This window comes from Lonchura striata, chromosome 3 (genome assembly GCF_046129695.1).
Source record: "Lonchura striata isolate bLonStr1 chromosome 3, bLonStr1.mat, whole genome shotgun sequence".
NCBI classification, from domain to species: Eukaryota; Metazoa; Chordata; class Aves; order Passeriformes; family Estrildidae; genus Lonchura; species Lonchura striata.
The window spans coordinates 14,562,495-14,634,583 of NC_134605.1; positions in this window are offsets into that span (position 1 = coordinate 14,562,495).

Consider the following 72,089-nt stretch of genomic DNA (forward strand, 5'->3'; position numbering starts at 1 on the left):
TTATGAAATTTAAACGTGTTTTGCTTACATGGGTCTTAGGATAAATCCTTTCCTTCTTTCAGCTGTGAAATCCCTCTTTCAATCCTTCAAATAACCCATCTGAAAGAAATCATTCCAGCAGAGCCATTACAAATAATTCTATTATGCAAACCTGTAGTTTCAGATTTTCATTAAACTGACAAATGGTTCCTCAGAGTAATTTTCTAAATTACAAAATATATCTTGGCTGTTTTTAAAGGCCTGTTATCACACAGTATCCCATAACATAGGACTATATTAGTGGTGTGAAATTCAGTCCTCAGCCAGGATTTTTTAAGGACCTATATTTGTTGCTGATGTCCAATATTAGTTTTAAGTTACTTAGGATCCAATGGATTTGATTGCTATATGAGATTTTGGGGGGAAAGTCTCCCTCTTTATGAGGGCACTGTGAAAACATTGTTTGGGGAAAAAGAAAATGGCACAAATTGCTAGGTATTATTAATGACATTTAGAAATAGATTTTGTGCCAGTATTTACTGGCAGTCCTAGGCACATCTTTACCATCCAGTGAAGTTCCTGATTTGCCTGGGCTAGCACTAAACTCACCCTCATGAGTCTTAGAGGAACCTCCCAAAAGTAGCAGAGAGGCTGTTATATGGTCAGGCACAGGAATTTAGTTGAATGGTCTCCTAAAGAAATCAATAATCAGATCATCTCAAAGGAACCATTCAACAAAAACTTGGATAAAATTACAATATTTGTTGAAAGCACTTATGTTGATAATTAAGAAAAACAGACAAAGAGTATTAAGTAAAGGAAAGCAAACATCTAGCCAGTCATTAAAAGAATGGAATTTTTCTAATCCTCTTACAAAGATGCTGTTTTGGGTTAAAGTCCTTTTCTACATAAAGCAGCCACACCACATTTTTTAAGTCAATGAAGAGCTGAGAGTTGTAGCCCAGACCCTCAAAACTACTTTAAACAGACAACTCCCACTGAGAGACAAGCATTTAAATTAATCTGTGGACTGGGTCCATGGGATGAATAAAGAGAGTGTCTTTCACTCTGTATTGCATGGCAGATAATTATGTAGCCAAATGAATTTGATACCAGAAATTTATTGATGTTTATTGGTTGGAAGTTTCCACATTCTATATCACACATGTTTTATCTCAGGGTTAAGAAATTCTAAGTGTTTTTTATTAGATTAAACTGAGAGATTTTAAATCATACAGAGCCACATTTATGGATAACATCTGGTCTTTACATTTACTTCCTTTTTTTATTCAGTGACAATTGTTCCTGGGAAAAGAGGGAATCTAATTATTTCTCTCTGTATCAAAAGTAACTATGAATCTTCAAATTAGAGTAAAACTTACATTTTTATTTCTTAGGTACCTGAGACTCCCACTCAAGCCTCATGACCTACTTGTGCTAGTCCAATCATTAGTAAGTGCCCTTGATTGCAGTTATCTTCTTTTGAGTCCTTTTGACCCCTAGTAGGATGTGTGAGGCAGTAAGGTCCAGTAGGAGATTCTTCAACTTAAATCTTATTCAATTAGGCCTTCTTGGCCTAAGACATTGTTAAATGAGTTGGAAGGACCTCAAATTCTGCTTCTAGTCTATCAAACCCAATAACAGCTCCCTAAGACACATAATTAACTTTCCCCTCGGCAATTTCTTCTACGCTTGCTTTCATGTCACCTCAGTGGAAGGTTTTGGCAAAATGTCTTTATCACCCTGTTTATTTCTCCAGCCTTAAAGGAGTCTCTTCTTCTACCAGACCTATCAGCCTGACTGTGCCAGCTGGTGTGGTGAAGCAACTGGCACTTGGCACACTCCCTCTTTTCTCACTATCCCCTTGCATGTGAACAGCAAGGTCCAAGTGCTCCTGTCTGTAACCTGTGCAAAATAATAATGACTGGGTGGTGGCATGATCTGCTACTCTGAGAAATGCAAGGTTCATAAATTGGTTAAGAGTACCCTGGCCAGCAATGCTTTTACCTTCTGGTGTACAGTCAGTAGAGCAAGAGAAAGGGCTCAGACGTTTGGAGAAAACAAGACTAATGTTCTGTTGTCTACTGTTGTCTCATTGTACCAGTGCTTTGGTACAGCCTTAGCCCTTGGTGTTCAGAGGTGACGTGGATTGTTTAAAACCATCTATAGTACAAGAACAATTCACTTTTTCTCAGCCAAATAAACCAACAGAGGAGCAAGTATAATAAGAAAATTATATTTAAGTCATGTGGGATTCTTCTCTTCAGTAACATATAGGGCCCACATACAAACTGATGGTGCGTCTTGCTGGATCCCCTTATCTAGAGAAATGGAATTGACTAAGACCATGAAAACTAAGGCAAGGCTCAATTTACTGCAGTTAGTGCAAGTAGAATTGTAAAAATACTTCCACCTCCTCATTTAATTCAATATTTCTGTAATAAAAAGATGATGGGTCAATTTATGTTTTTTTTCTCAAGAATTTTTTCCTTCCTAAAGATAATACCCTGTGGGGTAAACAAGAAGCTGTTCTTTTAATGTAAGGAATGGAGAGAAAGGAGTGAGCTGATTCTTTCTGATTTTATACACCTCATTTACTTAGGACCCTTGTGAATTAAATCCCATCCTGTAGCATATTACATCTCTAGGAAAAGAAAAGGGATAGGAGATTTTGGTCTGAATAAAGCTAGTTTGTGCCCCATAACAGCACTGTAGTAGGCTATGGCTTTAAATGCAAAGCTTCTCTGACAAATGGATCACATTATACCCTGTAAGTACATAATTCTTTTTCAGTAACTGACTGCCTTTTAACCCTGAGTTAATGTATTAATACCCCACAACCTTAGCCTATTTCCTGAATTAGGTTTTGTATTAAAATAGGAGTTATTCCTAGTGAATTTATTTTTATCTTTTTCTCCTGTCCTTTATTCAAATACTAGCTGATGCTGGTAATTTAGTGGTTAGTGGTGTTAAGTTTGCCAGTTCACCTCCATCTCTAGCCTCTGTAGACAATATGTCATCAATTTCATAGCATAACAGGATGGCAGATTTCAGGCTGTGAATAATAATATGATTTAAGGTCTCTTGAACCCTCTATAATTACTTCTATTAACAGATGACTTGGTGCTTAATTAGCAAGTCATTTGGAATCAGCTCATACAGTAAGTTATATTTCGTATAACTCTTCTTAGAGAGCCCCCTAGAAAGATATTTTTCTGCCTTTAAACAAAATCCAATCTGTGCCATCTAAAATCAGGTATTGATTGGTAGTTAGTTCTGAGGAGGCTTTGGGAATAATTGTTGTGCACAAAATGCCACAGCCTTAAAAAAAATATATTTTTTCATGGAGTGATAACTTTGATGTCATAATTACGACCATCTAACGAGCAGCGGACAGCAGGGAGAGGCCAGGCTCCAGCTGTGTCTGCAAGCTGGTGCTGGCACATACCTGCCAGCTGCATGGGAATGAGGATTTACAAACACTCCATCACTGTTTCATAGACCTTTGTCTGAGGTCTTTCAGGTTCCTAAGTGACACGGCTCCTGCCACTGTCCAAAAAAGAGGCAAGTATTAACAAAGTCAATGACCAAACTGATTGCCTAGGGCCTTTAAAAACATTGCTGAATCCAGCAGTATTTAGCAAAAAAGCTCAGCATCCTTAGGCATCTTAATTTTCTTGCCTCATGTGTTTAACACTCAGAGGTGTGAAGTTCAGTTTTAATTTTTTCTCTTTGGAGATGTATAATGAATAATAAGGCATAATTGGAGAGTGATTAATCTTAAAATGCTTGCAATTCTCACATTAAAATGGTTCTGTTCACAATGGAGGGGGAAAAACAGTCACTCTCTGAACTGCCAACACTAGGCTTCAGAGCATTTGGTGATCCTCTGGAAATGCTCTGGAAATGCTGCTCTGTGAAAGCTTCTGGAGTCTCAGGGGATTACTGGAGTGGTTTGAGACTCCTCAGAAATGTTCCCTAGCTCAAGCAGTTTATACTACACTGGCCTTTAAACATGATGCTGTCTAGTTACACATAGAGTCGGGTGTTCTGGAAACCCCAGAGCAGACCCACTGCTGTCACCTGGCCCTTGCAGGAGGTAGGCAAAAGTCTTCACTTTTGCAATTTGAACCTCTTAACTCAGCCAGCGATTAGAAAATTAAATTTTGCCAAACGCTGGAATTAAAATCACAGAGTGATAGAAGCCAAGTTTCTCTAAAATGAGTTGACCTGCCAGAAAGATATGACTTGGAAAACTAGCATGCTGTTCTTTGGTCCTACTCTGTGTCTTTGGGGTCCTTATTTTTATTTTTTTTTAATTCTTTCTTTTTCAAGTGCAAACAATGCAGATTATTATATATATATTATACATATTACATATATTACATCTTAAGTTTATAGTCTCCTGTCTAAAAGGTGAATGAGGTATTGTGGAAATATTTTTGTATAATTTTCATGTTTGCTGGTACACATAAAAAAATCAATTTATTCTCATTTTGAGGTAAGAAGTCCAATGTGTGTATGACATACTGGTCCTCCATCTAAACTCAGCAACTGTGTTTGGTTGCACGTGTTAGAGAGGCTGCTTTGGGACTAGAGCATCATGTATGTATAGTTTATTCAAATTCAAGTTAGATTTTTAAATGGTCTTGAGTAACTCCTGATGCTTTTAGATACTCTTACATATAAGAAGATGTGGTTTAAGTATAAAAAAGGCTTGAGTAACCTTACCTGTTTTGTCAGTTTCTGTTATAGTGTCTTTAGTCCCTGATTTCAGAGAGACATTTCTGGGCCAGCACTCAGAGTACTAATATTGTTCAAGCAGCAAGGCTATGGTTGAAAAACCTAAAGAATTACTCTGCTAGAGCTGCCATGATTCCAAGGCTACCAGCATCATCCCTAATGTACAGGTATTTGTACTTAGGGGGAAAAAGAAGGAATTCAGATTTGGGATATCTTTTGCACTCAGGTGGAAAAGAGAATTGAAAGGAAAAGGTGTTATATTTATCCAAACCCCTCTTCCCAGAGAAGCTCCTGCACACATTGCCCAGGGTGTGCCAAGTGGGTCTCTGCTCAGCATCCCCACAGTGCTCACCCAGGGGCTGTGTGTCTCGTTTTTCAGCGTGCTTCACTTTATATTGTTGCTTGCTGAGAGGCCACCATTATAGGCCTGACCTGAATACTGGAGTTATGAAGAAGAAAAAAGTCACTCTGATGGAGAATAGATAGTGACAAAGACTTTATTCTCCTGTCCACACCGTCAGCTGAGAGGGCCCTGCTATCAGCAGTAACTGAGCCTTGAATCGCACGTTTTCAGAGCTGCAGGCGGGAGATGGGCTTGGGTTACAAAGCTGAGTCTCACATCAATTAAAGTCTGTGTGCACAGCAGCTGCATTCAGAAAGGTGGAAGAGATTTAATCTTCACCTTTCACCTTGGGTCAAAATACAAGGTTACCAAGACAGACTTATTAAAAATGGATTGTTTCTGCCATTTTAATATTAAGTTTGCAGTTATTACAAAAGCACTTTAGTATTTGCCCCCTTTGTTAAAGAAACGTGCAGTTAAATAGCAAGGAAGTAATAAAACTCTTGAAAGAAACAAATACATGTTTATGTCAGACTTCCAAAGTCTGCAGCAGTTTTGTCTTTCTTCTTGATTAAAATCAGAGAATTTTTGTGAGTACATGGTTAATCTCATCAAGTACAGTCCCCCAGGACTGAACACTGAAGGCGTTCTTAGCTTAAATACAGTGGAAGTGAGATTTTATTTTAGTGCAAATAGTTATTTAAGAAACAAACCCTATCTGAAGCCCTGACTCCTTAGCTGTATCTCAGAAATCATATGTCCAATTTCAACTCACCATTGAAGTCTTTGGCGTCTTTCATTGTTTTTTCAACAAGGTTGAATGAAGCCCAAAGGGGAATGTGTTGCTGATCTGTGTTCCCAGGATGCACTAAAGATAAACAAGATATGATTAATCACATTGCTATCTCACTGCCTTTTAGATTTGTGATTTGTTTGTGAATTGAATCTGAGGACAAACATCTCTGTGTGCAAATAAGCAAATCCCTGCAGTTTTTGTGTTTCTCTATGCATTCTAAGTGATTTCCCCAGAGAGATAAATACAGACATTTTTCTGTAGTTTGATAGCCTGGGGTTTTTTTGTACCCTGTTTTCCAAAGTTTTATTGAGAAATATGTAACTCCAAGAATATATATGAATTCTGAAGATGGGCCAAAACCTGTATTTCATATGAGTAGGGGTTTGTCACTGCTAAAATCAATGGAATCTTTGTCATTGACTTGGAAGGGTATGAATGAACAGCCTGTGAACAAGGGAAACTTACTGCCATTATTTTACAGAAATTCTGTCCTTCCAGTTTTGTGTCATTAACCTCAGGCTAGTAGAGCTGTCATAACAGAATAGAAAAAGCAAACTGTGCTGGTAGCAAACCTTACTCTTTAAAGAGAATATTTGGAATTAGAGCTCAGCTAAGAAAGTTGAATTTTGGAGAGGAATTCTCACCTAATGCAGGAGTTGTACATGCAATTTGATGTGTCTGTGCTGGGTTCTGTGTCACTTAGACAGCAATTGTGTCCCTTTGAAAAAGTGATACTGAGTGCACACTAGTCCTCTGTACAAAATGTGTATTTCATGGCTTGTATGCATTGCTTGAGTTACAGCTGAATAGGACTTTTTAATATATTCCAGATATGTTAGGCAACAACTGCAGAAATATGTGAAGCATGCTCTAGTCTTTGTTTGAAAACACATGTATTTTATTTAAAATGTGGAAACTGTACAGTCATCACAATAGTTACACTCTAACATTTAGCTTTTGTTTATTAAAACAATACCTTTATTAAAATTGTAGCAGCACTTTTAGTGAATTTTCTATTTAAATTGTGATGAGTCTTATTTAGAGTTTGAATGATACAGAGTGATATTGTTCATCACTTGAACATTAAAAAAAGGTTCTGCTCAGTGTTTCCAACTTTACAATAAGTCTTAGATCCCTGGTGCCATATCATGGTTTTGATTTAAAAAAATAGAACTCTTGTTGTATATATATACGTGTGTATATATATATATATATATATATATATATATATATATATATATATATATATATATATATAAATAAATAAAGATTTTTTAAAATTAACTAAATAGAACTGTCATAGCATCTCAAAGGTTTCAACACCCTAGGTATATCTTTTGCCAATCAAAAGTCACCATCTAGTCCTTGTGCCAACTCTCAGTATAATGCAGATGGAACAAGCTTCCCCAGCCCTTGTTGCCACGATGCGTGCCCTCCATGCAAAGGGCTCTGCACCCCTGGTTTGGGCACAGCTGTGCATGCACTGGATATCCACATGGATGTCAGGATCACCTGGGACAGTCCTGACAGGGCAGAAAGCAAACACATCACTCTGCACCACCTTGTTAAACACAGATGCAACTCTTGCAAAGCCATGCTCTCTAGAGCTGCCTCACCTTCATCTCTATGGGTACCAGTATCCCACAGAGGCATCTCTGTGGTGCTGCACTGGTGGCAAAACCAGCCTCAGGTAGGGGCTTTCTGCTGGGGCTTTCTGGGTGGAGGGCAGAGGTGCTGCTCCAGTCCTGACCTTTTTGGGAGTTAAGGTCAGAAAGGCAGATTTTGTTTGTTTGTTTGTTTATGCAGAAAGTATATTAAGTACCCAGCTTTGAAAGTGTTTAGTTAAGTTGATAATGCTTTGAAATATTAATGCCTAAAATCTGAAAATCTTTATATATAACATTTGAAAATTTAATCATTACTGCCTGGTAATTTATTAATCTAGGAAGTCAAGGGTATTGCAGATCAGAATACCAGAAGTAGAGGTAGAAACGGGTGTAGCTGCTGCCTTTATGGGTTTGAGGGGGCTTTCCTTTGTTTTATTTTGTGTTCAAGCATCTCATCATCTGTAGTGAATGTCTGTTTTGCTTCTGGTGAGGGGAATGATGAAACCTGGCACCATTTGATTGAATTTGTCCTCAATTTCCTTCATTTATATTTTTATATAAATGCTAAGATTTTGATTTTGATTAGACTTTTACCTGGACTTTTCTGTTCCAGGACAAAATTTCTGCTGGTAGAGATTTCAGAAGTCCTTTATTTACCAGTGTTACCTCATCTGTGGGAATTAGTCAAGTCTTTAGTCCAAATTAGACAGATGAGAGTACTGACCACCAGGTTTTTTTACTGGGACTGCATCATTCTCCCCTGAGATTTTGGTTTTTTGCATAAAACTTTTAAAGCCTTTTTTTTCATCCCATCAGGGAACAGGAAAAGGTTTTCCCTGAAAGATGAAAAAAATTTCATGGTAGAGAAACACCATTTCATATTCATATGTAATCCAGAATTGAGTTTGTCAGTGCAGTCTGAATTCAGTCTTTGATCTCTGAAAGAGAAAGGCAGCCCATGAAAATACTCTTGAACTAAAAGAACATCAACAGGTTTAAAATATGACTGTCTGATGGAGTGTATCCCACAAAATTTAGAGCCCAGTGAGTTTATCTGGGAGACTTATGCTGCAGTAAAGGGAAAAGTGCTGAAATTTGATTTCATTTTCAATCTAACCCTTATCTGAATTTCTTTGCTGGATTGCCAGTCTCATTATCCAATAATTGGTATTTTGTTTCCCAAGTAGTATGGCAGAAGAAATAATTTTTTTGGCAAGTGGGCTTCTCTGCAGAGATCTTTTAATTTGAAGAACACCTCAAATTATTTCAGCTAATTCTTGTTTGGGAATAAATGGACAGAGAAATAAATAACACTCTGCCTGTCTCCAAGTCCTGGAGAGGCATGTGCCAACCATATTCCCCACCTCAGCTGGGAGGAAGTTTTGAGGGCTCCCATCTTTTATAAAAATGATGAGAGCTCAATTTCCTGGCTGCACTCAGCATGCAGGGCCCTGGAGCAGAAGATTGCAGTGCCACTGTAGAAGCTGGTGTGACTGGGGCATTTTCAGAGCACATTGAAAATTCTGAAACTCCAAAATTATTCTCTCTGTTGATTCTTAGTGAACTCTATGGGAGAGTGTCTACCAGTATGGAAAAAAGTTCTGTGTATCTTAGCATGGATCTTTTGCCATCAGGATATAACAAAAATACGGCATAATTATTTTTAAAAATCCCAACTGTAAAACCATACATTGAATGTCCTACTAGATTAGCAAGAAGCAAAGGGAATTTGAATGACCTGAGATGGCTTAGTTGTTATCTGCCTTTTACTCTCATTTTATTCATGGGAAACTTGTTTTCCTCTCAGTGCACCACAAATAGCCAGTCACCTAAAACATTAAATAATGAAATTCAAATGTACTGAGTTATTCACTGGAAAAGTGCTTCATCTGAAAACTCCACAGGGGATCACATTTCAGAACCCAAGTGTCCTTGTACAGTATGCATTTCCTCCTTGGTTCACAGGTTTGCTCATGCAGAGATTTAGAGTAATATTGAATTACTGCCTGAAGCCATGCCTGACTATCTTTTTCATTAATTACCTTCCATGGCTTTGGGGCAGATTAACTGATAAATATATGAATCCCTAGTGCAGTAACCTTTCCTGTGTACTTACAATTACTGATAGGCATGTAATCTCAGAATCTGTGAAAAACTTTTTTTCTTTCTTCCTATAGATTACTACTGAGCTTTTCCTATCTGAGTTGCCCATCCATGCTGCTGTATTGTCATTGCTAAAAGATGCTGTTAACCAACAACTAGGACCTCTACAACAGTCCACAAGGAATATTGGTATGCCTTTACAGGAAATATATTTGTTTCTCTTTTTTTATATGTTAGTATGAAAGATGGGTAAAACTCCTTAATGCCCTGTCTTACCTTTTCTGGGCAACAGATGCTTCAAAGTAGAAAGTAGTCTAAGAAATGCAAATGAAACAACTGTTTTTTCTGGTTTGTTTTTTTTTTTTTTTTCTTTTTTTATCTTTCCTTAGCAAAATGTCTTAGGAACCAGTCATTCTGGAAGGCTAATCACCCTGTTAAAAAAAAAAAAAAAAAAAGCGTAGCCTCAGATGGAGCGGAGTTTTAAATTTCCCTAAACTGCCCTTCAGCAAATTATCTGCCACAAGTTATTTGACCAGTGTACCACCTTCTCTGTGCAAAAATTACTTAGATTGTTTAAATTTTTAAATTCTGTCAGAAGCACTTCAGAGACTTCTTCTGGGCACAGAGAGCTGTTGTATTTTTTTGCTTTAATTATGTTTGTGGGTATTTTACTGCATAATTTAGCTAGTGATCTAGACAATATTGTTGAATGGCAGCCTTGCTGGGATTGCTTGAAAACTCCCACATGTAATCCCAAAAGCTTTGCTTTAGGTGACCAATGCAAGTCAAAAAATCACAGTCTTAAGAAATCAAATAGAGCCAGTAAGTATTGTAAAGCGCATATACAAAATTAGCTGAACTAATGTACTTGCATACTTGCTTCTAAAGCCTTTGCATTTATGTGTGTTATAAATTGCTAGTAATATGTGGTAAGAGCATCTATTTACAAGAAGTTATTGGAAGTGAACAAAACTTTTCACTGATGTCATTATAGGAGGTCAGTTTAGACCTATTCACATTCACAGGATTTGATCCGAGTTAGAATTACACTTTTAAAATTTTTAACATAAAAAAAGAACTATACAGGAGGGTAGCACAACCAGAGCCTTTGTGATTTGTTAATCTCCTTTGACACTGATATAGAATTCCCTTCAGCAAGAGGTATTTTTTAAATTACCAATAAGGCTCTGTATGCACCAGAAATATAGGAGCTGCATTGCTAGTCTGTAGTTCCTTGGGGTGGAGAAAGCCTTGGTTTGCACACCCAAGTAAGCAAGTCAGTTTTATAGCAACTTCTATCCTCCTGAGCCCAAGCACTCTTATTGCTAAGCAGCCATAAAATTTATGCCTAGAGTAATTTTTCTTCCATCTGTTCAGCTTGAATGGAGAACATTTGTTAAACCATGTTTGTAGGGATGTTCACAGTGAAATGCATGCCCACCCTGATGTTAGGCTGGTTAACTTGGCTTTTTAAACATAAAACTGATATTGTTAGATGGCACAGAGCTTGAACAAATACAAATATGAGACATCACAGTTTTTTCTTTTCTTATAAACTTGAGTGTTCTTTCCCACTGTTGTTCTAAGATGAGCTAAGACTAACTGTCCACTTAGAATAATTAGTAGTTGAAGTCTGCCTGTCAATTGCTGAAAGTTAGATTAAGTCCATTCTTTTTCATCTGATACCTTTCCAGATTCAAAAAGCCAGAACCATGTAAACATTGAAAGTAATTATGTCTCTTTCTCCTCCGATTCTTCCTTTTTTTTCCCCCCCTTTTCTTTCTAATGTTAGTTATTATAGAAAAGACTTGACTTGAGTTTCGGAGAGTCTGCCAAAAAGCCTCTGGCATTCCCTGGGGGATTGAATTTTACATTCTTCAGCAAACAATGTCTCTCTCCAGAAATGCAAGAGGAAAACACTGTTTTTCTTTTTAATCTAATATCAGTGTCTAAGCCTAATGGAGCTCTGATTTTTTATTTTCAAGCCTGGGGAACATCATGTGTTGATATTAGTATGTGCCTTTTTAAACTTCATTTGTTATCTTTAAGCAGCTGCTAAAGTGTAAACAAGTCGTTTTTCTCCTCTGTTTTAAAAAAAGGGTCTTTACTTATCCAAAAAACTCCTCTGCTATTGTACTTATTGGGCTGTGATAGATGCAGTGAAGAAAACATTATTGAATGCAGAAAATGTTTGGTTTATTTCAAAACCTTTCTAAAGTACAAATCATCTGCTTCTTTTCAGCCTTTTCCTTGCTAGTAGAAAATTAAAGCAAATCAGTTAGCCAGGAGATAGTAACATAAGAGGCTGTGATTTTTTTTCAAGTACAATAAAGAAGGGATTTCATATTTCTGACAGTGATTTTACATATAAAATTTATGTACAGTCTAGAATTTTAAAAGGGATCTTGGTTGAGCATGTTAAAGGAGGTCTGATTTCTCAAAAGAGCAGGAAGTACAAAACATTGTTCCTTTCAAACTAAAGCAAGCTGTAATCTCACCTTTTGAAATTATTTATATAGAGCATATATAGAAATTTTCCTCTTTCTCTGCATTACCCCAGCTCTATATTTCCCTGCCACAACACAAAGACTTTTCAAAGATTTAAAAAAAAAAAAAAAAAAAGAGACAAAGGGGAGAAGAATGGTTTTAAACATTTTGCATACAGACAGCAGCAGCAATGTCTGGATGTGTGCTAGAGAGGGATACAACAGGTGGCTTTCAGAACTGGGCTGTTTACCATCTCCCCTGCCTATTCCCCATCTCCAGCAAAATCACTGCCCCTACATATGACTAGATTGCTAAAAACACTCCTTGAAATGTACAGGTTATATACATCTTGAAATCCTCTTTGGACTCTCATAGGGAAACTCCACAACTAGGAAAACAATCATATTTCCAAATAATTCCTTACAGCTCTCCAGATTTTCTTTTTATTTGCTTTGATTCCTTTCAATTTTACTCAATTTTACTTTGAGTTTCACTTGTTTTGAAACTTTAAAGTAATGATATTTGCTGAGAAACCCACAATGCACAGAAAAGGATATGTACAAAGGTAAGTTTTTAGGACTGAACTGCAACTTATGCATCTCCTTTAGTTAGATGCATATAAAGTGTGGCTCAGGAGTCTTCTGGCAACTGAAATCCAACAAGTGACTTGCTCAGCCTGGCACTTAAAAGCACCAAAGGACTGTGCAGAACTCTGGGCAAGTAATTTGTGCCCCACCTGGTGGGCAGAGGGCTCTGAAAGAGAGACCACTTCTGGGTGTTTCCCCTCTTCCACAAGATTTGTTCTGAAATTTGTTTTTGCTCTGTACAGATTGGTATTCCATTCTCTCCAATGTCCGGTTTGAATACTTTCAGTAGGACATTCAGCCCTGCTGCCCTTCACCACAGCTTTGTCCTGTCCATGCTCATGTGGATGTCTGTTCTGGAATGAATGGGTGTTCACAAACTTTTTTTATGTTTATTTTGGAGAATAAAAGGGTAAAAGAACTGTGTCTTAGGATGGAGTTAAAGGCAGCTTTCTAATGAACCAAACTCCCTGAAGAAGCTTTGTTTCCTGCAGGTTGCTAGAAGGTGGTAGGGAAAAACATTACACCAGCTGCAAATCTCTTGGGATCTCCCAGCTCTTGAGGCAGAGTGTGTGTGTGTTTGGGGTGTAGGGGAAATAAAATTCCTGCCAGGGTTTACCACAAGAAACCACTGTAGGGCTCAAATGAGCTGCCTGAACAGAGGTGTGATTTGTCACAGGATCTGCCCTTTGCTGCTGAACTAACTGTTCTTTCTTTTGGTCACCTGAGATGTTTCCTGTGCTTAAACCTTCCTCGGTCTCTTCATGTGCCCTGTTGGAAACCCTATGAGTTTAGCTTGCTATGTATCCAACTCAGTAGAAAATATTTACGATGCTTTAGAAGAGCAAAATAGCATGCCCTAGTGAAGTAAGAGCTATTTTATACATCAGAAATATAGGTGGACTGTTATAACTTTAGTATTAATATGTTGCAGCATCAGATACAAAAATATGATATGAGGTTTTTTTATTTTTTAATTATTATTATTTTCCCTGAAGTGATATTGTTTTTTTCATCCACCAAGACCTAGCCAACTGGGCATTGTTTGCCTCTCAAAGGTGCAAAAAAGAAGAAAAAAAAAAAGGTTCTGTAATTTTGCCTGTATTTCAAACTGTTAATGAGATGGATAACACTCAATTCCAAAACTACTAGAACTGTAGATGTTTAAAGTCACTTAATCACTATATCTTCTAGTACTCCTCCCATTTGCCATTTTGGAAAGTGTTATGGAGAGCAAGTTGAGCAGATGCCAAGCTGTCCTGCACAGAGCAGACCACTCCAGCTTGATCCTGCATGCCCAGTTCAGTCATTCCTAGGTTTTACAACCTCAGAATAGAGCTGCAAAAACCAAGCAGGCGAAGTGATTTAATACATAATTTTTTCCCCTCTGAGCCTCTATGGATTTCATCTCACAGTAGAGGGCACTGTGCAGTTGGAGTTCATCCTCTCAAGGAACTGTATAAACTCTTCTTTTCCTGTAGCCACAGATTCCAGGGTGCTCTTCAAATTTATAATTTTAGCTCTATTTGCTGCTCATGCTTAATTGACATAGTTATATTTTACTCCAGCTCTTGCTTTGGTTCCTAATGGATTCTTTTTTCTACTCTGTCTCTTCTGCTGCCATGCATTGTTGTTTAACTGCACTGTTCCATCCCAGATATGGCTATATTTTAGTGGTCAGCCAGTGGATTGCCATATCAAGTATTTAGCTAAATGCTTTGCGGGTCTTTCTGTATGAAAAGAGCTCCATTGAGACTAAGAGGATATTATTATTCACAATGTGGTGACTAGTTTCACACATGGCTGAAGCAAAATAAATCATCAGTGTTTTTAACAAAACAGTGAGTAGACCTCTTGTTGACCACAGCATATTTGTGGTCAGCAAAGAAAGAGTCTTTTATAGCTATTAATGTGCTGCCAAGGTGCTTTAGCTGAGATTTTTGCCCTAAGGGAGGTGGGCTTCCCATACCACATATTCATGTTTCTCTGCTAGGCCCCTTTCCAGAGCCCTAAAATTACCCTTGCAGAGTGATTTGTTGCAAAAAAAAAATCCAGTACTGAAGAGGGAAACAGGTTACTGAAAGAACTGATGCAGATGAATATTGCTCAGATGCTGAATATGATAAGAAAATAGGTAATGCTCCTGACTGCTCAAGTAGTAATTTTTAGTTCTGAGTAGTTGTATGCAAAAAAACTAGTGATATGTCAGCATTTCTATTATGTACAGTATATTAAACCCTAAAGGTTTGAAGAAAGCCCAAGTGGTAGTTATCTGGCATCACACTGATACTCCCAGGTGTTTGTGCTTCCATTTCTGAGCATTTAAATTGGTGTTTGAATCTTTTTTAATTGGTCTGTTTGTTACACAGTGAAAGGAATGGCATTGGTCAAGTATGGGATCATCTGATGTAATGCTTGTACACCAGTACCTGACTTCCTTGTAACAACCTGGGCCAAAACACAGTGATTCCTTATGCTGAGGGTCCTGCAGAGCAGACAGTGATGGAGCCAGTGCTGGTTCTTCTGTTCTTCCTCCCATCATTGTGCAGAAGTTAATGCGAGCTGTTCAGCCATCTGGCCAGCTGAAAGTCCTACCAGAAATTCTGAATGCTTTTCCAGTCAAAAAGCAGGAAGTTTGAACACATTGATATGTTGTTCCAAGGGCACAAATGAAATGTGGTTTCTACTAAGAACAGCAAGAAGGAAAGATCTAAAGCAGCACATAAAGAGAAGAGTCATGGGCGGTATGAGAATAAGGGAAGGAATATAAAATAGGAAAGCTATTTTCCATAGCATATCATTATGTAAACCAAAAGCAGAACCTTTGCTTTAAAGGCTTACATTTGACTAAAAAATGTTTCTTGACATAGAATTTACAAAAGGGCCTAATCTGGTCTCAGTGCAGTGTAAAAAGATACAGCTCCACTGAATGCATTGAAAGCTCAGTGAATTCATGGGAAGGAAAACTGTGAAATAAGCAGGGTCATCCTTACAAACATATCTAAACTATCTTAAGCTCTCCAGATGAAGTTCTAAAGTTGCATATCTGCAAACAAGAAAAATGAAAAATGCATATAGTTTATTGAAGACATTTCTCAGCTTCTTGTATATTTATAAAAAAACTTAGATTATATTTGTAAGGCATACAGAGTGCACTCTCTATGTTTACTTTGCTGTCCAGCTTTCAGTTTTCACATGAAACAAATGGCTTCTCTCATTTCTAAACTACATTAAAAGCATCCATTGTCTGATTTTTTTTTTTTTTTTAAAGATACTAAATTCTGCATGACAGTTAATCCTGACGTATTCTGTGTTCTACCTATGCTGGCCAGATACAATCCAGTTTAGACATGATGTGACTGAGTCATCATTACCACGAAGATGTATCCACATTAGGGTACTTTATCTCTTTTTTAGGACAGTTACAGCTCACAAAAAGTTATTGAATAGAAAAATTTCTCTCTGAATAAATGCATGTGTAGAAATACATTTGGTATTTCTCTTAAAAACTTCATGCTGCATTTGTGTCCTCTACAGGTGGATATGTCCTGCATGGCATATGAGGCGCTGGCAGAAATTCTCTGGAGAAACAGGGATTATCATTCTGAAAATGAAGCTCATGTGAATTAACCAGATCAGATTTGATTTCCTGTCACCTGTGGCAAACATGCATGTTCCACAAACTGTAAAGTACAGTAAAGCCTAAAAGCCATTTTCCCTAAAACTTCCTGGAATTCTGTCTGTGCCTGTATGTATTGTAATGCTTACCATCATCTTCATCATCTTGGCGCTTTTTCTTTCCAACTTTGGGGATAAAAAGAGTGTTAAAATGGACTTGATTTGGTAATGGTTAATAACGGAGTTCCTGCTGATGCAATTGTATTGGTTGCTATTGATCAGAAATTTTATATGATAATATAACAGGAGAGCAAATAACACTTGATAATATTTTACTGTGGAGGAAATGTCATCCTTTTTGTTGTTGCAATACAACTTCCTGTAAATGTAATTAGCTCTGTTATAAAAAGTGAGAAAGTTTTATGGGTTATAGTTTTCATGTATAATCACATCAAAGTACCAATTTGTGGCTTTATCTATCATGCTGATTTCTCCTTCCTTCTATACAAAAATGGAATTTTTTGAATTTTTTTAGAAGCTGCTGCTCTTTTTTTGCAGGACAACAAGGATGATGTCTTGGGGAGTGCCCTGAAGTTCTTTCTGGCGACTTGGATGCCAGTTTTGCTGCAGGGTCTCTCTGGCGTAGGACAAGCATTTTAGGCAACCCTGTTCCTGAGTCACTGTCTTTGAGAGGAAGGTAATGCTTTTCAGTTTCAGGAATGTTTTCTCAGTAAAAGATGTATGTAAAGGCTATGTTTAAGGTCCTGTAGTGATCTGATGAATGTTTAGCAGGATTTCACTTCTCTTGCCTTCTCCATGTTAAAATCTTAGAAATATGCATTGACCGTTTCAGGGGAGAATTAGTACTGAAGGTTTCTGAGTTGTTATGACGGTTATGAAACTTACCCACAATTACCAAAAGCACCTCATGAGGAGCATTTAGCTGAGCTGGGAAACTTCTGAAATTTGCAGAACTCACTCCCACGTGCAGCAATTTGGCTCTTCTTCAGAGAGCAGGGCTTTCTACAGCAGTGATGCTGAGCATCACCTTCCTCCTCCCCCTCCTCCTCCTCATCCTCCTCCTCGCCTGCAGAGGCTGAGTGCGCCACGTCCAGTGCCTTCCGCTTCAGCACGTGAAAAGCAATGTTGGCCACCAAGGCAATCTCATTCTACCAATAAAAGCAGGGTGAAAGGCCATGTTAGGTTATAACAAACCTGACCTTTCTGTTCATAGGTACCAGGCTGCTCAAGCCAGCCACAGATATTTTAGCTGGTATTTTTGTCTAGGCCAAACTGTTCTTGAGAAGTAAAGATTGTTTATGAAACCTCCTCTGAAAGCAGGTGTTGCAGACATCCCATTAGTAACCTTTGACTTACCTTCCCCTTTGAAACTTTTCATCCCAAAGGACTGACATTTCAAAGCCCCCCCCCCCCCCCTTTTTTTTTTGTGTCCCTCCAAGTTTGCATATTGTAAACATTTTTCTTCTCTGCTCTGATGGAACAGAGCCAAAAATCTGCACAATGGGGGAACTAGATGTTAATGAGCAGAGATTGTGGGAAAATGTGTACCGGGCTGCCCTGCCTGACCTGCATGATAATGCTACATTTAGCACATTCTTTTCCATTAGTGTAGCAGGCCTTGAAATGGTAGCAAACAACATGTATTGTGAAGGCTTGTTTTAAAGAAAGCTGCTTTCCTAGGAGAGTGGAAATAAAAAAATTATTTTTTGTGTAGATTTGGCAGAAGCACAGCTGGCTCTGGAAATATTTATGCACAAATACTGGTGTGAAATTATATATTTTTCTTCACATTTTTAGTAAAATTACTCTATGTGAAGGTTTATATTATGTAAAACCCACAGATTACATACAAACTCATACTGAATCAAGAAAGTTTGCAATTTATGGCATTTAGGCACTGATAAGAACAAAAATGGCTGTTGGACAAAAAATATTCTTGCACTTTGGCATCTTCTAAATAGATTTTTTTTTCCCTCTGGCTGTGCTCACAACCCTTTTTTAATGTGTTTATATCAGTGGAGTTTTGTTTGTACAAAATGCTCCTGAAAAATTAATTTTGGCTCCTCTAAGCCAAGTTTCATTTAATCATAAAACAAAATTTATGTCTCAACCATATGAAAATCATTAGGGGCAAAAGCATTCTGAGAACATAAACAACACCATGTGACTTAGACACCCAATTGCACAGCTTGAACCTATCAAGTGGTGAGCATATTAAAATGCTAAAGAGAACACTTACAGTCAGCATTTGGTGTGCAATGAGTAGGGAGAAATTTGTTTGCACAAAACTTTTGACTAACAAAGATGAGTACCAAAGGAATTAATAACAAAAGACTGGCTGTAGATCATTTCTGAGCAGAGAAAGGGATTAAATCAGTTTAAAAAGCCATTTCTTGCAAACTTTTTACTCAGCTAATTTTTTCATTATCCTTTTACACATCCAACTTCAATCTTTCAGTTAAGGAAAAAGTAATTTATGTAGTAAAAATTTAATCCAAATATGAACTGTTTACAAGTGACATTCTGGATCCTCATTGGGAAATGCTTATTTCTTCACAATCAAAGATTCATAAAGATCTTTCTGTGGGGAAAGAGACTTCCACTCATTACCTTAAAAACAATACTTTTATCTCCACTGTGGAGTGTATATGGGCTCTGAGCCATATTTTGTGAAGGACAAAGCAAATTCTTTAGCAAAACATCTGCTAGATAAGAGCAGCATTCCTTAGAATAGGTTTCCTGATGAAAGAGATGCCAAAGCCTTGATTCCAAATGTAATTACATGCTAAAACAACTACTGTCTCTGCTAGCTCTGGTTCATGCTTTCAGGAGCAATGTCAAGCCCAACTAACACCAAAAATACAGAGTTGGTTAACAAGATGATTTGGGGCTACTCAAATCAGCTTACCTTTTGCAGGGTCAAAGGAAAGGATGAAGTATCAATCTTATTTTCAGCAATCTTTACAATGGCATGAGATGCACATGTGGCCAGCTGATAGGCAGTCTCTGTGCCAATTAAAAAATGGGTTTCTTTCCTCCTCAAATGCTGTCTTTGTGCCATGAGCAGTGTGTGATTCCAGCAGCTTTGCCCCCAGAGTTGCTCAGGGCAGCTAAAGGGTGATGGCCTGAAGCCTGTGCACCAAGGAAGATGTTTATGTACTCTTGCTCCAGCAGGAAGGAATTCACAGAAATACACTCCTAATCTGTCCTGCAAAATCAGAGCATGCCATTGAGAAAGGACACATGGTAAAGGGGACCAAGTACAAATTTATTGTGTGTTCATAAAAACCCCTTGGTAACCCAAGATAAACTCTGTGCAGAGAACTTCCAGGGCTGGAAGGCTCTGCCTGAGGCCCTGGGTTTAGTACAGTCCTTGTTGTTTATTCTGGAGATATTTTCATGATCAAAGTGTGTATCTATTACCAAACTGAGTGCTTTCAGTTCCCATTTTTCACTCTCTGTCTTCCATGCCTGTTGCTATGGTTCCAGGTGATGTCCCCTACTGCTTGGTGTAGTGACTGCAGGACATCTCTCTTGTCAAATATTTCTGCATAAATATTTGAACTAAACCTTGGCACATGGTTATGGCAAGTACCAATGTGGTGATCATATCTATTGATGCATTGTGCTCATTCCCAGTTAAACTTTTGCTCATCTACATTTCTCATGGAGCTCTACCTTCATCACATGCCTTCTGTTTGCTTATCTTCCTCTTCATTGCACTCGAGGGATGCTGTGGTCTGTGTTTTGGCAACTTCCCCAAGTGAAAGTCAGGGAGTTGACCTGTAGCTGGAAAGAGGAAAGCAGGAGCACTGGGGCTGTGGTGGAAGAGGAGATCAGGAAAGTTGCTTACTCTTTTCTTTCATCTTCCTTCAGTTCCTGTCAGGTGCTGGCTATGTGTGGTTTTGATTTTAATTTTTCAGATGGAATTCTGCAATTTGCATCACATCACAGCTTATATATGATGATTATGCCCCCACAGATGATGAGTACATCCAGCCTACTGCCTTGCTGGTCCTGCATTTATATTCTTGAAATTTTCTCCAGATTTGCTTCCAAAGCCCTGCAGAAAATATTTTTATCTTTGTTCTTTATTCATGAATTAGTTCATTAAGCTTCACTGTCTGAAATTCCCATATTCTGTATGAGTGCCATAAGACATTGCTTCTAGCTCAGTCAACACACATTAGAATTGGCTTCTTCCAGTCAGTACTAACTTCTTGACCAATTATCATTAAATTCATCATTAAATGTTGTAGGGAATCAGATAATATTGCAGACCTAGGTCTTTCATGAATAGGTTTTGTTAGGTATAAGAAAGTATGCACCCTGCTTTCCCATAAGCATTTGAGTGCTTGCACTACTGAAACCTGAAAGAAATGAAAGTTTGCATGAACAGTAGCCTGACCACACCCATGCTCTTCTAAAATGGTTGAATGAAGAATTATGCTATGTTCAAATTATTTCAAGTTGTTCTTGCTAAAACTTCAGGACTCATTTGGTAAATGTGAAGTTTATTCAGAAAAACTGTATCTGTTAAGAAAGGATTTAAGCACAAGATAAAACATGAATCTGGATAAGAATCAGCAAGGAAGTATTTAGGTGCTTTTCCATGTAGGTCTTTACACAGTTGATCTCACATCATCTTTTTGTTTCTTATTCTGCTGTAATCTTAAGGACATTTGCTATAGATACTTCTCAAATATTTGTTTGATCCCTTTTGATGCCTTGCCATCTCTAGATTTTTAACAGTTCCCAAAATCTCTCTATTGAAAACAGTATTGGTGTTCCCATTGTACAAATTATGAGGTGAGCTACAGAGAATAACTTTCCAACTTCATAAAAGAATAACTTTCCAACTTCATGGGCCAGTGTAGTACAGTCATCCTTACTTTCCACATCACAGGATCTTCTTGAAAATGGAGGAGGTAATTTCTTTTGAGACAGTGATGTTCCACAGAGTGAATGCAGCTCTGCTCTCATGTTAAGAAATTTAAGCTTTTGAAAACCCACTTGCTGCCAAAAGATTTCTCTTTCGAGACTTTTAGCTGTGGCTGATCCTCTGTTTAAAGTCTTGTCCAGCTGTGCTTTATAAATATCTCTTAACTGATAAATGAATTATTTCCTTTAGTTAAGCTCTCCATATTGCTGAGCAGAGTTTGCAAATTCAGTTTTGAAGTTTTCCAAACTGGTTCTCTTGTGATTTTTTATTTGGTATTTATGCCCTGTATATTTTTAACTTGCTGGGATAATTTTGGCCCAATTTGGTGAAGTGTTGTCAATCACTGTTGAAAGATGTAGGAAAGAATCCTAGAAAATAATGTCTTGCCATTTTTAATCTAAGAAAACAGCTCTGTTGCTGATCTTGCTGGCTGTCTAACAGATGGGCCAGAGTCCCATGAGAAGACAGCCACTTCCTTGCATAATAAACAAAGAAGGAGAAGTTGTCTGCAAGCCATTAGTGTATTGTAAAGTTAGATGCAATGTCTTGATATTGTCAGAATGTGTTCCTCAAGCACATTTCTTTGACATTCTATCATAAGTCAGACAGAATACAACATTAAATCAAAATTAAGACTTTAAAAGGCAGCAAGCTGTTTAATTTTTTCCAACAGAAGAACCCCAATAAAAATATCCTCCATTTTCTAAATGTTGATAACCAACAAATAGACAAGGATGGAGTAGAGTATTTGATAGAAACAAGATCATTTGGCCTATGTGACACATTACCAGGATTCCTGTCTAATAATATTTTTGCTTGAATTATGAACTGATTATTGTATAGTCAAAGCTTATGAAAATCCTGGCTGGTCATTACATTAGAATTGTTTTTTTGTGATGGGACACCTAAGGAAAATTATAAGATACACAAAAAATTACTGTGTTTTTCTTAAGAGTATTATCTCTTATATTCAGAAGATGACATATTGCTTATACATAAAACTCTGTTTCTGGCCACGTTTCATACAAATTTTCACTGAAGTAGAAATAAGTAACAAGTGTCATTTGCAGAAGAAATAGCTTTTGTGGTGAAGTGGTCTTTCCACCTTTTAAAAAATCAGTACATATAGATGTCCCAGTATTGAACTGGAAATTATCTTTATTTATGGTTCTGCCAGGAAAAAAAAAAACAGTACAGCTCTGAAAAAGTTTTTTTACCCAATTACTCATAAAAGTTTTGGCATCCAAAAAAAAAAAAAAAAAAAAAGATAATCAGTTCCCACATGTATAATTCTGTTTAAGCCTGTAGGACATGAAGCTGCTAAGCAATATGCTACTTACTTAGCTGTCCTGACAGGTCTTAAGACCTTCCCACTAAAATTTCATGTTTAAGTTAGACACAAAAATAAATTCAGTGATCTGAGAGAGGAAGAAAAAAAGTACTCCCTATCTCAATAGATTGAGGTGATGGTCCCTTTTTTATTTATCTTAAAAGTAAAAAGTGCTTTAAGCTAGAAATAAAGCCTTTCACATGGCTTCACACATAAAAGATAAAGTCTTTTAAGGGACTGCTGTAAACTGAAGAACTGACAAAATCCAATGAATATTATAAACACCACTGCAGATTGACTTTGTTTGACTTTTATTATAGTTTGTCAACTTGTATTTCTGTTTCTAGAACACATTATCAGTAGAGACAATTTCAAGAGAAGATATACTGAAATTAATGTAAGTCCTATGTCACAGGGTTTTTTTCTCAGCTTTAGAGTGAATAAAATTCATCCAATTTGGAGGGCAAAAAAAGGTGAAAAATAGAAGAGGCATTTTTCACACAAAACAGTAACATCTGAGTTTTCCTATTCAGATTATATGAATGAATCTGCAGTATACTATGTATCTCCTGAAGTGTTCTGGCTTTTAGGCTTGGTAATTGTATATATAATACTTTTGTCACCTTGCCTCTTCTTTGTTGCTCACAGGAAAAAATATAAAATCTTATTAGTTGACTAGATGAGAAGTATAAATGCTGAAGATTTAAGAGAAGTCTAAATGCTGAAAAGGTACCTTGACTTGTTCGCTGTTTGTAACTCATCTTGGTTTTCTCTTACCCCATATGCTGTTTCATTTCATTCCAAAGATGCAGGGAGCAAGTTACTAGGTCATCAAAAGACAGATGCATTGTTAATGTTTATGTTAACTTGTGAAATTAAATGACCCAGATGTGTTATGGGAAACTCTTGTTTAACTTGGGGTCATATGATAATTATCAGAAAGCTAATTTTCAAATATCCTCTAAATAATCTCCCATCTCTGTCAATTGTTTTCTATCTTTTCTTGTCACTCATAGGAAGTTAAATTAAACCCACTTCTCTACAAAGACTACATAACCTGTGAAATTAATAATGCCACTTTATAAATATCAAAGAGCATCACTGAGAACAAGTGTCTCATTTCATTTCTCATTCATTATCATAGAAAATCAAAGTGTTTACGAAGGACCTCGGGACGGTTCTGTGAGATATAAAACAGAGCTGGGGGCCTGGAGCAGGGTTTTGAAACTTTGAAGCAGCTTTCCAGAGTATTTGAAACAGTATAAAGAATAGTAACTTTTTCTTAATCCTCTCTTTTAATAAAACAGTGACATTTCAAAGGCTGAGACAGTTTTGAAAACATAACTAAGCTAAACCCCTTTAGTTTTGCATCATATTAATTCTGTGGGATCGTATGTAACCAATGGCTAAAGCGAATAACTGCATCAAGATTTGTGCCTCTACTTTAGAAGGATCTCTGGTTCATACGTTGAATCAAGCCAACCCTGAACACTTTTTTCCCCTCATTGATCCCTGCTAGGAAGTTCCATAGAAAGCACAGGCAGCACAATGCATCAGCTCTTTTCACTGGGGCTTTTTATGTCCTGGAAAAAGTGAACAAAAATACGCAGGCTGCTTTGTTTTTAATGAAGGTCATGGCACTGCAATAAGTTTGTATCCCTTTTAGTGTAGACAGGGAAAAATAGAGCTAGAATTAATGGATTTGCTCCAAACAGACCACAAAACAGTTTATTAAGACAAGTTCTTTTAAAATAATATAACTGCAAAATTCATCTTCTCAATATGTAGAATAATTCCTAGTATTCCTTTATTATTTCTAATGTCTTATGTCAGAGGAAAATGATGATTTCCGTCATTAATTCAAAAGAAAGGAAAACCATTGCAACCGATACTGTGATTAAAAAGTGAAATTAAAGGATCAAAATCATTGAAGGAAACCGTCTTGCACAAGTCCTCTCAATGCATCCAAAATCCGTGACAACTTGTGCATTCAATTTACATCAGCAAGTCTGGTTTGGGGCCTGGCATCAGGTTGTGGTGGGCGGTGTGTGCTGAGTGGCAGAGCTCTGCTGTGCCCCTGGCCTCGTGCAGCGGCGTCCCGGCGCTGGGCACCGCGGTGCTGCTCGCAGCCAGAGCCACCGGCTGCAGCAGTGCCTGTGCTCGAGCCTCTGCTGGGCAGAAAACTCTGACAAAAACGAGAGCCTGGGCTCACTGATTCTACTCCCTTGCCGTGGCAGACAGCTGCACGACTGTAATTCTGTTTATAGATCTGATGTCCCTGCTGGAACATTGGGCCAGGACTCCGCTGCTGTATTACTTTCAAACATTCTCCGACTTTTCAATTGCACTGGCGGCTGTGCTGAGCTCTTTGCTGCCTTTGCTACCAAACACACATAAAATAATTGAACACATACAGGCTGGCCTAGACTTTGGAAGTTAATAAGCCAAGTTGTCTTAATTTTCTCTCATAAGAGAGGCTACATATTCCTCTTATCATCTGAATAGACCTTCTTTGTATGTTTTCCAGTTTTTTACCTTTCTAGAATGTCAGTGATGAGAATTTACCTACATGGCCTCAGGTGCATTAATATTAGGGCATGGTGCAATAGTTTCAGTAATTCCCTTTTCTACATTGCCTGAAGCCTGGAGAGGTTGCATTTGGTTTTTTTAAGTGCTGGCTGTGATCAAATATAATACCATGCTCATTTTCCTCATTTTTTGCATAAATCACAGTCTGTGAGCTTGGAAGGGAAATTCTGTTTTTCACTTGCTGATGTATTGCTGTCCATGGAGATGAATGCTGTTAAGGTCATTCCTGTGCAATACTCCTGCCTTCCTCAGCAGGGCCAGAGCTCCCTGGCTCCATGTGATCAGTAACTTTGAATTGAGCATTTCTATTGATTGTTTCCAAAGTCAATAATGAAAGTATTAAATACTTCTTGCTCCAGAATAATGTTTTTTAGGTGCACATCTAATAACATTCCAGTCCTTCAGGTTTGTTGTGTTCTTATTTGGTTTGTTATATCTGTTGAAATACTGGAACTAATACTCACCTTCTCAGTATGATTTTTTCCCCATATCTGACATATCTGATGATTTTCTAAAAGACAGATAATTTCCTTTTTCATATGGCAGTGTGTAGCATACTTTTGGCATACCTTTGACAAACCTCAGGTGTGTTTTTTTCTGTTTTTCTATTATGTTGAGAGGTCTTTAATTTAACCTTTCTATTTTCTCCTAGGTTTTAGTATTGACTAATAGCCCATGATGGCACCTGTGATTGCTCAGACCACTCATTTCCCACTCTGAAATATAATTCTCTAGTTGTGTAGCATGAATACAGTACTATGAGTTAAGCTTTTTTTTTTTTTTTGTATGGAGATTCCTTGGAGTTTCTTGACTTCAGTACATTTAACTCTGAGCTTTTCTTCCATTTCTGTTCATATTAATTACCTTTTCTTGTCTGCAGTTGTTCATCATTAGACAATGAGCTACTCTCAACAGCAATAACAAGATCTTGTGAGTAATTTCCCAAATATCATAATTAAAATCTATGTTTCTTTAGGTTCTCAAGTGTTCTGTTAACTCTAGACAAAGGCAGGGATTTTCATAGTCACAGATAGGATTTAGACATCAAATCTCACCTTTTCACCTTTAGAAAGTCCTCCCATGAAAGTCTATATGATTTCTGAGCTGTTGTTTCTCAGGAGGCAGAGAGTAACATAAGGAGCAGCTACCTCTGACTCTTTTTAATACCTGCCAGCTCTATAACACCTCTGGCTTTTTTCTTTGGGGCTTCAGTAATTAGAGCTGTGTGAAGTTTCACACGTAGAATGGAACTGGATGATTCTGGCATCTAATCAGGTCAAAGGCTAAATTCCTCTGGTGTGCAACATGTTACCCTAGGCTGAATTATAGCCCTGTAAACTGGAATGGTTAGACCCTTAATTCTGGAATAATAACTTGTTCATTTATTGTTTTGCAATAGATAAGGAATCACCACATCACACATCTGGCAATCTTATATCACTACTGACATCTTTTGCCCATGCCTGAATCGCAGGATGTGTTTCTATGCTCTGTTGTAATATCTATTTGCTTTCCTAGTTGCAGGAGGGTATGTGCATGATACAAAGCATCTCACAGCCTTGGCCCAACAGGCTGATCCACTGCTGACATAAAACAGTGTAGCTGCCTGATTGTGTGCTCTGCAAGTCTGGCCCCAAATGTGGCAATCTCACTGCAAGTGGTAACCACTGGTCTACACTGGAATGCGTAAGCTGGCATGCTTGATTTAAATTGTATAAACTGGCTATGGCCTTGACCCTGCTGTGAGAATTAAAAGCTCTGATCATGCAAACCAGGGTTCTTAGAAGAATCAGATGGTAAGGAAGCTTTGCAGATAAGTACACATTTGGGCACAAGTTTTAAACAACCTCTGTGTAAAATTCCACTTTGTGCCAAGTGCCTGGAGAGTTAGATACCCGCTTGTTATATGTTTTCTAAAGTTGATATATTTAACGTACTGAAACCCTTTCTTAAGATTTATATGTCCTTCCAAAGGGCACCCAATGAATAGACTAAATGCCTGGCATGCTTTTACCCTCGCTCTGGCAAAGGCTATGGATAACTGGGTCCACAGTCAGAAAATGCAGCTCTCCCCCTTTTCCCAGATGAGAGTCTCAACAGTTCTCTTTAGTTTGGCAGTCGATCATTTCTATCAAGATGAAGTTGCCTTTGGCCAAGCCTCTGAGATCTCTGCAAAGCTTTTCTCAGCCACAAATCATTTCTTCATCCAGTATGTCACTTGACATCTTTGGTGTTATAAATTAGTTCAAGAGGGCGGACACCCATTTCACCTACTCACCAAGGACTCAGTTCTCATGTTTTCTGAAGTTATTTATTTTTTGCTTTAGGGGACAATGCAGTTTTACTCTCTTACTGAGTTATCAAGAGAACAAGTCCCTTTGAGCCAAACACCTGCTTTCCTTTAGAAAGAATGATGGGGAAATGCCTTTTGAAAAGCCTCTATTTAGCTACTTTCTTAATTTACAAAAAGTCTCTTATTACTCAGATCTCCAGAGGTTTAGTCAAAAAGTATAGTCGACCAAAGTAAAAAAGAAAAGTAAAAACAAAGTGCCGCCTTTCTCTTGCCATAACAGGGACAAAGCCATGGCAATGTGCCCTCAAGGTTACCAGACCTTTATTCTCTCATGGTCAAAATCTAGAAGCAAGTGGTCTTCACTAAGAAAACAATATGTTACTTGGGAGGCTTTGCTGGCCAATGCTTGTAAGTTGGGAACAATTTGAGACCCACTGAATGTTCCTTCTTGCAGGCTCCAGTCCCCTCATCCATACACTTCCCCTCAACCTGAACACAGTGTGCTTGTTAGAAAGTGCCCAGGATACTCCTGGAGGCTTTGACCTGCCATGATTTCATGCTTCTGCGCCATTTTCTCTTCTCTGGCAAACCAAAAGAAAGATAGCACAAAGCCTTATTCTTATTCTTATTCTTATTCTTATTCTTATTCTTATTCTTATTCTTATTCTTATTCTTATTCTTAGCTATGAGTGTTAAACACCTAAATCTTATTAAATTCCTAATTCTCATATTATTTTTTTTTGGGAATCACACCCTCAATTCTTTTTTCTCACAGGTTTTAAGGTGACAACTATCAGAGATAACATGGCTGTTCTTAATGGCATTGCCACAATTTCTGGCTATGCCATGTCCTTCTGTCCAGCTCTCTTGAGCAGTGTCTTACAGTGCCACAGGGAAGAACTGGTTTTGTTGACACTGCCAGAAATTGTAAGTAACAGCTCATGTTCTGTGGACTAAAGAGCACAAACACTCCAAGTATACATGCAATGGATTTGGCTACAATTTAAGTTGTTATGACCTCAATTACTTTGTCGTTATAATAGTGCATGAAGAACTCAGTCACGCACCACAGCTGCATTGTATGGCACAAACACACAGAGGAAAAGGTATTTCTTGCCACCAACTGGTTTATGCCCTTGGGTCATCATGCTTCTAGTTTATTATCTTGGTCTAGTATGTGCAGAACTGTGTAGTCCAATTTGTTTCCTAACGTTCTAAGGTCAGCACAGGACAGAGACATGAGTGTTGCAGTGACTCCTATGGCTACAGCTGCTCCTGAGCTCTTCAAGCAGTGTTGTTCAGTTTTGGCCTTGGTAGATGGCCTGTGGCCCACAAGCCACAGCACAACCTTCAGTGCTGCCTTCCCACTGCCTCCTGAATCTACCTAAAACAAGCTCTCTCCGAGGCCAGGTTGCTGCATCTTTGTGCTTTGCCCTCTGGGCTGCTGCACATCCAGCTGTTGGCTGAAAAAAGGAGGGCAGCATCACCTTCAGACTAGATTTTTTTCCTTCCAAATCAATCCAGATTTGGTAATTATTTAGAAATCATAGGAATATCTATAAAGAAATTACCTTAACTAATGATGGCTAATAACTAAAATTGCCTTGTGTGTTGGGGGGTTTTCCTTGCTTGTTTTTGTTTTGTTTTGTCTTCCCATGGTAATCAGTAAATTCTAGTCAGCCCCAGAATGTGCAATATTCAGATGCAGGTCTCAGGTCATGGTGAATGGGGGCAAGGACTGAGGTTTGGTTTTTCCTATCACCGGCAACTCAGCTATCCTAATCTGGAGACTACTGAAAACTGTGTGGGGAATATTTCATGTTATTCCTTTGCAGAGAGTTAGAAAAAAAGGTGTGTCAGCTTTCTAAATAAAATATACAGAGATTTTAGGAAAACAATAATAATTTTCTGAATGGGCTGAAGATGCAGATTGACTCTAGCAGATATATTTTACAGTTTAGTGGTGAGAACAGAACAAAGTTTTCAGGGGAAAGCAAGGGCGAGAACCCCTGGCTTTCAGTGCCTTAAACTCTAAAATTCATCATTTCCAGCAGTTGGGTGGGGGCAGAGAATGAAAAAACAAAAAAATCTTAAATCTTAATCTGGAATCTCTTAGACTTGCAGTGAAGAGCCAGGAAGTATTTTATGAGTAACAGTGTATTGGCATTAAAATGAAATGTTGAGTAAAGGACAAATATTTATGACTTATATATTTTCAATCTCAGCAGAAATGAATTTTCAGCTTGATCCCAGATATCACACTGTAGTCAAGATTATGTATACTGTAAATATCATGTATAGAATATAATGTCTCTTTTAGCTATGTACTTAGGCACTATTTCACTGGCAGCAGAGCATATTTAGGAATATTTTCCATAATGGCAACTTCGAGATTGTGTGACTTGAAATGTGAAATAGTTCAAGACACAATTGCACAGTTAAATGGAAAAGCAACTGCAGAAGCATAATATAATATTTATAATAAATTGCATGCAATTTTACAGACACACCATTTCATCTCTAGTGACCAAGAGTATTTCCTCCCATTTACAAACCCACTGTTGTACTAGGACAGTGTTTTGTAGTTAGTGTATCTCTTTCATGTGAATGAATAAACGAGGCTTTATAGAGAACTGCAAAATCAGTTGTGTCTTAAAAAGAACAAGAGTCAGGTGCTTTTTATTCTGAATAAATATGCACTTGGCAGGTAACCTAATGGATTCTGATACTGAATAGTAAAAGATATGAAAGTCTGATGAAATGTGAAAAAAGTATTTACTTTTTCTTTTTCATTTTCTTTTTATTTCTTTGAAAATGTTAATTGCATCTGGGCTAAAATTTTCTAGTGAGTGTGAAAGGGTAGTCCAGAGGCTGGATGTCTGAAATAGGAGGGAAATCCTTTGTATGTGCTTCAGTTGGCAGAGGGAAGCCTGTGCACCGTGGAGGCTTCTTGAATTTTGAATTCATTTTTGTTCAGGCAACATTTTCATTTGCTCTCCAGTCACTAGATTTGGTAATGACTTGCCTAAGAATGGCCTAGTTTAATTTTCAAAAATTACTACATTGAGAAAAGCAGTCATTCTCAAGAGCAAACACATAATCTCATACACGAAACACACCTTGGATTTTACTCATTTCTTACTGACATAAGGTGTAATTTAGTTGTCTGAAATGGAGTCATTCATGATGTACGTCAGAAACAGGCCCAGAAAAGCTATTTTTAACACATACACACAGAGCCAAATGACATTTAATTTTTTCACATTCACTCCCCAGTGTCGTTGTATACATCCTCGGTGGCATTATTAAGTGGAGCTTTTCAAACAGATGAAGTATGTTACTTACTGTGGCTAAACTGTAATGAAAGAAGAGATGGCTCTTTGCCAGTGAATGGTGTGTAGCTTGTAGAAGCATGTAATTACATAAATCACAAACATATGCAGAAGATGTTTTCTCTTTACATTTAACTGGTGTTGCCTGGAGTTATAGCTGCTTGCAACTCTATTTAATTACCATAATTATTTTAAATGTGTATATCTGGCAACTTTGAGCTTTATGAGAATGTTAGTCATACCTTATCTGCAAAAATCTAGAGGGTCCCATTCTTCCCCAAGGGGCTGCAGTAACCAGGTTTCTCCAGATTTCAGGCATAGGGTGGCTGCTGTGCTTATACCTTTACTTTGATTTACAGGTTTTTTAAAAACCTGAGCCTCTGAAACTAATCAGATCTTGAAATCCCAGTAGACGCTATAATTTCCTGGTAGGAAATTAAGCACTGTACATTGTTTGTGGAAAGAAAGTACCTGGAGAGGTCCTGATTAGCTTCTTTTATCTCTTAATTTGTTGACTGTGTAAATGTTGTTTGGCCAAACAGATTGACAAGTGTCTAGAAAAGGTATTGATTGTGTTAAAATGGATACTTTCTATGGGAAATGTAAAAAAAACCTGACAGACTAGTTGGGATTTTCCAGTTCGTTTTGTCAAGCAGTGAAATGAGCTAGAGCAAAGCATTTTTCTAAATTCTCTTTTGCACCAGAGCAAACCCAATTCAAATAGTTGATGCTAATGGAGTTGCCCTAGAAACACTGCAGTGTAATGTAAGCTTTTGTTTCTGCTCTCATTTATGTCAGTTTTGTGTTGGCTTTGTGGCATTTGATATCGGTTGAGTTACTCATGTCTCAGACCAATAGAAATGGGAGAAGGTGTGAGTATTGATATATAGGATGTCTAGCCAATGTAGACACACCTCAGTTTGCCCTCACTAATGTAATGTGGTGAGAATAGAATTCCTACAGCTGAATCCATTGGAGGTGGTGAAACACCCAGGAATAAGAACTCTGATAGCTAAATAACCTCAGAAGGCAAAGCAAGAGGAACCATAAGCAACTGTCACACACAAATGGTGAAGAATTACTGTTACAGAATCCTTGTGCACTGAAAGACCAAGAAAGGCAGGTTTTGTGAGAAAAAAAAATCAGCTCTACATTTATAAAAACATATATTTATTGACAAATGAGGTCTCCCTCTGTTACAAAAACCAGTCGGTCAAACATCTGAATGTAAAGATAAGTTGCAAAGGGTTCATATTACACTAAAACAAGAAATAGCTATTATTAGAAAATTAAGCAGTTTAGTCCAAGAAAACAGGTAGATATAAATAAATATCCAATGGAGAATCAGGCTGAACCAACACACTTTTTTTACTCTATTCAGTGTCGGAAATATGGTAATTGCTTGCACCTTGTCTCTTTTGTCAACCACTGTAGTTAACCTTGCAAGTGATGCCTCCTTAAGAGCTTTTGTAAGTCATGAGATTGTTTTTCTTTGGTTAAAATGTGACATGCCAGCTGTAGATCATATGTGCAGTTTTGTGACATGGCTTAGTCTTTTCTTCCACCACCCAAGAGGCAACATATACAAAGCAGTATTGTCAGAGATCAGTTGCTGCAATCTCTTGTGGAGAAAAAAAAAAAAAAAAAAAATAGGGAAGCCTCTGGAATGCCAGGGAACAATGCACTTTCCACAACAGAGACAGTTTATTTAATAACCACAAATTATTTCAGGTAATTTGGCACTAATTTAATTGCACCCACAAGAATGTCCTCAACAACAACAACAACATAAAGAAGTAACAAAAGAACCACCCCTACTACCAACCCCATCAGGATGAAATGAAGGCAGAGTTTCCATTCATTAGTTTATGATTAGTCTTGCTAATACCTTGTCTATCAAATCCCCATTCCATGCTGCAGATACATGAAAGGGAAACATGTATGTGATGTTTTGAAAAGGAAGTTGATGGAAAGTGATGTTTCTCCCATGCATTAGAATGACAATGAAATCCTTCAGATGATGGTGCACACCAAAACAGACATTAAAAATGCAGGTTATGAACAGCTGAAATTAAAACCAAGCCAAGACATTGCCAGTTGATGTCTTTCATTAATCCAAAGAGCAAAATTTCCTAACTTCAAGGAGCAATTAATCTGGAATTTTTGGTAGATTTTGTTCTGTTCTATTTCATTTCACATATTTCCAAATTTCTGTGTGATTAAAAGACTCTGATGGTTGCATTCATCTACTAACTCTGTAGTATCAGCATCTATACAGAGAATGATATATGCCCTGTCAGTAGGTTACAAAGCTCTTTACTGAATACCAGAAGAATGTGGGAATGGGAAATCCCCCTAGTTTTGCCTCTAGGAAGAATAAATCATGGACATTTGAAAGATTTGTTTTAAATGCTGATGCTGGAGAGCTGGTGTGAATTCCATTTAATTCAAGTGGTTTGGGTTCTCTCCAGCAGAGTGGAGAAATCTCCTTGTGACCTCCCTGAAATGCTTTTACCTGCAGCTGACCAAAGGTAGTGCAACAGGAAGAACAAAGGTCTTTATAAGCAAGGTTTTGTACATCTCCTCATGAAAGCAATGTTCACTGGGGCTATGTTTACAAGGAGATTTTACCCTTCTGTGGACCAGAGAAGAGCCCACAAGCCCACTTTTGATACAAAGTCCCTGTCTACAAATAAGAAAAGGACTTCATGCAAATTGAGTCAATATGATTATTCCTTAAATCTGAGAATCATTTTGTTTGAACTTGATCAAGGATTCCTTAAGGTAAAACAAAAATATCTGATTTCACGACAGAAAGAGACCAGAGTCATTGTTCATTATTCTCAGACTACCTACTGTCCATCTTTCCAGTTTTGTGACAGCTGGCTATTTTGGCTCTGATCATTGCATTCACCAAAAAACTGTATCTCAATATGTATTTCCTTTATCTTTGAGTGTGCTGAGTGCAATTTCATCTGTTGATTTTTTTAAATTCCTATTCTTTAAAAAAATCTTTTTAAATTCCTTTAATTCTTTTAAATTATTTTAAAATACTATTCTTTAAAATTTTATTCTTAAAAATACTATTGTTATTCCTCTATCTCTCCTCTCAGGACTTTTAGTGGCCAGCTGCATAAATATTGCATAAATATTATTGTTTAATACAATTAAACAGGAATTCTCAAATCTCTAAGTGATAAGAATTTGGTACTACAGACAGTTTCAGCCTGAATTTTATTTGGTTTGTAAAGGATTTCTTTTTGTCATAACTGAAACGGTTGCATGACTGAGGGAGAGAGGAGAAAAATATAGATTCTGTATGTTAACAATAATAATTAGATGATAAGTGTGAGATGAAACATTATGTCTGGAACTACCTAACTTCATTCAAACCTTCCAGTTTGTCATAAAATTTGCAAAACATTTGATCCTCTTAGAAATACATGGTAAATTCCTCATCTTAAAGTTATACCCACTCAATGATGGGACTTGAGACTTGAAGAAAAAGGGGCTGGATGCAATTACAAATTGAACTGTAATGCAAACTGTGCTTTTTCAGTCAACTTTTCCAGTGCTGGTTGAGGTTGGCTAACAATTTCTTTCCTGTGCACTGCCCTAAGCATCTGTTCTGTTTCTCCAGGGCATCTAGGCAAGAGACCTGAAGATATTTAAAATCCCTAATTAAAGCCAGGTATTTCACTTCACTTTTATTTTTAAAACATGAAAAAAAATTACTGAGCCAAAGTAAAAAACAAATATTTTCCATTTGCCATTCATTACAGATGTCAGACAGCCATAAATATAGAAATGGTCAGCTGCAGGTGTAATCTAGTTTTGTGTAATGCACACTCTGTTCCTATAACATTACTAAAAATGGTCTGTCTGGCTAATAAATAGCACTACCATTACACAGTAAAAGGTGAAAATTAATGTGAATGCTGCTGGTGAGTTAGCTATATTAACAAGCCAATCATGTAGTATTAGCAGTTATAATGAGGAACAACATAAACTTTTAAGAGCTTGTGCAAAAGCTTTCAGTTCTTGCAATGTTGGGAAGTTAAAATGAGTGCTGTCCAGTCACTTTATTTCTTTAAATTTGGGAGGAAAGGTATGTAGGAAGTTTTAAAATAAAGTCACTGACATCTGCATCTAGAATATAAAATAAATAAATAAATAGAGTCCAACCCACATTTATCCAGTCCACTATTGCTTCAGATGCTCTTCTGGTAAAACTCTCTTGCCTTCATCAAAGGTTCTGGCCCATGTGTGATAACCTTTGATAGCCTACTGATAAAGAACTGATAACCCCTTACTGATAGCAAAATCTTTTCCACACCAGAGCAAGAAGGGAGTGCAGCCTGAAATGGCAGTGAGTAAAGGAAGGCAATAAACAAACAGAAGACTAATTGATTTCTTTACTTAGACACAGAGCTATGTCTGTTCAACAGGCCATCTGGCCCACGTCCTCTTGCTGCTGTTGCATGGTGCTTTGGGAAAAACTTAAGACCAGGTCATATAACCAGTGTTTCTCCCTGGAGCTTCTTTCCAGATTGTGTCAACATTTGAGGGAGTTTCTGAAATAGATGTATCTTGGACATTATGGGTAATGCCCAGTAACACATCTACCATCTCCAAATTGTCTAATCCTCCTCTGAATCCAGTTTGGTTTCCAGTATCAGTACTGCAATTTAATTGTGAGCTGTGAGAAATGCAGCATGCTGAGAGTTACAGTCTTTGCCAGGGGGGTTCATAGGTCCCACTTATATGTCCTGAGAGACTTGCTGTTGTGTGTAGTTCTAGAATGTGTTCTTCAATATCCTGCACATCTGGGGAGAAACCACATGCAGTGTGGCCCAAGATGATAAGTAGGATGATGGGAATCTGTCTGATTAATAACATATTTTGTGGGTTGCTTATATTTGAGTCAAATGTGCTAATTGCCCTTCTCTGTCTTTCTCCCATTCTCTTAATTCTATTCTTGGCTGCAGAAAACTCACTAAAGAAAAATGTACCTTGAAAGGCAGCTTGTTATGCTTGGCAATGCTTTATTATGTTGCTGTGCCTCTGCACCATATTTGATCTGAACTTACTTTATAGTAGTGAGGAGATAAGTAGGAGATAAGTAGATTAAAAAGAAAATTAATTGGAAATATTCCTATTTCATTTATTGGCTGTTAGCACACATCAGACGGTAAAAACTAAAAGACAAATATCTATCAACTTTAAAAAGCAAGTCTGCTCTTAAATCTAGTGCTATGGAAAACTTCCCAACCTGCCTGAACAAGTATGGAAGAACTGATAGTCATTTTATTCTGCTCCATACTTCTGAAATTATTGCAGTAAAAATTTTGTATCTTTCAAAGTCAAGTGCCTATAAATTTTTACTGCTACTGCATTTTTAATTGCAGTTTATCAGTACTGTGATTGGATGCATGTTGTGGTCAAGGAATTTAATTATTACTTATTTGTAAAGTGATATTAAATTCTGGTCTCAGTCAAGTTAATGTCAAAGTTGGGAGTTCAATGGAAGCTGATTAACCCTAAAAATATTGTGACTAACAAGCTAACAGGAAACTTCAGAAACTTTTTGTATGCAGTCCCTCACAGAAGCTTTGAACTGCTTTGGTCGAGAGTGCTGCTGCCCAAGAACTGTCCACTCTTTTCAAGTGTAGGGCCAGAAGACATGGAGGCAGGCCAGGAACAAGGATCCAGCAAGATAGCTCCTCTTTTCCCCAAGTGTGTGTTCACATGGGGTGTGATCCTTACTGTCTTTAAACAAGTGGAGGAGACAGCAGTGCCATTTTTTTCACGGCAGGCAGAGCACTCCCTGAGGAAGGTACTGTAAGCAGATCAGAATTTGCTGTCACTGGGTTTCACAGCTGGTTTGGGAAATGGCTGTGATTTTACAAGCCAGCTCCACTAAACCAGACAAAACTGCCCTTGGTGGTCTCTGCTTCAAGTTGCAGTTTAAAGCTATTGAATTTCCATGGTTACATTTAGTATGCTCCCCTAGTGAAACCCAGTGAAATGGTGCTGCCAGGAGGGATCACCTGGGAAAGAAAGGACAGGTTGCACAAGGAGACAGGCTTAGCAGCACCCCAGAAGGGCGAGAGCCCCTGTGAACTACTGCTGCTTGAATTTTCTTTGATGCCTGAGGTGAAGTGGACGTCTTTCAAGAAAGACTGCAGGGAAACGCTTGTTTGATTTTGCAGTGCTAATGCTACCCTGAGTTAAAACATTTGATGATTAGCCATCCCTGCTCAAAACACAAGTATCTGTGAAATATCATTGAAGAGAATGACACAGAGCCAAACCAGCTTTTGGCACTGTGAAAGATGAAGAGAGCATATCAAGGGTGCAGTAGTGATTCTCTGCCTCCTGTTGCATTCTGGCATTTGTAGCAGTCACAGAAACAATTTACTGTTCCATTTATGAAGGAAATAGCTATAAAATCATAGCTAAGGTATAATTCCTATAAAGTGTACTTAAGAGTTATCAGTGTCCTAAAAATCTTCCACTCTAGACACTGAATGCCACAAATGGTGCTTCCAAATTCACTCTTCAGTTATAATTGAACTGGCAGGAAACACCCCAGAGAAAACAACATTGTTTTATCTGTATTAATTAGAAGGTGTTTTCAGAATACTGTAAGAAATAGCTTCTAACTGGCCCAAAAATAAATACAAGGATTGTTGTTATGTTGAAAAGATGGCTTTTGCAAAAAAAAAAACCAAAAAAAACTGTGTTAGACAATTTCTACATTGCTAGTGAGCTAACCTAGTATTTTTCACTGACATCCTCTCCGCATTGTTCATCTTTCCACTAACTTTTCACTGTCTTTTTTTTTTTTTTTTTTCCCTCCAGGAAAAAAGCAGGAATTTAACCTAGTTTGCTACAGAGGAAAAATGAAGAAGTTGATCAAAATATCATTTTCTAAAATACATTACTGAAAATAGAAATGGAAAATAAGAAAGTGGAAAAGAGATAGGACCATTTAAAAAGAGAGAAAAAAAAGGAGTGATAGAAAGGTAAAATGAAAGGAGAGGGCATGGTGAAAGAGTTGATATGCAAGTAAATGTAGTAGCAATAAAGAGAAGATTGTGAGAAATGCTAGGAACAAGGAGAAAGAGATGGAAAAATAATCACAGGCAGAAAGTAAAGAGAAAATAAAATAATATAAAATAAAATAATAAAGGAAGATGGAAGGAGAGCTAGACAGGAAACAGGAAAATAAGGGAAGGAAAAAAAGATAAAAGGAAAAAAAGTTGTATTTAATTAACATGTGTTGCTAGCTTTTATCAGAAGAAAGCTGATGCAGGCCAGTCAGGCCAGTTAGGGCTACAGCATGGAGCTTTTGCCTTTTTCCTTCTGATTTTTAGAAGACTCTTCAAGCTTTTTTAGCCAAGGACAAGCATAATGGGGACCAAAAGAGAATGTTTAAAACATTGCAAGTGAAATGCAGATACCAGCAGCAGCCCCTCCTGAGGAGGTCCCCATCAAGCATGAAAGGCACAGTGTAGCACTGACATCCCGAAATTGTTCTGAACTCTAACCTCCACTTCCAGCACTTGCAGTGTTTACCCTTACTGTGGTGTGTTTTACAGGAAAAAAAGCAAAAGGCCATCTGGGGTGGTTGGGCTGCTTTGTGGGGCTGCAGAGGGTTACAAACAATCCTAATACTTGATATTCTGGCTTTGCTGGCAGGACCCATCTGTGTGGTGACAAGATGTGTCAATGTGAGCCAGACAGCAAGCTATCAGATGTGGGAAGCCACTGGATAATGGACTCTTTTCCCTCCTTTTTAAAGCTCGTATTTTCATGACAGAAGTCTAGCATTGGTGTGGTTCCTACTTCAAAGTGTTTTCTGTAGGCAGTTTTAATAAGAAATATTTTAAAATGTGAATTGCAAGCTTTTTAATAAGTGTGAGAAAATTTTGTGCTGAGATGTGTAACAGTGACACTCTTGCCCTGGAGTGGAGCCACCAAGAACAAATCCTGGACAGGTTTTGCTGAGCATTAGTTATCTTTGACTTGCAAGGGGCAGTAGCCAGAAGAAGGTTAGTTTTTGTGGGTTTAAATGAAAAGATCTGATTTTGTCATCCATCAAGTTTGAGAGTCTTCTACCTTTCTTTCTGTCTTTTTAATTTTTTTTTTTTAATTTTTTTTTTTTTAATTTTGAAGGCTCGCAGTTTAATTATTTAGGCTCACAGGTCCCTGCTCCAGGCTACAGCAGCCAGTGGAAGCCCCAACACCAGTATCACAAAGGTAAGCCCCTGTAGTGGTAGGTGAAGTCTCCTGATTAGAACAGGGAAAATCCATAGGACACAGGAACCTATTTTTCCTTGGGCTGAGAGAAAGTGTCCATCCACAGCATCTGAAATATTTCTGACATGCAACCCAAACATAATAAAGGTGTGAAGACTAAAAATGGGAAATACCTACCACAGCTCTGACAGCCAAAGCAAACAGAAAACAGCTGAGTAGTTATGGCTTCAAAATAGCCTGTTCCTCAGTCCTTTTTGTGTTTCACTGGCATCCTCACAGACACTGGCCCACATACTGAGAAAACCTAAATGGGTTTTAAAATTAGGGAAAGAAGAAAAAGCAAAAAATTCTATGGGTCAGAGATGACTTCCTGGCCCTAGATTCTCTACTACCTTAAATGTGTTTTGTTTTTCTTGTTACTTTTCTCTATGTTTGTTTGATTTGGGAGGGGGAGTTGTTTTTTGTTTCAATCTTTCCTGTTTTTTCTTTTTTCAACTTTTCCAAAGTACTAAAAAAAGTCAGTTTATCAATTGTTTTATACTCTTATTTTGTAAACCACTCAGAGAAGCTGTAAAATTATTTTTTTTGTTGCCTGCTTAATTTAATGCTAAAAGAGAAAATATCCAGAATTCATGTGGGCAATAATGTGATTTTTCCAGTAGTCACATAATCATCAAGGAGACTATTACTGATTTTTGATTAAATAGCTCAAATTTACAGTGATGTTTATGAGAAAATCTAGACAACAAATGGATTCTGTCTTTACTACTGTCTCAACATTTCTATCAGTAATCTCTTTGCTACATTTGCATCATGAAAAAGAAGAAAGAAATTGAAGTTAAGCTGGTAACATTGATCTAGAACAGTAGAGAGATGATGCCTTTGAATTTACTCTCTTGAATAAGAAACCAAAGAGTGGTCTGCTTGACAACCAGGTGCACATTACCCAAAATCTACCCATGTGCTCATTATTGTTGCCAAGAATTGAATGCATTAAGGAGGAAAAAGTGTTCTCTCCCAGAAGGGCTGGCAGTGCAAACACCCCAGACATCCATCTTCTCTCCCTGCCCACATATGCAGATCTGTGCATGGTCATAAATGGCTGCTCACATTTTTTTAGAGCCCCATGCTACAGGGAAGCCACTTTGCCTAAAAAATGACGTTTCAAATAATACAGGTACCTCATTTTCTGCATAATCCCTCTAACTCCAGGTTCAAAGGTTGCTGAGCACAGAAGCCTCTGAAAAGAAGTAATCATAATTATCTCATTGTATCTATTTAAACAAGAAAGGCACCCAGATTGCATTTGGGTGCAGGTTTGGAAATATGAAGTTTTCTTCAACTTGATTTTGCTTGGCAATACTTAATAGAATCATGCAGATTTCCCTAACTTTGAACTCTATGTGGAGCTGTAAAAATCACTTTGCTTTAAGTTCCTGGTGTCTCAGCCACAACCCCTTCTGGTGCATACTGGCATCTCAAACTAGCAAGTACTGAACACTATGGGGGTGATCAGGAGAAGCATTCCTGTAAAAGTTTCGTTTCAGGTCTTGTTGAGCTCCTGAAAAACATAAAATAATCACACATCTGACTGCTTTATTGGATCCAGACCAGGGCACAAGAGCTCAGAGATGGGCATGTCCATGCTGAGGTGACAAACATCTGCACCTGGTGATGAAGCTGGCTTCCCTCCAGGCTCCATGCTCCACTTGGCTATTTTAGGACAGGTTAGGTACCAGAGCTGGGCAGAGAGGGATGGTTTATTATGTGAAAAAAGGTCAGAAGTTTGCCTGCTTGCTCAAACTAGCCAAATCTGGTTTTAATCTATGAAAACACACCAAAACACCCTCTTTGAGAAAAAGGTATGTTGTGTTTTCCTGACCACCGTTTTCCCTGGTGGCAAGTTTCTCATTGAAAATTATATCCACAGCTTTGTTTATGGGACTTTATAGAAGTCTTTGTATGGGTTAGAGGGGGGAGGGGAGCACTCCCATATGCAGGAACACAGAACCCATTAAAGCACAGGCGGCTCTGTTGGTTCCCCTCCCCAACTGCTACTAAGTTTATTTGCAGGCTGCAGCCTGGAAAAAGGGGCTGTGGCCCATCTGCAGCACATATGTGGGAATTAATCTGCAGCACAGCCACCGGAGTGTGGGTCCGGCAGACCCTGCCCTGGATCCCCCTCCCCGCTGCCTTCATCGGAGCCAGCAGCGCCGCGGGGCAGGCGGGGCAGGGGCTCCCCGAGAACCACCGGCATCCCCTCCAGAACCGTGGCGTTCGACAGCACCGGGAGCCTTGTGCGGGCCCCCAAAGGGGCGAGTGTCAGCCCGGAGCAAAGCTGGCAGCACGCCGGGAGGGAGATCGGAGAGCGCAAAGCTGCGCCCGCAGCATCTCCCGGGGCTGAGCCCGCTCCCCGTCCGGCCGCCGCGGCGTCCGCATCGAGGGGCGCTGCAGAGAGAGCCCCGGGCAGAAATATCAGCCCCGTGCTGAACCTCAGGCAGGGAAAGGAGATGGGACTGCTTAAATTAGCTCTCGTTCCTGTATCGTTCCACAGGAGGAACAAGTTAGATTCTATTGATGCTTTAGGCCCGGCTGGTAGATGTTGGGAAGGGTTGTCTTGGAGCGGGAAGGGCAAAGACATCATCTCTTTTAAACTTCTGTTAAAGAGAAAAGGAAGGAAAAAGAAGAAGAGTAGGGAAAGGAAGAGATGATTGTAACTGTAATCAAAAGCATTTATGAAGGGGCTCATCCTGAGAAGAAAATACCTAAGATTTTGAGGGCCCTTAAATCATTTGCGGATATAGGAATAAACATTTTAAAAAAGCAGTAATTCCATGACTTAACTAAATAACTAAATTAATAAAGGACACTCTTTTAAAATTATTGTATTTTTATAATAATTTTAAAAAAATATTTTATAGGAAATGATTGTATAGGAAGTATGTGCACTTCAAATGTCAGTAGGCAACCTAACTCTACCCTAAATGTTTTTAGACATTTTAGCAGGTTTTAAATATCCATTTCCACCTGCATCTGTCTATTATTCAGCTGATGGCCCCCAGGCCCATCTCTGCCCAAAAGCTAGTCACATTTAAAGTAAGCAGTGACCTGTACATAAAAAAATAACAAAGTCATGTGCTGAATAAGAGGTGTGATGGTGACACTGACATTAACACTAACTTCCTTAGGTCCTTTTTTTTTTTTTTTTTTTTTTTTTTTCTTTTTCTTTTTAATAAATGGGTTTTATTTTCATACCAATTAATTTTCTCTCCAAAAAATTGACCAGTAATTTCTTTTGGTAAAATTCAAAGGATCTAGAAGCACTAAATTTGGCAAAAGTGTTTTGCTTTCCTTAGATCCATGCAGACATACTGAGGTCCAGTTCACAGCTGTGGGAATCGCTGCTGTGGCCTCACATACCCACAACATTTTCCTCACATAGCTCCTCTCCCACTGCTGTCTCAGTGTGTTGGTATTCTAAAGAGAACTCCACAGACACCCATTGAAAACTCCCAGATGTGGACACTGGGATGTGGCAGCTGCTGGGGACATCAGTTGCTGTTTCAGGTTGCTACAGAGAAGAGCTGGGCTTTCCAAGGTGCCAAAAGGGCTTGCTGGGAGCTCCCCTCCCTCTTGCCTCCAGCTCAGTGGTTTCCTTACCACTCTCAACTCCTCCTTGGTTCTGCCTCACCAGTTTTCCTTACCACCTTAAAAGAGAAGAACTAAGTATTTATTTAGGATGTGTATTTTTCCGAAATAGATGAAAAGGGAATGGTTTACCTTGGAGTCTGGGAGTTTGGCCCATAAATAATCATCTGCAATACCTGTTCCCTTTGCTGTAATAAACCAAGGTCTGGTCTCCTGGTCTTCAGAGAGAAAACCCCCATTCACTCTGCTATTAGCCACCACCTAATTTATTTCTTTTCCATGGCTATTAGTATTGAATCAAAGTTTGTTTCTGAGGCTGAGAGGAAAGATGGTTTTAGTATTGGCTCTAATCATGTATTTTACCTCAAGCCACTGACACAAACATTTATTTGCTCAAGGATCACCAGAGAAGTGGTTGAAAAGCACCTAGAGATTTTATTTGGAATTTGATTTACATTGATGTTCAAAAATTTATCCTTTTGTCAGAAGTAGGAAAGCTTTAAAATACTGAATTGAAAATAATGCAGGCAAAAGCTTTGTTAAGGTGTTTACAAAAAATTTTAGTCAGGGCAAAAATTCCAGGGAAGCTGACTTCCCCCTGTAATTGTACTGCTTCTCTGCTAAATTTGGGAACTAAAAGCAAAAGAAACAGATTTTGTAGTTTTTAATTAATAATGATCCAAAGCTAAGTAATTCGACTTTCTATTCACTATAGAGGAAAGTGCTATTAAGGTCTAGAGTTCACCTCAACCATAACTTGTGTGACAGCTGCAAGCTTATTTCTAGGATTCCACCTCAAGTAATTTCTTGCTATTCATATGAATTTTTTGTAGAGATGATGGAGTCAAAATGACTGCTTTGCTGCTGCTGTATGTACCTTGGAGCTGGATTTTTCTATGAAGTCTGTGGAAGCTTGTTGCCATGTTAAATGCCCAGCTTTCATTAAATCCACACCTGAAGGGTAAGTAAATGAATCCTGAATTTCACATTTGAAGGTATGTGTACTTTTCATGGATTTATGCCAGCTAGATTTTAGATTTAAAGAAACATTGTCATAACTTTAACCACACTGTGGCTAGGCCAAACCTCAAAGATCTTGTTCCTAGGGCCACTGCCCTTTGAAGTGGCACCACTGACAGTTTTAGCTACTGTAGGTATTTATGAGGTACAAAATTATAAAGTAAACAGGCATAAAATGTTATTTTAACAGCATACAAGCATCACCAAACTGATTATATTCTTGTGTTCCAAACATTGGTTTACTCAATTTGATTTTTGTTTTCTCTCATCTCTTCTCTTTTTTTCTTTCTCTTTTTTTTTTTTTTCCCATATGAACCTGTCCTGAGGGAACATAGAAGCAGTATTTGCCAACTGCAATAGAAAATCTCTAACAGCTCAGATATATATGTTTACTATCAATTGACCTCACAGCTCTTAAGTAGTACTGTGTGTTTAGCCTGTTTACTCCCCAAAGTGGTTGGAGAATTACCTGTGCATTTTCCACACTGTTTTCAGTGTGCTGCTTTGTTTGAGGTGGTTTATTAATGATATTGTGATTTATTACTGTCACTTTATTAGATTATTTGCAAATCAGTGACAAAGCACTATGTGGATCATGCCTTGTTAGTCATAAAAGCACTCAAGAAGCCATGAAAATCAGTTAAGCTTGGGCCTATTGAATGAAAGAGCATAGTGCTCTCTATTGATCAGTAGCCTTTAGATATGTAATGAATAGTAGTACTTTTGTAGCACTGTCAGATAGTGTTTTCCTTTGCATCTGATAAATTACACTCTTTTGTACTAGTGGTTTGAGATTTGGCATAAAACATTCTTGTGCTAGTATTTCTTTCAGCTCTAGTACTTGGGTGATCTTACATGACCAAGGCAGATAAATGTTATAAGAAAAACAGATATTTGCTCTCCCAACACATATATGAAAATTAGATCAGTGTTATGTGGCAGGAGATTGAGGGCTCGATTACAAATGGTTTGTAGAATATTTTTATAGCCTGTGTGCATGATACATACAGTCTGTCTCATAGGAATACACATATGCACATTTGGATTGTAGCTAATTTCTTTGTAAATACAGATTTATTTCTGAATTTCTTATTGAACAGGAAAATATATAAGATTAATTTTGCATTTGTTGTTGGTTTGAAATGTACTGTGCTTCTATTACAATATCAGTACTTGATTTCCTCTTTTCTTTGCAGCTTGTACAGTCCTTTAGACTAAACCAGGGCTGGGTTGTAGGTAAAATGTTACTATTTTAATTGTATGAAGTTAAAGGCAGAGTTTTTGGTGTAGCAGGCCCCAAGTTTTACATCTGTATCCTTCTCTGAAGGATATCCCTATTAACACTAATATTCAGATGCTTTGGAAGTGTTCACTAGGGTGTTCCTCTGGCTTAGAGTCACTTTCTCCTTCCAATCACTCCTCTCCCTTGTAAAAAAATAATCAGAAGAATGAGCCCAGTAGCCTATTTTATTAACAGAACTAGGGACAATAAATTTTCAACAGCCTTTTTATTTTTGGTTTTTTTGGTTTTTTTTTTCCTAGATGTTTTCTAATGCTTCTTCAGCTTCCTTCAGTGTTTGCTCAGGGTATTGGTGTTTGAATTAATTTGTCTCAAATGAGCCTGATTTAGGCAATAGTAGCCAAAACCTCTGGGGACTGCTTGGCAGCACAAAAGAACAGTGACAGTAGTTTGAACATCAGCAGTGCCCTGGTGCGTAAAATAAGGAAAAGATTCCATTGAATTCAATTTAAGATTTCTTAGCTGTGTTTGCAGCTACAGGCAAAATGCCTGTCACACTTCCAAAAAGTCACACTTCCCTCTAACACTCAAAGGAGAAGCAGTGTTTGGTAAAATCTTTGTCCCAGTGTTTTCGCCTTTCATGCACAAAAGGATTCAGTTCCCTACTCCTCCTAAAGACAACAGCTATGAAGGCTCAGAACTGAATTTTAAAAACACAATATCAGTAGAAATACAGTTAGCGTAGTTTTCTCTGACTGGAAAGGCTTGGGTACAAGGAAAATGAAGCTTTGACAGGTCTTTACTTACTATTATTTTTCAGTCTCTCTGGGACGTCTGTTTTGTGACTGAGTCTGGAGACTCTGGTTGTAACAGTTCTCTTCCAGCCAAACACTTCAGTGGGTTAACCAGCAGTGACAATTTTTGCATACAAATAAAAACTGTTTGCTAGGGGCGATGAACTGTGTCCTGTCTGTTGGTTTAGCTACTGAATTCAGGATAGAATGCCTTCAGCTGATACTTTGACCCTTTATGTATTTTCAGTTACTTCTGAATGAATTAATAGAATTAATTTTTATATTAAGCTGATTCAAAAGTTCTCTTGGCAACACTGTAACACAGTGACCACCTAAACAGTAAATGAAAACATAGCTAAAAAGCCTCAAAGCTTAGTAACATCTGCAGTACATTAAGAAAGGTTTCAGAGCTCTAACACATGACCCAAGTGCCAGCATCCTTGCAGAATGTCTTTTACTGCAGCCTGGTTTTGCTCTGGTCTTTCTCAGAGCTGGCTTAAAGGGCAAGTAGTCTCTAAAGACCACATTAATTGACCCAACAGAATAGATTAAGGAGGGGGGAAGTGATTACCATCTCAAATCACTGATTTCTATGTAAATTTTTACATTAAATGAATCTAGATCAATGTCTGACTCATTTAATAAATGTTTCTTAGTCTAATAAAGCAACCATAATTAAGTTATAAAATCACAGAAGTCTGGCTGAAAACTTCTAGCTACAAAATATTTGGAGGTTAAAGCAAATAATTTCTTATGACTACATAGCAATTCTGATAAAAAGCTCTCTCTGGCTGCTATCATAAAAAAGCAGAGTCACTGCACTTTGAATGCCATCCCATCATTTAAATCCTTAATAATAACTTTATTTTCTGTGGACAATACTGAAATACTTTCAATACCTAGATGAGTCAAATGATGATACATCCACCCAATCATATTTTGATGAAAAAGAAGAGATCATAGGATGACTTTCCATAGAAACCAGGTAAACTGGGCTGAAAGACAGTTTGATCAGGAAAGCTTTCCATTCACTTGCTTGCATCTTTAAAGGTATCTGTAATCATATATCCTTACCTACTCAGACGCATTTATTCTATGTGACAATTTCAAAGAAACCATCCGTGTGCAGTCCCTCTCATTTATGTGTGATGTATTCACGTCGCATTTGAAGACTCAGTCCATCCATGCTGCCTAGAGACAGTGAGGGGCAATAGCAAGCAGTGGATATTATTCTGTTCCTGTTGAGTAAAATCCTACTCTGTGGCCTGTCCTCCTGGAAATAATACCCAAAAAAACCCAAAGGGGGAAAAAAAAAGACAAAATCCAAAAAGAAAGAGTTTTCCCCTTCTTTTCCTCTGTTAAATTGTGTCTTTTTATATCCTCACTTGGCTTCCACACCCCAAGTTTAAATTTTTTACCTTGTGTTGTGTCTGTTGTTACCTGCTCTGTGTGACTTAGAAATGCTAGTAAAATGGAGACTCAGAAGGCTTCTTAAATGTAGGAAAGGGCTGCCACTGTTGGCAGTGTAACAAGACCTAGCACATTGCTGGGATTTTAATAACAATAAATAGTAGCAAGACTGACAAGAGACATGCCTGTCTTGAACACAGCTCTGTGGCCTGTGCAGCCTGAACAGTAGAAGCTCCTAATGTAGCATTTGACTATTTATTAGGAGATCAGTAACAGCCCAGGAAATTTACTTTATGGTTTCTCTCACTGAAAAAGTACATTTACTGACACATAGCTTAAAAAAAGAGATTTATTACTCAGCATAACATGATCTGGCACAAAAGTAGTATTTTCTACTAATACACTAAATTACAGAGGTAGCAAACAGTGTGTTTGATGTGTACTGAATTACTATGCTTAAAGTAAAATAGAAGAAAAAATGGAATAGTGATTCCTGAGGACTAGAAAGATCCACTTCATATTTTATATCTCGTATATTTTCTTAGTTCTTGATTTGGGGACAAATTAAGAGTCTGACCGTGTTACCCTGGGGTTAGTCAGAGCAAGACTCTCCTAAACTGCTCTGTCCTTCTGTCTCCTTTAGTCTTTGTGATTCATACAGGCTGCTTTTTATTCAGGGGTTTTCTCACACACCAGCTATGGAGAACCACCACCATTTCTAATGATGACTTTGCTAACATTATTTTTATTATTATTTCTTGCTTGCAGTAAGATTGTAAAGTGAAAGTAGATTCTTGATCCACTTAGCCTCCACTTCCCCAGGACTAGTTAAAGAGATGACTTTTATTGTTTCAGAGAAAATCTCTCAGTACCAACTTCATTTGGTTAAGAAAAGAGGGCAAAAATATGAATGGGGTTGATTTCCTTAAGCAGTTTAGCACAATGCTGATGATAGATCACAAAACAAAAAAAGCTGATCACCAATATTCAAGTCGATAACAAACCCACCTTTGTGAAATGGTATTCTCTTTGTACAGCAATGAGAAATAATTCTATCCATAAAACATTTGCAAGAGATATGAGACTGTAAAAGATCTCTTGACTCTTTGAAACCAGACCTCACTGTTTTGTTATTCCATGAGTAAAATAACATGTTAATAATGCAATTTCTGCATATTCTACATGAACCCATGAAGGGTCATCTTAAAATTAAGGTTACTCTTCTTGTGGTCTATTCCAGTATGCCATTTTACTGAAGATGAGATAAAATCCTATCACTTAATTTTTGTCCCAATGAACATTTTTGTCATATTTTTTATGGTTTTCAACACAGAAAAAGAACCCCCCCCCAAAATACAATGTAGCCATGACACAAAGTAACAGTTGTGTTCTTTAGAAAAAACATTTGTGTTGTTGGCATTGGAAAGGTGAGTTCAATCTTCAGATATCCACTCCAGTATTTTAGGTAAAAACATTTTTATTAAAAGGAAAACTAGTGTTGAGTGTGCTTGGATTATTTTTGATTTTCTTTCCCAAATAGAAAGTTCCAGAAAGTGGGCCAAATGAGTGCTATAAATTATTTTATAAGATGACTGTAGGTTGTATATTGCAAAACAACTAAACCAAACAAACCAGAAAGCGCTGGTATTAAGCAAATGAAAAAAACATTCCAGATGGAAAAGAACTCAAGAGTCAGAGCTGCCCAGAGTCCAGAATGCTCTGTCAAAATTAGGTTATATTAGAGTAGTCTTGAATAGGAGGTTTGGAAAAGAGGCAGAGTTACAACAGGAATTAAACTATGTTTGACAGGCTAAATGGAATGCATTTCCCAGCTCCAAATGGCTGCACAGTACTCCTGTAATGGGTGTTTTGCTCAAAGCATAATGAGAAGAGGGAAAATTATTTCATTTGTCCAGACTATAATCAATCACTTCCAGGAGATGAAGTTTTTCATTATTTTCCAGCAGCAACAGGAGTTGTTAAGTATATCACTTAGATGTACAAATTGCTTTATGAAAGCAAAAAAAAGTTATTAAAGAAATAAGATGCACAAAATTAATCTCTAAATTTTGTAACTATTCATAGTCATTCTGCTATCTTTGTGACTCAATACCTGCCTTTTTTCTTTATTATCTCTAAAGTGCCAATAGTCATAAAAGCATGAAAGCAATAGAAAAAGTGGAGCAGCCTCTGAAGAAAAGGAATCTTTTCATCTGGTAGCAGGTCCAGCTCCAAAGTCATAAAGACCGTTCTGAAAACTTTTAGGACTGCAAAAGTATACTGAATTTTGCCAGATTACTTATTTCTGATGGAAATTCCCTAATGGTACTGTTGGTTTCTGGGCAATGATAGAAATTATTACATAAAATGACAGTAGGAAAATGATCAGAAAATATTCTGCACAGCTATAATATCCAAGAATTTCTCAGTGCTTAAATTTGTGTTGTCTTATCTGGTCATGAGAATAATATCACTTCCAAATTTAAAGAGCACGGAAGCTGAATCACAGGAAAGTCAGTCTTGTTCTCATTGAATTCCACACTATAATGCCTGGAGACCATCTTTGGTATAAAGAATGGAAGACCAAACCCAAAACAATAAGGATTTGATTTTTGCTTGCCAATGTGAACTTCATTTAAAAACAAAAAATAATGAGATAGAGAAATTATCCTTTATTTTCTAAGTGTGCTGCAATGTTCTCAAAGCCTGTTTAATCAGGAAGTACAAGAATACATTCAGTGTTTCTATCTTTCCTAGAATCTCCAGAGTCTTGGACAGAGGAAAAGCCAGATGAGCCCAAACCAATCTCCCCAAGTGAAAAAAGAAATATTGAAAAATTCCATGAACCAAGCAAAGTCAGGAAGTTAGTGGCTGCACTAATTATTAGCTTCCAGAAGTCATTTGATGTCCAGGAATTTCCTACAGGCAATATCGTGCCTAAATGCAAAGCTGTGTTACTTTGCAGGCTCTCTGGAAGGCCCCTTGCACAGGCTGCTATCAGGTAAATTCGTTATCCAAGCAGCAATGGAAGGATGGAGTCTCACCTGTGCCTTTGAGCATGCCTATACAGAGCTCTCCAGCTTTGCAGATGTCAGCAAAGTCGTCTCTTGTGACACTGTTCTACTTTCAGTGCCAAATCAATCTGTTATCTAGGAAAAGCCTGGGTTATTTTAAAAAAGTGAGTCAGTTCAGAAGCAGGCAGCTCTAAAATGTAGGTTTAGGTATTATGTATCTGTGTGTCAGTTTTATGGACATAATCCCTCAGTTTTAACTGAGCTTTTTAATTTCACCTAAAAGAGAAGCCAGCTGAATTCTTCCAACCCCTTTTAATTCTCATCTCTGTGTGCAGCTTCACTTAGTGTTTCTTATAACAAAAGGCTTTTAAAGTTGATAAATGGCTGTAGAGATTTTGCTTTACTTTGTTGCTTTTCTATTTATTTAACCAAGAGCAGTTCTTTTAGTCCTGACCTCAGCCTTGTCAAATAGACTGTGTTTGTCAAACTGCTCATGCTCCCATTAACTCCTAGCTGTTTCAGTTGTCAAATTTGATGAATGGCTCAAATGCTGTGAGCATCATTAAAAGCAGGGATACTGAGGAAAGTATTATGCTATACTGAGTCCAAATACACACCATAAATAGGAAAATTCCAAGCAAAGAAAATCTTTTATTGCATAAAGGAAATTGCAAGTGGTTTAAACTAATCTCTTTTAATGCCATCTTTCATATGTGCAGGAGACAAGAAAAAGCCGCTCAGGTTTCACGGTCGGTATTATCTCTTCATAGTTAAAGAACATTAGTAGCTTTATAACCTTATTTATACAAAGTTCATGCAAGTGTTCGGGTCTGCCTGGGGGAACAGGCCTGCTCAGCGCGAATAAAAGCGACAGAACCGTTCCCACAGTGTGTTCCTTCCCAAAACAGAGCCGGCTGTTTCTGTAACTCTGCCTTTCCCCAGTGAAACCACGCCGTGCAGCTGCTGCTGCCGTTCGCCCTGCAGGAAGGCCGGGCCCAGCGCTGCCCTGGGCTGTGCCCGGCACCGAGCTCTGTGCCCAGGGCCGAGCTCTGTGCCTGAGCTGAGCCCAGGGCTGAGCTCTGTGCCCAGGCTGTGCCCAGGGCCAAGCTCTGTGTCTGGGCTGTGCCCAGGGCTGAGCTCTGTGCCCAGGGCCGAGCTCTGTGTCTGGGCTGTGCCCAGGGCCGAGCTCTGTGCCCAGGGCCGAGCTCTGTGCCCAGGCTGTGCCCAGGACTGAGCTCTGTGGCCAGGACTGAACTCTGTGCCCAGGGCTGAGCTCTGTGCCCAGGCTGTGCCCAGGGCTGAGCTCTGTGCCTGGGTTGTACCCAGGCTGTGCCCAGGCTGTGCCCAGGCTGTGCCCAGGGCCAAGCTCTGTGCCCAGGCTGTGCCCAGGGCTGAGCTCTGTGCCCAGGGCCGAGCTCTGTGCCCAGGGCTTAGCTCTGTGCCCAGGGCTGAGCTCTGTGCCCAGGGCCGAGCTCTGTGCCCAGGCTGTGCCCAGGGCTGAGCTCTGTGCCCAGGGCCGAGCTCTGTGCCCAGGGCTTAGCTCTGTGCCCAGGGCTGAGCTCTGTGCCCAGGGCCGAGCTCTGTGCCCAGGCTGTGCCCAGGGCTGAGCTCTGTGCCCAGGGTCAAGCTCTGTGTCTGGGCTGTGCCCAGGGCCGAGCTCTGTGCCCAGGGCCGAGCTCTGTGTCTGGGCTGTGCCCAGGGCTGAGCTCTGTGCCCAGGGCCGAGCTCTGTGTCTGGGCTGAGCCCAGGGCTGAGCTCTGTGCCCAGGGCCGAGCTCTGTGCCCAGGGCCGAGCTCTGTGTCTGGGCTGAGCCCAGGGCTGAGCTCTGTGCCCAGGGCCGAGCTCTGTGCCCAGGGCCGAGCTCTGTGCCCGGGCTGTGCCCAGGGCTGAGCTCTGTGCCCAGGGCCGAGCTCTGTGCCCGGGCTGTGCCCAGGGCTGAGCTCTGTGCCCAGGGCTGAGCTCTGTGCCCAGGCTGTGCCCAGGACTGAGCTCTGTGGCCAGGGCTGAGCTCTGTGCCCAGGGCTGAGCTCTGTGCCCAGGCTGTGCCCAGGGCTGAGCTCTGTGCCTGGGTTGTACCCAGGCTGTGCCCAGGCTGTGCCCAGGCTGTGCCCAGGGCCAAGCTCTGTGCCCAGGCTGTGCCCAGGGCTGAGCTCTGTGCCCAGGGCCGAGCTCTGTGCCCAGGGCTTAGCTCTGTGCCCAGGGCTGAGCTCTGTGCCCAGGGCCGAGCTCTGTGCCCAGGCTGTGCCCAGGGCTGAGCTCTGTGCCCAGGGTCAAGCTCTGTGCCCAGGCTGTGCCCAGGGCCAAGATCTGGGCCCGGGTTGTACCCAGGCTGTGCCCAGGCTGTGCCCAGGGCCAAGCACTGTGCCCAGGCTGTGCCCAGGGCTGAGCTCTGTGCCTGGGCTGTGCCCAGGGCCGAGCTCTGTGCTCGGGGCTGTACCCAGGCTGTGCCCAGGCTGTGCCCAGGCTGTGCCAGGGCCGAGCTCTGTGCTTGGGGCTGTACCCAGGCTGTGGCCAGGGCCAAGCACTGTGCCAAGGCTGTGCCCGGGCTGTGGCCAGGCTGTGCCCAGGGCCGAGCGCTGTGCCCGGGGCTGCCCGGGCAGTCCGGTTGCGCTGCCGCAGAGCCGAGCGCGCCCCGGCTCCGCTGCCCTTTGCCGCACCGCCAGCAGTGCCAGCAGCGCCTCAGGATTAGCGCTGGGAAGCTGGGCGATGCCTTCAGCACAAAGAATAACTGTTTTTGTTGTTTTTGTGAGGGTTGTAGTGTTGTTCTGGATTCAGGGCTATTTTTAACTGTTGAAGTCTACCTAAAGGCTAAAAATTCTTCCGATGAATATTTATACAGAGATACATATATATTTAGATATGAAAGTCATACACTTCTAAACTGGTGATACTGCTTATTAAGGTCAAGACAGAGTTACTGGAAAATTTCTTTATTATTTTTGTTTTTAAAATGTGTAATTTAAGTGCATATGCATACAGGCTGGTTCTAACATTCCCAAGTGTTACTCATGTGGAATTTTCATCATTAGTAAGTACACTGCTGCAGTAGATTTTTCCTAGGCAGTGCTGTAAACCATTACAATAAGGTCAGCATGTAAACCATTACAATAAGGTCAGCATGCAAACCATTACAGCAGTTCTGAAACAGAATCAGAAGTAGGTCATCAAAGTTTATTTTTTCCTAAACTACAGCAGCATCAATCTTCTTTCTTCTTAGTCGAAGATAGGAATTATTTCTTGATCTCAGGTTTTTAGGAAACACAGAGGAAGCAAACATTTCAGTTGTGTCAGAAACTGCATCAGCTAGGATTTGCCTTCAGTGAGTGTAAGTCTTCGTGGCTGCTTGAGCAGAAGCAATGGCAGAAATCCTCTCTCTGCTATTGAAGCTAACTCAGAGTTTAGTTTTGAGATCATCTTTCCAAAACTAAAGTTTTGGATAGATGATGCAGGATGTCGGTTAACTGAACATGTGGCACCATTACTCTAAATCAAAAATTTGCATTATAGCCACAGCATACATCTAAAGATGTTGTGGGAAGCACTGATAGTTAATCAGTTCATGTCAGTAATTTTTCCTTTACCTAGATGCCATCAGTGGCAGAGTGCAGAGGTGAGCTCTGGGCTCCCATGATTGCCTGGGAGGGTGCAAGGGTGGGCAGTGAGAAGCCTTCTCCTGCCTGCTGTCTGCACCAGGGACATCCAAACTACCCTACAAACTCAGTGGCTGAGTGATGAGAGAATTTATTATTTCCTTCCATGTGAAAAGGTGCTGCTTTTTGTCTGGACTAGATTTCTCAGGTTTGCCTGTGTTCAGATCACAGGGACTGGATGTGGACAATACAAAATTCATTTCATCCAGACAAGCCATGAAATGGTATCGTTGTATATAATCATGAATGTGTGTTACTCTCCTAGGGTGTATCTGATTTTTGTTTCCTAAGGCCCTAAATATATATTTGGTTTTCTGAATAGTTCTGGGGTTTCTTTAAATCAATGGAGTTCACAGTTCTTTTGTTATTCACTGGGTGGTAATACTATTAGCAAACAAAATACTTTCATTGGGACAAATGCTTTCTTTAAGCCTTAGCTTATTCTTATTTCTGCCTGTAGCAGAAATTAAATATTTATTAGGCAAAACAAAGTAGGAAAGCTGCAATCATTCCCTAATGAGACTTCCTGCACTTTTAATCATGATTTGTTGGTGTCTCTGGATTTCTGTTACTCCCAGGAGTACTGATTTCATTTGATTAACCACATTCAAACTAAGTCTATAGGAACAGGCTTTGTATTTACTATTTCATTCTATCGGACAGAATTATAACCATCAGGATAGCTGCATCTCTGAATTAAATATAAGTACGTACATACACAGGTGGGTACCAAACCCCCAGCTCACACATGCTCTCCCACTAAGATCAGTGAGTCCAGCATTTCTGAGAAAGCAGAGTTCTGCAGGTTCAGTTGGTCTCTAATGAAACATGACCTTGACCTGGGAAAGTGGGATTGGAGATGTCAGTATCTACACACTTGTTAAAGCAGTGAAATAAGGAATTTGGCTCATAGTTCACTGAAAAGGCATCCGCAAGGTTAAAGCAAAACATAAGAAAAAACTTGTTTGCTGTGCCCTCTTATTCAGCAAATAAATGATACTGTCAGAAGTTTTATAGCCAGCACTTCAGCCTGTTCCTGGAAAGCATCATTGGCGAGAAAAATAATTTTCAGTAGAACTCAAGAACTGAGAGGAAAAACATTATATAAATCAGTAATAAGTTGGCCCACAAGCAGCCAAGCTAAAGAGGACTCATTTCCTATGGATTTCTTTCTCTCCTGCCTCACTGTCTGCTTCCCAGCTCTCGTCCACCATCAGCCTTGCCCATCCTTTGTGCCTGCAGCACCTGGCAGGGAGCTCTGTGTCCGTGGCCAGGGGAGCACTGCTGTGTGTGCAGCCATCAGCTGTCCCCAATTTGCACAGGACTTGTCAGAACTTGACTCACTGAGACCTCTGCCCTTCTGTAAAAGGGAGTTAAAACTGGGGGGGAAAGAGCAAACAGATGACAGGCAAACATTCACATGACACAATTATGTTGAAACCTTGTTTCCCGAAGGAACTGTGTACTTTTTAGTAGTCAGTATTTTTAGAGATAGGCTATTTTGCTTATTTTAGAAAGCAAGTAGAAAGATGCACAGAAACAATCACTGAGGTAGCACCATGTTTTCTCTGAGTAAATACCCACAAAGACATTCCACAACACACATATCCTTGCATATATAACTCATATCCTAACCCTGCTGCTTATACCCCTAATACCCCTGGATTAAGCTGCACCCCAGACACCAAGGGCCTGAAGTGCAGAAGCCCCATACCCAACTATCCTGCCCCCCTTGTTTGGTAGTCTCCAGGACTACTACATTTATGTCATCTAGATATGTTAATGTTTGGAAGACAATTTGAAATTTAACAAATTACTCCTATTCAACAGAACAAAAGAACAACACCAATTTCTCCTTGACAGTGATGCTGGTGATGTCAGTAGGATTGCAGGATGTTAATTTACCCCAGCTTTTCTGAGTTGTGTGGCTCTCTTTAATAATTGTCAGAATTTCTCCTGTAATGACTGATTAATTGTAGGACTAACTCAATGCAGCTGCAATACCCTCAGTACCTTGCAGGAGAATTTTCAAAGCAAGTACACACTTTTCATTTTCTTGCCTCTGTTTTGCTAGCTTGCTTGTCACTTTAGTTTGCCCGTGAGTGTTTGCCTTGTGCTGTTGCCACTCAGAAAATGCTAGGGCTGGGCAGTAAATAAGAGACAACTTATCAATTTAGATAACAAGGAGGGTTTGTGTGGGGGGGTTTTATGAAAGAAATTTTGAAGAAATTTTGCATCACTTGAAATTTTCTAGCTTTTATGAAACAATAAAAAAATATATATTTTAATTTTTATAGTAATCAATTAAGCTATAAGTAGGGGAAATTTTTGCTTAGTTTTGAAATTCATAAAGGTGTGACAGAAAGGAATGATTTTTCCCTGACATTAAAATATTAAATCATCATCAGAACTTGCCTCTGGACTCATAGACAATTTATGTCCTGTTCTCTGTTTTACTTTTGTCTCACAGGCATAATGTAAGACCCTACTTTTGTCACAGAATATGCATCTCCAGTAGTGTGTATGTTGGACAAACTTATCTAATATGGGCAACAAACCCTTGCTGTTTAGAGCATTCTTAGTATTTCTCCTTTCATTTTCCCTTTCCAATATATACATCCTACAAAGCTTGAAACCTTTGGAAGGGACTAGATGTAACTTAATCATTTACTAATAATTTAGAAATGTTTACTTGGACCTAAATTTTGTTCTTCCCTTTCTCTTTGTATTTCTAGCAGTGGCAAAAATATTGGCACTATCCCCCAGTGCCCAGAAACCATGTCACTGCAAATGGTAAATGACGTTTAGTCCTAGTCCTAAGGTGTGATCTCCAATGCCCTGAGTCACTCACCAAAGTGAGTGAGGCTGAAATTCCCTCATGTTATATCTCTCTGCTGTAAGTTATGGTGTTGTCTCTTTGCTACAGAAGTTTTGATTTTATTCTCTAACACTACTTCCTTCTTGTCTTTTACGTTTGTTGTCCTTCTAGCTGTGTGAATTTTCAGCCCACCCAACACTCTTCTGAGGTACCTGTTACTTGCAGCTTTTGCTTCAGCATCCTAGAAGTTCAAGAGTCTTTTTGACTTCTACATTACGGGAGTTACTGGACTCAGACAAACTGTAATTCTAAAGAATAATCAGATGCTTGAAAGAATATTTCAGCTGACATCCCTCTGTGTTGTCATTTAGTTTTACTATTTCTAAATATTCTGTTAGGTTTCAGCTCCTATAAACTATTTAGAAGCATCCTCCAGACTAGACTTTTGTCCATATTTAAAAAAGATAGTTTGCATGGGTTGCATGAGGTCATGGCATCACTGCTTTTGGGATGAAGACTCACTGAAGACTTAAGTGAGGCAGAGAACCTGACAAACTCACAAAGGCTAAAAGCATCCAAATTGTTATGATCTTACTCACAACTGTGCTAAGAAGGAGTTAAGTATAACAAAGAGGTGGGAATTTCCAGGCCTGAGTTCTGCACCAGAGTTCTTAGAATCATCATAAATGCTTGTTTTTCCCAAAACACAAGCACCCTTCTGACCTCTCTGATCTTCTGACATAAACTAAGAAACTTTTCATTATAATCAGTCAAGTATCAGTTCTAAAAAGCCATTGCTGTGCATTATAGGCACTTATGCACATAAGAAAACAAAACAAAACAAGCGGCCTACCACTTTCCAAGATTAATGCTATGAAGGATTTTATGGGTGGTCCATAAGTGGACAGAATGTTGCACTAATGTGTGACTGCATGGCAATTAAGCTTAATTAGGGAAGGTTTTGAAAAAGACAATTATGGGAAAGTAAATTATGGGAATGAAAGCAACTGTGCTTTTGGAGACCACACTCTGCCGCATTGGTTCAGCAAAGTGTTATTAAAAATGTCCCCGTTCTGTCACGTTCTGACGCACATCCAGCACTTTGTCAAACTGAGTGTTTTTCTTGAGAAGGGGGAATCTCTTAGGAGCACATTCTTCACCCAGTCTCTGCTGAATTCACTGGTTCCATGAGCAGACAGCTGAAGTTCCAGAGTAAGAGCAGCAGCAGATTACCCTGAATCCATGGCCATCCGGTTTAGTTCAGCATTGCCTCTTTTCTGCATGGAGTAACAAAGGTAATCATCAATGTGGATTTTCATATGTGCTCTGGGGATATTTTTTACAATTTTGTATTTTTAGTGCTTTCTCAGATTTACAGCTGAGCACCCCATATGGAACATCTGATTCTGGCTGAAGTGATTTTCTCTGTTAAGAAGCCCTCAGTATGCAGACCTGGAGCCATTTCCAGGCTTACACACTGCATGGTTTGAGAGCATTCTATAAACCAAGCTCTTGCAAAGCAGAGGACTTCAGAGTTTCTGTGCTTGCATTGTTTCAGAGCTAGGTGCCCTACTCCAAAAAAGCTTTAAAGGAAACAAAACTCAAATGCTGAAATCCTCAATGGGACAGATTTGCCTTCTGTCTGCTCTGGACTAAATGGTTGTTACTGCAGGCACCGTTATAGTATGCTATGTTATACTGGATTTTATTAAATTATGGAAAATAATTAAATAGAAAAGCAGAGGAAAAATGCTACACAATCTGCAGGCAGATCTTTTTTTAGCTTGAATAATGTCTGGTATTGCTTTCCACCAGGACACAGGGATGCTTTTTTTCCCTAATGAACTTTTTACATCCGAAATGAAATACTGATTCTGTGGACAATTTATTAAGAAAAGCACCAGTTTCATGAGAGGAGTTTTCAGTCCAACAGGGAATTTATATGTGGAAATCATATATGGGTATAGGGAAACACCTCATAAAAAGAATGGCTACATGGTCAGCAGCTGTAATTTATGTTCATTCTCTTTTAATAAAAAATATGTGTTCAGACCGATCTTTTATTTTTTTTTATTGCAGCTCAGCAAGGTGCCCTCAACTGTAGCTGTTTAACCTCCTGGCTTTCTTTGGTTTGTTTTTGCAAAAAACAAAGCTAAACCTCCTACTTGTGTTTTCAGTTACGAAGCTTATTCGTATGTGAAAGGTGTGACAAGGACGCTTTTCTCCACTGAAGGATATTGAAGTAAGTGTTGAAAGAAACATCACACATAAAAGAGTGTTAAAATGAAAACAGAGACAAGAGGATGCTAAACAGAGAAAAGAAGCAGGATCTGGGATTTGATGGCTGACCATGAACAGCTGTGCACAGGTAATTCAGATACATGTCTTAATAACTAAACTCTCCAGGTTAGGTGTATATTTACCTGAACTACTCAGATAAAAATTTGCAAATGAGGTATATGTCCAAAAATCACAATCTTCTTCAGGCCAAATGTTGTGGAAATCTGTCAAATTAAAAATTATATTCCTAGAAAGGATGCTTCAACACAACCTCTAGATGGGATCTAATATTTAGCAAAGTGCTGTATCTGAAGAGAGATCCCCTTAGCTGCAGAATCTTACAGGTCCCCTACTTGCTTCTATCTCTGTAGCTGGAAAGTGAAGGCAATTCTAAAGAGTTGCTGGCATGTGGGGTAATGAGAAATTCCAGGGTCTGGAGGGATCTGTGGTGACAACACTTGTGAGAGAAACTGGCACAATCTCCTTGGCAGAGTTGTTAACCAGCTCCCATAGATTCACTTTAGAGTCGTGGTGATCAGATTTTGGTGGAAGTCTGATGCAACTGTGAAGCAGCAGGTGAACAAACCATTTCTTCACTAAAAGCCTAAACCCAGCATTTTTTACTTCCTCTTAGGTCACAGAAACATCACTTGTCTTTCAGTTTGACAATAACCACACCCTTTTCATCTTCATCTGCCTAAAACACTCTGTCCTATATCTCTTTTGCATAGCTGTAAATGCCCCTCCTCCAGCAGTATTTCTGCTGTGTTCCTGCTGGCACCATCTGCAGCAGCCAGACCTCTGGACATTCCTGGGACAGACTCAGAGGGAATTTTCTGAGTCAAATTAGTAAGAGCAAAGGTCGGTTGCTCAGTTAATAACAAGAAAAATTCACCTGGATTAGTACTGGCTACTTAATTGGAACCAACAGAGCATCAAGATTTGGCCTTCTATGATTTGGATACTTTCTAAATGATATTTTTATGTCAGAATGCTGCCATGTTGCTTGTTGGAAGACTAGGGAAAAGCAAATTTTTACAGTTTGAGGAGAGTGCAACAGCACTTTACAGCCTCCTCTTTCCCCACATTGCAAGCCTTCACAAAGCTTTAAATCCAGAGAAAGTGAGCTGCCAAAGAAAATACACTAGCAAAGTGGATGTGTCCATTATTCCCAGTTTTCTAGGAGATATGTTTCAGTCTGTGAGTTCTGTATTTCTGCAAAAATGTTTAATATTTAGAGGTGAAGGAACACAAGTTTGCTGGTATTTTTGAATATTTTCTAACCTGCTCTTTTTCTTTTTCTCCCCACCTCCTTCCTTTTTTTTTTTTTGTGGCTTTCCAGTGTAAGTGGCCACAGCAAACCCCAGTTCAGGATCCAGGAGGAATCCTTCACTGCCAGCCTTAGGAGAACGTAGGTGACAGCTGCTGAAATGCCTTGATCACACACTCCCAGCACCCTACCCTGCCAGCAGCAGAAGGAATGTCCAGTTTCTGTTAATAAGGTGCAGAGAGTGGCCAAAATATTTTGTGAATCTTCTGGCTGAAAAGGGTAATGAAGCTACCTCTGTCTCAGTGCACTGGCACAGGAGCAAGCTAAACAACTGGGAAACATGTTTCAGAGGAGAAATACAGAGCACATATTTCTTGGATTTCACACTTCCACTGGAGGCTGAGCTTTGCCTCTTTCTACCTCTTTTCCAGGCTGGCTGAACTCTTTTTCACAAAAAGTGGGAGGGATGGGGGAGGGTGAGCAAGCTTTTCTGCAGATTAGCTTCAGGCAGCTCTTGCCAGACCAAAAGTTACATTGGAAAGCATTTCTTAGTTTATACCAAAACAATTAATTTTTTAATATGTAAAGTAAAACCGGGAAGTTATTCCCACAAATTTGGTTTAAAATCTACCTTTCTATTAGCTTTGAGCAAAAGAAACCACACTGCTGAGAGCACAGTCAGATTCTTTGGGCTCTCTTCAAAAAGCTCGCTCTTTTTGTCATTCCTCTCTGACCTCCTCCCTGCTAGTCCCGGGATGAAAAGCAAGCCAAAGATCTGCTGAGAAATGGGCCGAGCCACTGCTGACCTTTGCAAATCCAATTTCTTCAAAGCGAGAGCTAATCGACGTGTTCCCACGCTGTGTATTGCTGAAACTTACGATGCAATTCAAGGAATGAATTCACCATGGTGCAATCTCATTTTGAATCCAGTTTTCTCCTTATGTGTCAGAGGGTGAAGGAGGCAGAGTGTGGTACAAGTTATAGAGAGCAGTCACAACCAAGATTCACATACTATGCAAGTCTGTCCTTGAAAGATTTTGCACTTTGGATGGGCTTTTTCACTTAAAATCTAAAATAAATTTGTTCCCCCCCGCCCCTCACCTTCCTCCCCCTCAAAAACAGAGAGACAATTTGCAGTTATTTAAAACAAAAATAAGCTAATGAGAGTTTGCACTGAGCAATCTCCAAACAGAAAAAAAAAATAGGCTCTGAGGCTACTGTCTGATATGTAACCGATGTGCCTTTTGGAGAGATTTGTGTGCACAGGAGCTGTAGGTGAATGAGATTGTGCTACAGGGAAAGCTTTAAAATTCATATTCAAAATTCATATTCTCTCACTTTGCATATCTGCTCTGCTATAAGCACTATTCTGATTTTACAGCAGCCAGAGTGGTCCTCTCTGTGTGAAGTTTTTCAGTCTCTGCTAGGTACTGCAGCTGTACTGGCAGGATCCATGCAGGAAAAGCACATTGGCATTCCCAACCTAAATCTTATAATCTGGTTCCAACAGGTGCCTGGAGAATGGCCCCCTCCCTGTTTCTCAGAAGGTGCTGCCATTTGTTTCCTGCTCCACTGGCCAAGCCTTGGCTGAGCACAGCCCCGGACCCAGCGGGAGCAGCGGCAGCGCTCCACATCCTGCTGGCATGCTCCAAGCGCGGCGGGTTTGCGCAACGCTGCAACTTCTTGTCTGGGGCAAAAGGGACACAAGAGGACTCTGGTTCCTCGTTTAACTACTGTGGGGCATATGTCATGGGTAGCAAATCCCAAAGAGATGCTTTCAGCAGCCAAAGAGAGCAGCTGTGTCATTGCCAGTGGGGGTTGCCTCCCTCAGGATGTCATCTCTCCTGCTGGGAAGTCCTGGCATGGCAGGTAGCCACCAAGCTGCTCCGCTTTTGGTGCTTGACCACAGACCTCCCAGACTGTGGGGTTCTTGGCCACTTTGGACATATACTAGAACTAGAGATATCGTCATTTATTTTTTTAGCTCACTGCCACCTTCATTGCACAAGTGTCATTCCACCATGGCTGATGTAATGGCAAGTCAAGTCCTTGGGCTTTTGGATTGAACTATGCCTTGGTTGCAAACTGCAGACTTCCAGAGGAACCATCAAAGTTCTCATTTTATATTTGTCCCTAGGAAAACAAATGAAAATATATCATTGTTCTCAAGATTGTTGAAAGAAGCAAGTCCTTTTTTAAAACTTTATTTCTGCAGCCATGAATAGTAAATTTCCTCCATTCATGACTGGTTTATAAAAGAGTTTGTGAACTAACAAGATCTGAAGAACTTTCTTTCTCAGCAAGTATTGCAGTAAGAGAATTGTTTGTGGTTTTTATTACTTTCTCAATATTTTTGTTATCCTTTTTTCCCAGACACGATTTGATTTTCCAGTCTTCTGGACATCAAAGATTTTGGAGAAGAGATTGTATAAACTGGATAGGTAACAGCTGTTACCAGATGGATTTACTGGTGAAAAGGAAGGCTAATTTGTTTTATGTGTTTCCTCCCAGTGCTGGTATTTTTCACTGTGGCACACTGTTGCTGTCCTGTGACAGGGAGTGTCCTTGCACAGAGGGAGCCCTTGTCCACAGGATTGCACCTAACTTCGGATTCCACTGTTGGTTAAAGTGATTTTTCCAAGTGCCTTCTTCAGAGCTTTTTTACCTGGTCCTCCAGTAGTTTATTAGAGAGAAAAACATGAGAGAGCAGCTCTAATATTGTTAGCTAATAGCACTGATTGACAGATTTCTATCTCTAACCTTTTCAAGTCAGAAGGTGTAGTTTGTTTCACTTCTGGATATCTCAGGACACTTGCACTTGGATTTATTTTTGTAAAAGAAATAATTGAATTCCTCAAGAAAGATCACAATACCAAAGGAGAGTTTCAGCTGTATCGTCTCTGTTGTGCCCTTCTATTAACATGGGAATGAATGAATGCATGAATCCTCTTTATTCTTTCATCTAGTATAAAATTCCTTGTACAAGGAATTCCTCTTTTAGATTACTGTTTAAGAAAGGTCATAGAGGGGAAGTGGTTATTTGTAATATTGCATAGCACTAACTAGTAAAAGAGACTGTGTGCATGTATGTTTGCATATTGCTATACCAACAATATCTGATCCCATTCAGATAACAGTAAAGCAACCTACAGCTTAGACCAGGTTCAAAGAAACTCACACTGCCTATTCTTTCTTATTTTAGGTTTGATCTCTTGCTTTTGCATTTGCATGTTGTGTTATTAAGCACCTACCTTTGGGTTTTTCAAGCTTCAGCAAGGGAGAACACTTTCAATATATATCATCACAGGTAAAAGTGTCCCATGTCCTATGAATATGCTGACGTTCAATCTGATCTAAATTTTGAGAGGGACTGGCATCTTCTCAATTTAGTCTCTTTCTTCCTGGGGTAGCCTAGATTAATACTTTGATCCTTTCGTTCTCTGAGCAACTTCAGAATCCATTTCCATTGCAGGAGAGGAGACTCTGCCTTCACCCAGTCTGTGAGGAAACTTGGACCTTTGCAAAAATGCTCAGATTCTCACAGGTTTTTAACTTTTTTCTGCAGCTGCCCTGGGAGAGTTAGCTGGGGGAATATCAGTCCAAGTCAATGGCAGCTGGACCACTGTCAGGAGAAGGGATCCTGTCTGGAGAGATTCTGTATCCAGAAAATCATCTCTAATGTGATTTTAGGCTTTAGGCCTTAATTAATTTTAAACTGGTTTTGTTTTTTAATTTCAAAACTTTTTTTTTTTTATCTCTCATTCACTCATTGAGTACTGCTCCATATAGTTAAAGCAAATGACGAAGAAAAGAGAGGGAGCTCATCTAATAAAGGAACTGAGCTTCTGTTCAACCCTCAGAGTATTTTTTTCTGCATAACTAGTGGAGAAATTGGAACAGATCTGCCAGTTTCAAGACTAAGTTTCAAGTTCATCTTTAGTGAACATTTCAGTGTCAATTAGAATCAAACTACAAAGCCAATAACAAAAATGTGGAGGAGGCTCAAGACTAGCTCAGTAATTTGCTGCATGAACAGGGAAGTGAGGTCCTTGATTTTTCTTTGAAGAAAACAAGTTTTCTGTGTGCAGTTCATACAAACAGGGAGAGAAAGAGGTTTCTGACTAATAATGAAACGTATGGTGAAATCTAGGTTGTAGTCCCTGTTTTACAGACAGCTCTTTCCATATGCCAAGGCAGGAGCCATGCAGGTGAATTAATGTAACCCTGTTATCTCTGGGTCCCTGGGCTTGGTGCAAGCACATATGGAATTATTGTAATGGAATTACATGTAATGTTTGTACAGTGGCAAAAACTGGTGTAAACACAGCCTTTTTAAGGTGTGTTAAACAGGACAGTCTCTCTCATTCAGAAGAGGGGATCTTCTTGGCAAGTCTAAGAATCAGCAGGAGCTTGTACAAGTGGTAACAACCAGAACAACCATAGCAAATGGTTGCCAAGCTATGAAAGCAACAGTTAATTCAGGTGTGGTATCTCACAGCCTGTTGTTATCTTTAAAGTGAGGTTTGTGAGCCTGTGTGCAGGCTCGTGAGGTAGTGTACCTCAAGTTAAAGTTATATTTCAATAAATCATAGAATGATTTCTGTTGGAAGGGACCTTAAATATCATCTTGTTCCAATGCCCCTGCCATGTGCAGGGGCACCTTCCACCAGACCAGGTTTCTCAAAGCCCCTTTCAGGGATGGGGAGTGAAGTTTTTGGTTTTTTTTTGCTTCACTCCACAAGCTGTTTGCACAGGATCTGAAGCTCTGTTTTCAGTGCAATATGGATAGAGACTGCTGTCATTATTTTTGTTGCTTCCTTATAATGTATTTCAGGCTCTGCAGTGACAGTGATGATTAAATAAAAAATAAGAAATCATTAGCTTGACTAAGTATTTTCCACAAAGGAACATTTATTCATGGTGACACAGAAATACCATAGCAATGCTCTGAAGCAGTACAGAAACTGTGAATTTTAATGTATGTAGCCAACAGGAGATTAAAGGTCTTTGGTTCAAGAGTTTTTACTATGAAGACATAACAATACTTTTCTTTTAATATAGTTGAATCTTCATAAAAATGTGTTAAACTGCAACTTACAGAGGAAGTGTAAAGCACAAGGCAAATTAAAGTACAATAACCCTGAAAGGACAAAGTGATCCAACCAGTGATGTAGTACTTACAGGAAAAAGAATTAAGATTACTGATGGCTCAGTGCACAGAAGCAGCATTTATTATGATGGAAAAGTGTATACTGTGAATTAATTCTGTCAGTTTTGTGCTGGCCTGCTTCTCATTTTACATGGCAAATACTTTGATCCACATTATAATGTAGGTACTTTTACAACCCTGGGAAATTTGCTGCCTCAATCTACAGATGAAATAATTTAATCATAAGTATTTCACCAGACATTTTTCAAACCAATTTAATTAGGTTTCATTGTTTACAGCCTTTGAGTATAGCATCCAGAGATAATTTAGGAGCACAACCTGCTTGTCAGCCTGAAAGAAAATGAACAAATTGGTTAGTTGTTGTTATTTAAAACTCCAAAGTGTTCAAGCTGGAATATCTGTGGGGTATTTTTCCTTTGAGAGAATTTATTCTTTTTATTAATTTCTCTCTGTAATCTTGCAATTCTTGCGCCTGTAAATACATATATTCTTATGTAGTTTTTGAAGGAATTATGGCATTACAGTAATTTTGAATGGATTTTGAGCTCTGCTGTATTCCTATAACATTTCAGAATTTCCAGGGGCCTCAGAAGGTTCCAGATTTATGGTGGTATAACACCAGCAGAATTCTATCCCTTTGTATTTGCATTCAGAGCTAATTAGTCACCCAGGTCCCTAAACAGGTTAATTATCCCGTCCAGTTCTTCAGTACTGTTTTAATTGTTGCATTTATAACTTTTATAAATTTTATATAACATTAGATGATAGTAAATAGGTTTAAAGATAAGCTGAACTTTTAAGATGGAAACTGCTGACATTTTTTACTAATTTCTAGATCTGTTGTATTACCAGTACTCTTTGGGAAAGTTCTGATTTACAAAATATGATCTCATGGGATGTTTTATCTTATTGGCTTCTTGCCATCTTGCCAGAATGCAGTGTATTCAGACACAGGGACCCAAAGTGCATGCTTCAGCATGCAGAGAAAGAGTGCAAAGCTGGTTTTCATTTTCTAGAAACAGATCCTAGTAACAATGTTCCTCCTGCTGAATGGCTTTTTATTGTTGATTTTGTGCTTTTGATTGAGTTATGTGGGTTTATATTTTTAAGACGTGTACCATATATTCATAGGAAAAGTCCAAGTTTCAGAAGTTTTCTTAAAGTGGATTCAATGCTTTGAAATCTTTACTGGAAACCATCATTCTCTGCCTGCTCTCAAATACAGCATTTATCTATAGCTCTGCCTGCACAACTCAGGAAAGATCCCTTACAAAACGTGTTTATCCACTGTTTCTCAGAAGGTGCTACTCTCGAATAGAAGAGATAACTGGTTTGGTATTATGCTGAGTTTTTTAAATTGCCAAAAAATCTATTTAAGAAAGTTCATCTTAAGAAATGCTATCTTGAAAATACTAACTTAGAAAATAACACCTTCTCACTAACCCCTATGAAGAATTTTTGGTTTTCAAGCATCTATGTTGTCCAGTTGAAGTGATCATTCCTCTCCCATTAGTAATTTAATATCTGTATTTTTCACAGAGCAGCTCAGCAGTGTGCCAAATGTTATTAGCAGAAAGGCAAAGCAAAGAAAGATTCTGATCAGAAATCAGAACTGTTTCAGTAAAAGCCTGGCTCAAATATGCACTGAATGGAGGTGAAGTTGACAGTTTCACTTGTGGGCAGTTCATGTGAGATCATCTAAAATGATCTGGGAAAAGGTCTGAAGATCAGCTTCTCAGTGATCTCTGCTTGTATCTGTATTTTTACATTTAGAATATATACATATTTAGAAAAATATCTTTCTATATGTATATATAGAAAAATAATGTATTTTTCTCCTTTCATTTTTTTCCTTTTCATTCATCTAGCTAAATCAATAAAATTAATAATTAGCAATAGATGAATATAGATAGAACAATTTATTTCCTCACCCTGTCCTTTATATTTTTGCTCTCTTTCTCTCCCATAGCTTACTTGATCAGTGTTTTAGCTCTGTTGAAGGTACATAAATACTGTTGCACTCACTCCTTGGATAATTTTTCAAACCAACAACATTTGAATGACTATAAATTAAAAACCTGTTTTTGCTGAACCTCTGGTGATGCACACTCTTCTTATTTGCATTTAGATCCCTCTGATAATATTCTGGTAAGATGTGAAATAGAATTTTCATTTCCAAGGACTAGACAGTTTTCTGAAACTGAGAGTGGAGCACTCAGTACAACTCGGGTGATAAGGTAGCACTGAGTGAAATAGCAAGCAGCATTTAACAGCTTTGCAGAAAGGATTATTTCCATGGAAGTGCTCAAACTAGATAAAACCAAGGAGTTTAGAAATTGTGTAGAAAGTCATGCCTTGACAGGATTTGGTCACTGTCTAGGTCAAGAGTTAGATGAGGTTTAGACAAAGTTCATGTCCTGATGCTTTGCCATCCATAGTGAAAAAACTTTATATGAATTTGAGCATCTGATTATGCAGCTGGTACCAAATTAATTTGTTGTTAACCTCTTTTAAGTACTGCATTTTAGAAATCTCATATTTTTCAGCCTTAATGGTATTTCTCTGGCAGCGCTTTTTATGGGATTTTGGAGCTGTGACCAACAAATAGTTTCGTTCTTGCTTCTGTAACATTTTCTGCAATTTCTGCCAAGGCATTGACATATGCGAAGAATTGTGCATTTTTTTTTTTAACTTTGTGGTTATTATATAATTTTATAGGATTTAGTCAATAACCATCAAGTACTGAGATAAAGTGATTTTCCCTGGAAGACGACCAGTATTGTGCATTGGAGGGTGAAAAGATGATATGCAGAAATACTATACTCTTGGGAATTCTCGTAATGTCAATTTCTGAGTTCTTTCACATGCTCACTTAGGAGGTGGTTTGCTTTATGTAACAGGTTCAGTGCTCAGTCTTACCTCAGGAGTGATTCCCCTGCACACAGCTGACTCCAGTTTGCTTCTCTTAATGTGAGGACAGTGATGGGGGTGTTATGCATGCAACACCACACCAGCAATATAGTCTCTGCACCCACATGAAGTTTAGCAGAAAGAGGCTGAATTTGGCAACTTCTGTCCATCCCTCTCACTTTCATTTGTAAAACCATTTGATAAAACATATCATGTCAGGTCACCTAAGTTTTGATAATGATGGTTAACCTCCTAAACAGCTTGCCTTCAATGATAATTTCCCATTTAGAGTCTAATTCATGTTCAGTACTCAGGCAATGTATGTTTCATAAGTTGCCCTGCTGGCTGAGGAAGCTTCAGCTATTTTTTCATCCAAAAGGATACTTAGCCTTACCTCCCCAGCTGAACAAAGCCAGCAATGAATAATCACTCATCACTTTCCTGAAATATCAACGTTGTCTCTCCTCATGGCAGAGAATTCCAAAGTGTCCTGGAGAAAGCAGGTCGTGTGAATATCCTTGCTGTATTCCTAATTGTTTGCTCTGGCAGTTCCCAGTGAAGCAGCTGTTTATCTTTGGAAAGCTATGCTTGTTGTTTTGGGCTTGAACATCATGTGTCTTTAATTTTCAGCACTAGCCACAGGGATAAGTATCACAAATATCTGCTTGAAGGCCTTTTGCCCTTGGGAGCCCAATATATACTTGGCAGCCTCTCTGACAGTGGGACTGAGGGGACAATCAAAGTTGACTCATTGCCTTATATCCCCTTAGGGAAAAGAAAGGATAAAAATGGCAATTGCTTCTTCATTCAGTTGCCTGAGGCGAGTCTTTCCCGTTTTGTAGAGAATAATCTAATGTAATTTCTAAAAAAATCTTCATTCCCTCTGTATGAAAAAAATTATTCCATCCAGTATCATACAGCTAATTCTGAGGTTTGGCTTCCTCACATCCCACTGTGGTCCTGGATGGACTTCAGAATTCCATAAACCTGCACATAACCAGAAATGGACATTCACATCTTCCATTCAGTGCCTACCTCCAACAGAATCTACTGTCACGTTCTTCAGCTCAGCATACAGTAAACTCTAATGAAAATGGGTTTGTACAATGCTGAAAATGGTGCTGTACAGTGAAGCTGGTTTAAGCCTGCAGGTGGAGAGAACATGGATTGCGCTTTATTTTATTGTGCCCAAGCTGTTCACAGACTCTGATTTCCTACATTAAAATGACCGGCATAAATGAGCATCTTGCTATGACTTCCAGTGAAGATATGCATTACTCTGCCTGTAGATATAACTCCCCAAATATTCCTCACTTTCTATACCACATTGAAGGGGAACAGTCATTAGTGTTGGTAACATCATGATACAAAGGGAAAGCCTGAGGTCCAATGTATGCATTAGCTAAAGATTAAACAGTGCCAGTTGAGTTCTTTCTTTTAGAAATGTGGCTCGGCAGAGCTCCAAGCTCACATCAAGTGATGCCAAGACATTTGCTCATGTCTCCATCACACCTTATCTCAAGTGGTGAAACTGCCAGAAATCATTTTCCTTAACAGAAAAACTACATACCTTTTGCATGTTGCTCTTTGTTATGTAAATCTGATTAGTTTATTATTTCAATTTGAAAATAGAATTCAGCTCTTGTATTTTAGATCTGAAAAGCATATTTCTTTAGGATAGCTTTTCCATTTCTCTAGGAAATGCATTCCTTTTAGTTTATAATCAGCTCAACTCAACACAAGAATCTTATGGAAGATGGTGGCAATTATCAACTATGCAAGTCAATAATTTTATTTTCAAATCTCCAAGTTTTGCTGTTAGTCCTGAAATTCATTGCTATTCTAGGGAATATGTTTTTGAGTTGATGAGGGATTTGTGATACTACTTAAATACAAAAGGGAATTTTAGCTGGGTAAGAAGCTCTCAAAGATGAGATTAGTAGCTTAACATGGATCTGAACTTTGTATTGCAAAACACTGCACAGGCTTTCAGTGATACAGATCCCATTGGAATCAGCTATTGTCTAACAGCTGAAAATAATAGGGCTCAAAATGGTTCCAATTATTCCTGATTTGAAAGGTAAGTTGGTATGGCTTTTTCGATGCTTCATTTGAAATATGCTTGTATATTGCTTAATTATATTAATATATGCATTTAATCATAGTGTCCAACACAGAGAATATGAACTTCATCTGTAAGCAAGACCCTGTCTTTACACTTTCAGGAGTGCATGCCTGGACCTGATTGTACAGTTAGCATGGGTTTTGCTTTGTAACAATTTCCTTAAGTTATAAGGACCTCACTCTTCATTAAAGTATGATTCCATTTGCATTTTTTATGTCTGCTTCCAGTAATTTATTGGCATGCGAGAAATAAAGCTCCTAAATCACCATTGTATATTTTACAAAGAAAAATCGGACAGAGGCGTGGGACAAGGTAAAGTTCTTCTATTTCTCCTTCTTCCTTTTAGCTCTGCTCTGCACTGAGGTATGGAAACCATCTTGCACAATATTACACAGACATAAGAAGGCACTTCATACTTGAGAAAGGACTGGAGTAAAAAAAACAAGTGTGATGTTAAGAGCAAAGCACAGCAGAAAATACTTTAGGAGGATCTATAAAAAGTTCAAATTGGTAAAGCATGTATGTGGGTGGGTTAGAAAGAATAAAGCATAATTAAGTTACTGAAGCCTCAGCAGGACTCTGAACATTGTTCAGCGTGCATTGCAGTTCACTTTAAAGAAATGTCAAGAATACCCACAACCTTAGAATGGGGACTTTTTTTGCAGCGTAGCATTAATTTCACCAAATGCATGAAGGCTGCCCTTTCTTGGGCTTTGCGTCATTGTGCTGCAGGGTACTGGGTGTATTACAGGAACACCTGAAGGCAAAAGTCCCACCTTCTGCAAGCTGGTGACAGAGCAGGGCTGTCCTTATTAGGCACGGCTGAAAGTCAGAGGAAACTTTGCCATCCTGCATGACAAAGGTGCTGGGTCCCATCTTCTCCCCGCAGTGGGTACGGCCCCATCGGGGTGTCCCTGCCTGCACACTAATACCAGGAGAAGGGCGGATGGATGAGAGGAGGTAGCTTTGCCCTGTCTCCCTCTGAAGTATCAGGGAGCAGAGAAAAGCGTGGCAATCACAGAAAGGTCTCCTTGCAGCTACTGAATAGCGTTTCTAATTGCTCTATGATGTGAACAGCTTAGGTCCGATGCCCTCGTGCCATGAGTGACCCAGACACTGCCCTCCTCTGCTCCTCACCAATCCCTGCTTGCCCCTCAGTGACCACCACAGCAAGACCCAGGCCTGTTCTCCTTTATAAAATCCTGTGTTGTGCCTGTGGCTCACAGAAGAAAACACCACTGTGAGCTTCATAAAGCATTTTATTGGATGACAGCGCTTCTGCAGTCCTGGAGCAGATCAGATCTGGGCTCAGCTGTGTGAGTGGCCTGATGCTCACAGTGCAGGACAGGTGGGTCTCAAAACTGAAGCCAGATAGGGAATTTGGCCCCCAGCTCAATAGGCAGCCTTTCATTTAACGCTCCTTCTCACAGTTCCCAAAGCCCAAGGTCGCTGGGAGATGGTTCTGCCCCTTGCCCAGGCCCATGTCCTGCCCAAAACACCCTTGCAGGAACACTCAGGTGGCTCTGTCGTGATGGGGGACTCCTGCACCAGCAGATTACTGCAACATTGTGGCTGGGAAGGTCATGTACAGCAGCTATAATTGTGAAATCATGAAGAGTAATGAGGATTTTAGCTGTTATTTTGCTCATAAATACACATTCTAATGTGCAGAAAAAACCACAGCGTTGAATGAAAATATTGTGATCTT